We start from the raw sequence: 61,134 nt of genomic DNA, 5'->3' as shown, positions 1-61,134 counted from the left end.
AAGTACCATCAGTATTATGCAATCACAACCCCATCTATGAAGAATAGTAAAGAGATTCATAAATTAAGTGCTTGAAACAATAATTATGTTTCATCATAATCTTTTCATTTCAAAAGTACCATTAGTGATATGCAATCACAACCCCATCTATGAACAATAGTAAAGAGATTCATAAATTAAGTGCTTGAAACAATAATTATGCTTATACATTTTCATCATTATCTTTTCATTTATCTGTCTCAAATTTGATCCTTAGACACAAAAGTCAACCATGTTACTTGGGCAAAGGAGTCAAAAGAGTGGGGTCTAGTGCCACACGGTGTATGAGTTCGACGATAGACACAAAGGATTCAAGGGTAGGATGGGGGATTTTATATAAGAAGTAGGAGCTAATACGTTGAACTACGAAACTTGCACCTAGCAGCATTGTTGTGGAGTGGATACGAAGTTTGATTTCCACAAGAAGAACTTTGGTTTGATCCTTGCTTTTTGCTACACCTGTTGGTGTTGAATTTTAATTTCAGCACAATACTCGGGCAATACTACTAAACTCTAGATTGGCATGAGATTGAAAGTTATTTTGTAGTATCCCCTTAGCTGCCCATCACGAACAACAGCCCGGACATCAAGGTGGACCGATCACGCACTAAGATGGGAAATGACTCCCGCGTCCCGAGAGAGCTTCATAACGAGTGGGTTCATATAAGCTAGAGGAACTCAGCTCAGCTAAGGACAACTTACAAGTATTTTGGTGGACACGATAGGCCTGGCTCCATTCTATGCGTGCGCACGTGTGAGCGCGTGTTTGCCCAGTGCGCGCGTGTGACTACTATACCAGAATTTCATTTTGGTGCAGGTGTCTCTTTCACATTGGCATTTTGATGGAACTGGTTCTCGTCGTCTTTCTGCCATCATCACTGTGCACTCCTAACAAAACACAAAAAACCATGCATGACTAGGCCATGGAAGCCCCCGCCTCTCTTCCATCAGATCGAAAATGGTGCCTGAGCTTCTCACGTGAAGATCGGCAAAGGAGCTCCACCATGTCCTCAAAAAGGCGCTCAATTCTGCTAAGCAGGAGGTTTTCTAGGGTTTTTTTCGTGCAGACAGATTCCATGATGGCTCAGAATCAACTTCATTAACCCTGTAAGGTTTTCCAGTATACCTCAGAAACAACTGTCCTTAAATTTCCTTTGGAGGGAGAGCTTATCATGGTTCCAAATCAACTTCGCTAGGATTTTTCTTTTCCTGGCACAGAGAGCTGCTCATAGCGATGGCGAGCCCCGAATTCGCAAGCAGCGAAAACACCATGGAAGCACTGAGGGATTTTTTGCAGAACATGAAGGGAACAATCGAGCGGCTCTGCGAAGGCCATGCCCTAGCAGCAATGCAGACGTCGAAGCATGAGAATCCAAATACTCAAAGTTGTTATGATTTCGGCATGCTTCCCACCTCGGGCAAGGCTTTTTATCAGCCTTCTCAGAATGTCATGGCTGATGGTGCAGGTAAGCTAGGTCAAAACTGGTGTTTTTCACATACCTCGACCTCTCTAGAAGAAAGATTGCCACCGTCCAAGACTGGAACGACAAACTTGAATGCTTCCAGCCATTCGTCTGAGACAGAAATTGGAAACGCTTTAGGTATTTTTCTTGAAGACATGAAGAAGACAATTGAAGCATGGTCCAGCCGGTACCACTTACTTGTTGAAGGCAAGGCTACCTTGATAAGGGAAGGTTTGGACGCTGAAGCAATACCTCAGCCTTTGGATCCAAATGTTCAGGTCATTGATCAGCTTGATTTTGGGCCTGATGAAGACCGGGATTTTTCTGTTATGGAAGTGTTGGATCTACCCAATGACAGGGAATTGCATCAGTCTGCTCAGAAACAGAGTGGAAAAGCACAGGGAACACCTTTTTCTCAGCAGGTGGTGGCCAACAAAGGGAAAACATGCGGGAAGCTTCATTCTAATACTCATCAGAGTAGAACAGATGCCACTGCTTTTTCTCTGCAGGAATTCAAGGAAGTGATGGCAAGCCAGGTAACTGCGGACAATCTGAAGCCTCGGCCACATGATTTGGTTGATGCACAGGAACCTGTACAGAGCGATTGCCATGCTAATCTTGGGCAAATGGACATGGAAACTGCGTTTGCAAACGGTAGGCAGCCAGGTTACAACAATGCTGATCATGAAGACAGGGATGTGGAAGAGGCATCTACACATGATAGGCAACAAGGTGATGACGATGCTGTTCTTAAAACTGTGGAAGCAGAAGTAAAGGTTGGTCCATTTGATCAAATACAAAAGACGCCTACAACTGAGATGGCAACTCCAGTGGACAGTCAAGAGTTAACAATTAGACATTTCAAATACAAAGTGGAGGTGGTGGAGTCTCCTGAATGGCTTCCGAAAGGTTGGATAACAGAGCTGAAGACAAGAGGTACTGGTGGTAGTGCAGGCTCTAAGGATAAGGTGAGATTTTATGCTCAGCAAACTTTTCTCCCAGCACATGCCGTTGACAGCTCCACTAGCTGCACGTACTGCGAACATACTGTAGGCATATGCTCACTTATGGTAGTGCTATGTGTGAACAGGGCTTAACCAAGGGCACTTTTTCCCATGTGGGCACTTTTTCCTATGTGGTTTTTCCCCTTGGATATCAAGTGTGAAAGGACACTCTACATATAATATTTTGTACTTCTATATTATATGGATGTGGCACACATGCGAGGGTTGACTTGCATTTTGTGGCCACCACACTTTTGGCTCTCTCTCTCATTTTTGTGTGTGTGAGCTTCTCTATCCTGTACCTAACCCTGATGTGCAGGTTTGTGTGTGTGAGTGTGTGAGTCCAACACCAACAATTGGTATCAGAGCTTCAGTCCAGGGCCTGCAGTTGACTGTGGAATTCAGTCGGCAAATTTCCGTCGAAAACCAAGATTCCGTTCGTCGTCTGGTTTTCGCCGCCTAGCCCGGCCGGCTTCGTTAGTGGCCGGCTCTCCACCGCCGCCCAGCCGGCTCCGCCCAGCTCTATCGGTGGCGCGAGTGCGCAGGCCGCCACCTCCGCCCAGCCCGGCCGGCGCTCTTACTGCGCAGACACCCGCCGCTGCTTAGGCCGGCTGTACGCTACTAGCTAGGTCTCCGCCGCCTCTGCCTGCTTTGCAGCTCTGGCGGCTCCCTGTCGCTCAGACCACCGTTGGTAGTGCACGTCGACCTGCAATAGCCTGTCACGACATCTTCACCTGTCCCTGGCTGCTGGTACTCAAACGCCAGCCTCTGCACGCCTATGCCACTCTTCTCCACGTCTGTGTGCTCTCCGATTGACGCCTGCAATACACGTCTGTACCATCCGTACTGTCCTCGCCTACAGGTACTCTTTACACAGATTTTTATTCACATGCAAATACAAATTTTACAAATTTTGTAGCCATTTCAGGACAGGTCAGATTCAAACAAAATTCTAGGGGTTTGCCAAAAGTTACCTTTTACCAGAAAAATTGCAGGTGGTGCCATTCATATTGTTTGGTTTGGAATTTGGGGGTTTTCCAAATTGAGGTCAAAATCAGCAAATTGAGCCTCTTTCAGTTGTAAAAATTTGGGGCTTTTGTGAAAATTGGCCAATTAGCTGTACACTGAAGCAATTGGAGTGCATAAAAATTAGGGCTTTTCAGATTGGAGCATGTATTTGGGCATTACAGCTGTGATTTGTCGCATATGTATACACATTGTGTGTAATTGGACAATTTGGTGCAGGTTTACACTTTCTTCGGTTTGCAGGCAAACATTTGCAGAGGACATTTGGTTGCCTGGCAGTGCACATTGGTGTTTGGTTTGCTTACAGGTATATTTTGGGCTCAAAATGCTACATATGTTTTTGGTGTGCTCACCCAGGAGAACAAGTTGGATGGATCTAACTACTCCCTCTGGAGTTTCATGATCCGTAATTTGCTGGTAGCCAAAGGGCTTTGGGGCATCGTTTGTGGTGATGACACACGCCCACTTACCATACAGCCAGCCACGCCTCAAAGGGGAGGTGCTCAAAGAGCTCCTGATGTAGAACCTGCTCCCACACAAGAGCAGAAGAGATGGGACTTTAGAGATGCACAGGCCATGTCATTGATAGCCCTTTCAGTGAAAAGGACTATTATTCCGCACATTCGTTCTTGCAAGACATTGAAGCTTGCATGGGACATATTGGAAGCAATGTATCAGGTACGCAACGAGGCAAGAGTTGCCTACTTGAAGATGCAATTGGATCTTCCTTCTATGGATAAGGGTGACTCCATGGCAGATCATCTCACCAAAGTGAAAGATTTGCAGGAACAATTGCTCAACATTGATGAGGTTATCCCAGACAGACAGATGGTCACCAGCACTCTTCATTCTTTACCACCTTCCTACTTGGGCTTTCACACCTCTCTCAACCCCTCAATGAGAGGAGGTGGTGCCCTGAAGAGCTGGTGGGTTTACTCTTGCGGGAAGAGCAAACACAAGAGCAAACTTATTGAGCAACCGTGGTGGAGACAAGGCATTTACAGCCAAGGATAAGGGTATAGCAAAGAGCTTTAAGCATGGGGGACAACAGTCTAGCAAGGCTGGTCATGGACAGCCCTCTTCTGGTGGTGAAAAGTCTGACAAAGGGGATGCAAACAAGTCCAAAAAGAAGGGCAAATGTCACTACTGCCATAAGCCTGGACACTACATCAGTGAATGGAGGAAGCGGATTGCAAAAGAGAAAAGGAAAGAAGCAGGCAATGCAGTAGCAGACTCTTCTGATGACAAAGCACAGCAATCAGCTAATGTAATCCAGGAAGAGTACACTTTTTTGGTCACATGCACTAGTGGCACACCAAGTGCTTCAGACAATGATATGTCTTGCATTGCATCTGACACAGGATGTATCATGGTATTTTGATAGTGGTGCTTTGAGCTACATCACTTCATGCAAAGATGTATTTCAGCACTTGGTTTATGCTTCAAATGGCCGCACTGTATCATGTGCAGATCATACCACATATCAGTAAAGGGAATTGGCAATGTCATACTTATTGCAGCCAATGGTGCCAATATATGTATGAAAAATGTATTGTATGTTCCAGGGATAAAGAAAAATATGCTCTCCGTCTCAGCCATAAACGACCAAGGTTTAAAGGTTGAATTTGAAGATGGGAAGTGTTTGGTAAAAGATCCATCAAAGGGTTATGAAATAATTACTTCTGGAACACGATACAAAGGCTTGGCCAAGGGGCGCGCTGCATATGCCCATATGCGCCAATCAGGGAGCACATCTGCAGGGTCTGGGTCAATATGCCACTTCCGAGAAGCGGCGGCCACTACCCGTACCCTCTGAAAGATGCACTCTGCAACCAAAGGCGACTCCACCTCCACTCTCTGAAGTCTGCCCTCATCCTGGATCTCATAGTAGAGGCATTTGCCATCCTCAGTACAAGCTCGGACAGCAATTAGGATCTCCATCTGTGTAAAGGCTCCCATCCACCGTGGGGCCACTAGCTCGAGAGGCGTGAACCACTCCTCTGTGAGTGCCGCCTGAATGTCATCCCTCATAATCAACCCTCCTCTGAAGTGACTCAGCCTCTCCACCTGGATCTCCTCTGGGAGGCTGCAGAAGGCCTGCCAATCTCCAAAACTACGTGCTGGGCCTGCCGCCAATGGTCCCCGGGCTAGACGAGGCCGAGAACCCAGCATATGACCCTGCTCTGTACGAACCGGTGGGCTCCAGATGAGCGACTGTCTGGCCTGCTCCTCAACACAAGCAGGAGGTCTCTGAGAGAGCCCCGGTCTCAGCAACTCCCAAGCTCTCAGAATACTCAAGGCAAATCTGTCCTCCCATCCTCTACTGAGGCCTGTCCTCCTCATCTCTATGAAGATCCATCGTATCTCTGGTGCCCAAGTGCCCCCTGCTGGGGGAGCCCGAGCCTGCAGTTGCTGCAAAAGCAGCTCTTTCCAAGGCTCAGCGCCTGGAAGCAGCCCCCCGACAATAAGCTTCCCCAATAAGGCTCTACTCTGATCAACTTGATCTATAATGCCCAAGCCTCCCTGGGCCAGCGGAAGTGTAATGACTGCCCAAGCAACCTTTGCCCGGGCTGGCTGACCATCGCGCCCAGACCAAAGAAAGTTCCTGATCAGCCTCTGTACCTGGCTGATGCAAGAGCTCGAGAAGATCCAGCAGGACGTAATATACCACATGGTCGCTAAAAGCACCTGATTTGCCACCACTACCCTCCCTGCCAAGGATAGCCGAGCTGTACTCCAATACAAAAGCTTCTTCCGAATGCTCAGAAGAAGCGGGGTGATCTGCTGCTCAGGTGACAAATCTAGTCCAATCTGGCATCCCAAATATCGCACTGCTGTGCCAGGAGGAATCCATCTAAATCCCGGGTCTGGCCTCCATGCCGGAGTGGGAGCGCTACTGATCCAAAAGGCCACTGTCTTGCGCCAATTGATCAATGCTCCCGAAGCAGCACTAAAAACCTGAAGCGACTGCTCTGCCCGATGAAGATTGGCCTCCTCAAACCAACCTCCTCTGCCGTCAGGTACATGCTCATAGCCTCAGCAAAGAAGAGAAAAAGAAACGGGGCGAGAGGACACCCCTGACGGACTGATCTGGTCAGCTCAAAACTCGGCCCACATGGAAACACTATTTGCTTGGGGCTGATTTCATTGTGCAGACAGATCATCAAACCTTGCGTTACTAAACTTTCTGAGAAGCATATGCGATGGGCCAACTTTTTGTCTATGTTCCACTTCCAGATTGTGCATGTGGAAGGCAAAAAGAATGTTGTGGTAGATGCTTTGTCACGCAAGCCAAAGGTCTCAAGAGTTTCACTTGCTTATCATCATGAGCTTGATGAGATGAAAGAGCAGTATGCCCATGATGAGGATTTTGGAAGGCTCTATGATCAGATGTCTGAGGGTCAGCGGCATGATCATTATACCCTCAGGGATGGTTTTTTGTTGATGCATGGTAGACTGTGTGTTACCAGGCAATTACGACTCAAGGTTATGATTGAAAGTCATGCTCCACCGTATGCAGGTCATAGAGGTATTGACGCCACGGTAAAAGCAGTTGAGACTTTCTTTTATTGGTCGACCTTGAGAAGAGATGTTGATGCTTTTGTTAGGCAATGCATCGTATGTCAGAAGGTGAAGTTTGACCGTCAAAAGACACGAGGGTTACTTCTGCCTTTACCTATTCCAGATAGACCATGGGAGAGCATTGCTATGGATTTTATATTTGATCTTCCACGGACACAAACGGGGAATGATGGCATTTGGACTATCATATGCAGGTTCAGTAATAAGCAGGCTCATTTCATTCCCGTGCGTAAGACGATCAAAGTTGATCATATGGTGAAGTTGTTCATGGTGAACATCTTCAAGTATCATGGTTTGCCTTCGTCTATCATCAGTGACCGTGATCCACGGATGATGAGTTTATTCTGGAGAGGGTTGTTTGACAACATGGGTACAACTCTCAAGTTTTCATCTTCGTTTCATCCACAAACATATGGTCAATCGGAAGAGGCTAATTCTACAGTGTTAGATCTTCTTAAGTGTTGTAGAGCACAAGCAACAATGGGAAAAGTATCTTCCTTTGGTGGAGTTTGCTTATAACAACACTGTCCATACCTCGACGGGCAAGGCGCCTTTTGAGATTGTGGAAGGAGGGAAGAAGGTACCACCTATTTTGCACACAAAGGATAAGATCTTTGAGGCTGATCAGTATGTGGAAAACATGGATGAAGCTTATCGGAGAGTTAAATTGGCACTCCAGAAAACTCAGCAAAAGCAAAAGAAAGCAGCAGACCGTCTAAGACGTGCATTAGAGTTTGCATTGGGTGATTGGGTTCTTTTGCGATTTGAAAAAGCTATGCTCAAGAAAATGAAGGGTAAAGAGCGCTTATTCCCTAAGTTGAGCATGTGCTATTATGGACCTTTTCAGGTATTGGAAAAGATTGGTGAGGTGGCCTATCGTTTGAAGCTACCAGATCACTGGAGGATTCACAATGCATTTCATGTGAGTCTACTTAGACCTTTCCATGGGGATGTGCCTGAGGATGTATCAGATGAGGCTCAGCCGGAAGTTGAGGAACTTGATGAGGTTCTTATTCCAAAGCAGATACTGGCACATAAGGAAAGAAAGGTACGAGGTAAAGTTTCCCGTCGCTATCTTGTGAAGTTCAAGAACTATTCACCAATGGATGCGAAGTGGATGGAGGAAGGTGACTTAACAGATTCACCTCAGGTTTTGCAGCTCTATCTTGATGCCTTTGAGTTGGAGCCGACTCTTGTTACGGCTCATTCAGGTTCAGCAGAGCATGAGTCTGGAGCATTGCCTGATGCTCAAGAGGGGGGTAGCACCTCCACTCCCTTGATACAGACAGGCTCAGATGACATCTAGAGGTCGCTTGGTGCAGCTTTTGTCTCACCCGAAGGTACTGATGGCTGACAGTACATCTGTTTATGGGACTTCTATGATATATGTGTACTAGTCACATTGGATGTTGTGGTTGTGTATGGTTCATCTGCTACCTTGCTGCATCCTTACTGCTGGAATTGTGCACCTTCCTTGGGACATAGCTTAGTGGAATGAGCCTGAATGCTCTGATACCAATGTTGCATGCGCGGAAGCCTTGCTGTACTGATCCACAGCCCTAAGCATACTTAAGAACATTGATGCTACTTAACATGAGATAAGACAGAGAGGAGAGAGAAGAAGAGAGAGATTAGTGTTCAGGTTTTCTTGTATTACTATGGTACAAAAAGGTTGCTTATTGCTTGTACATGATGTAGGCCAATGGTCAACCCCGTCGGGGTGACTTGGCCCCTTTCTACATGTATTCTATTAATGCTATCACTAAGCAAAGATTGAAAGACTGAATATCTGAGTTATACTTATATATTATGTTAGGATGCCAATCAGCCAGCTGCCCCTGTGTCGGCCTGTTCATGTGGACAGAAACTCAATACGAAGGGCTTTGTGTGAATATATGCTCTTATGTGTGTGTGTGTGTGTGTGTGTGTGTGGAGTGCGTGTGAGAGCATATCTTGATACAGTGTTCTACACCCACTATTGGGCACTGGGGATGCCGTAGTATCTAGTCCATACTATGCATAATGGAGTTGATAGTTATATAGTCTTGTGGGTTGACTACCATGAGTATATAACATGCACATTTCTAAAAGGTGAATTTGGGCATGTTCCTAGATTCATCTAGGTATATATATTTCTGTGAGAAAGAAGAGATGAGAGAAGAGACAATGTACTCAAGAACTCATCAATGAACCACTAGCCAACTTTATTAGAAATGAACTACAATGCCTCATATATATAGGAAAGTTCCTTCACCCTTTCCTCCACCCAAAAATGTGTGTAAATAGGAAAAAATGGAAATGAATGCTATAAATCCCAAAAATGCCTAGAGGCTAAAGAGTGTGCCACTAGCGTGACACCATCTGGAGATGACACCTATCCAACACCTCCTCTTCAGGTCCAGATGGGAGGACCAACGCCAACGTGCTGAAGAAGATAATCCAAGGTAGGTCGAGGAAGAGGCTTAGTAAACAAATCAGCAACATTATCTTTGGTAGGACAATACTCAAGCTGAATGCGACCTTCAGAAATCCAATCACGAACAAAATGAAAATGAACATCAATGTGTTTGGATCGTCCTCGAATAATTGGATTTTTGGCTAAAGCAATAGCACTCTGTGAATCTGAGTAGATGAGTGTCGGAGCAGATGAACATCCAAGGTGATTCAGAATTTGCTGAAGCCAAAGTGCTTCAGAAGTGGCATCAAGATATGACTTGTACTTTGCTTCTGTGGATGAAGAAGTAATTCGCTGCTTTTGACATTTCCAAGAAACAAGTCATATCTTTTGATATGACTTGTATTTTGCTTCTGTGGATGAAGAAGAAGTAATTCGCTGCTTTTGACATTTCCAAGAAACAAGTCCTTTACCAAGCATAAAACAATAGCCTGACATGGAACGCCTAGTATCAATACACCCTGCCCAATCAGAATCTGAGTAACCAATAAGTGTATCTCCACCTGCATAAGAAATGCCATACTCAAGAGTTCCATGAAGATATCGAAGAACCCTCAAAGCTGCCTGCCAATGAGATCGACGAGGCTGTGAAGAGAATTGGCTGAGAATACTCATAGCATAGGAGAGATCTGGCCGAGTGTTAACCAAATAAAGTAGAGAACCAATAAGTTGGCGATACTCTGTAGAATCAACCTCAGGAGAATCATCATCTTTGGATAATTTGGAATTAGGATCTATGGGACAAGTGAGTGATGCACAATCATGCATGCCATATTTCTCAAGCAACCTTAAAGCATACTTCTTTTGACAAAGAAAGATGCCAGAAGCAAATTGCCACACTTCTAAACCAAGAAAATAGTGGAGTAGTCCAAGATCAGTCATGGCAAATGATGTTGTGAGTTGAGTTTGAACCCATTTGAGTAGATCCAAATTAGAGCCAGTGAGTGTCAAATCATCCACATAAAGCACAAGAATGCATATATCATTATCCACAATAAGCACATAAAGATTAGGATCTGCATGAGTCCTCTCAAAATGTAGAGAAAGGAGAAAACTGTCAATCTTTTGATACCAAGCTCGAGGAGCTTGCTTAAGACCATAAAGAGCTTTCTGTAATAAATACACATCATGTTCATGACCCTGTGCAATAAAACCTTTAGGTTGTTCCACATAAACTTCCTCCTCTAAATCTCCATTCAAGAAGGCAGATTTAACATCCATTAGGCCAGGCATAGTGAGAAGCAAGAGCAAAAACAACACGAATAGTAGAATTTCTGGCAGTAGGAGCAAAAGTTTCATCAAAGTCTTCACCTTCTTTTTGAGCATGACCTTTAGCAACAAGGCGTGCCTTGTACTTATCAAGAGTACCATCAGAATGAAACTTGACTTTGAAAATCCACTTAACACCAATGACCTTTTTATGTGAAGGTCGTGGAACTAACTACCATGTGTTATTAGATTCAATAGAAGAAATCTCTGCTTGCATTGCTTCACACCAAGGTGGTAAGGAAAGAGCTTCTTTAACCGTTTCAGGCTCAAACACATCACCAATATGAGACATCAAGGCAATATTTACTGAAGGGCGTGTACGTAAGACACGTGTAGTAGATTGTTGAGCATCTGAAAGTGAGATACTTGAATCCTGAAGTAGAGAGCGAACCCATTTTGGAGGACCAGAAGTCCATGTAGAATCCAATGAAGTAGTAGGTGTCGCAATCGAAATGGATGAAGGGGATGAAGTAGGAACTGATGGTGTAGATGAGGATGAGACTGTAGGGAATGAGAGAGGTCCAAGCTCAAGAGATGGAAATGGATCTGAGAGAGATGTAGAAGGTGGTAACTCATCAAGACCAAAAACATGCTCATCAAAGATGGCATCACGTGAAAGAACAATATCCTCATGAGAAGGATCCCAAAAACGGAACCCTTTGGAGCGAGAAGCATATCCTGTGAATATCATAGGTTTGGACTTAGCATCAAGAGTCTTCCTCTTAGAAGAAGGCACATGCACATGAGCAACACAACCAAAGACATGAAAATGAGAAACAGTAGGCTTGTGGCCTGTGAAAGCCTCCTCTGGGGTCATGCCGTCCACTGCTTTCGTAAGAGAGCGATTGAGAAGATAAACTGAAGTAGCTATAGCCTCACCCCAAAAGGAGGAAGGTAGCTTCGCATGATGTAAGAGGGAGCGGGCCATTTCCTTCACCGTTCTATTCTTTCTTTCAACCACACCATTCTGCTGAGGAGTGTAGGGTATGGTGGTTTGTCGTTGTATGCCTTTTGAAGCTAGAAAATCCTCAAATGCTATAAACTCACCTCCATTGTCAGTCCTGAGAAAAGATACCTTTTGACTTGCTTGATTCTCCATTTGGGCAAGCCAAACCTTAAAATGAGAAAGAGCATCAGACTTCTTAGGTAAGAAATAAACCCATGATTTGCGAGAGAAGTCATCCACAAGAAGCATATAATACTTGGATCCACCAAGCGATTGTACTTCCATAGGTCCTGCAAGATCAGCATGAATAAGCTCAAGTATGCGTGTGGCCCTATGAGTAGCCTCCTTTGGAAAAGAAGCCCGATGTTGCTTTCCTTGAGCACAAGAAGAACAAATATGATGGCGAGGTTTCTGAAGCTTTGGTAGACCTGTAACCATGTCATGTGAGACAAGATGTTGCAAAGTAGCAAGAGGAACATGGCCAAAGTGGAAATGCCATAGATCACTATCTTCATTAGAAACAAGTGCTTTAGGAGAAGCAAATAATTGATGAAGATGAGACTCATGTGGTGGCAACTGTGCTGTAAAAGAGCTTATATGATAAAGCCCAGCATTTTGATAACCATGTGCCACACAAGAAAGTGACTGTCTATCAATGATTTCAATCACTTCATCATCAAAGTAAACCCCAAGACCTTTAGAAGTAGCCTTAGAGATAGAAAATAAGTTGGCAGACATCTTAGGCACATGCAAAACATCATGTAAGATAGCATCTCCAAAAGAAACATCACCAATACCAATCACAGGGAGAGACGAAGCATCAGCAATGTGTACTGATGAAGAAATAGACTTATAGTTTTCCAATAAGGAAGAACTATTCATCATGTGAGAGGTAGCACCACTATCGGCAATCCACTCATCCGCAGTATGCGTATCAAGATCTTTGATTACCACAAGTGATGTGTCACATGAAGAAGTAGAAGACATAGCAACATATGCAATCTTGGCGTTACCGTCTTCTGTCTTGTCTTTGTTTTTGTCGTGAGAAGATGTTGATGTAGAAGAACCCTTAGTCAAGTTCAGCTTTTACCTTCTTGGATGCTGCCTTCTTAGCAAAACAACGATCATCCGTATGGCCACTACAACCACAGAAAGTGCACTCCTTGGAAGAATCCTTTGATTTGTCCTTGTCGCCTTTGGTTGAAGAATCTTTAGCATTGGAATTAGAGCCTTTGCGTTGATCATTCCCCTTGCCTTTGCCTTTGCCCTTGCCTTGGCTTACAAAAGCCGAGTCCTTTTTGTTTTGCTTGCGAGCCTTGAGTAAGGCACTTATCATGAAGAAGATCCATAGTCTCTTCAAAGGAAGGGAAAGGAACTCGAAGAAAGATGTTATCTTTAAACGATTCAAAAGAAGAAGGCAATTTACCAAGTAGCTTGTGGACCGGATTGCTTACCAATGTACCAAACTCTTCAAGTTGCCGCTTGATTCGATTGAATTCTCCAAGCTTCTCCACTATGTTGTCGGATTCGGAGATAGAAAGTGTGATATGCAGCGGAAGTCTTTGTATTGGAAGATCCTGTCACACAAATGCTCACACCGTCTTCTGTATCCTGAGTTTCGTGAGTTTAGCAATCCACTTTAATACTTCAAACTTTAAAGAGTTGAGAGAGAGAGATATGAGAACTGTACACCAGATGGGGTCCCGAATTACCCACTGAAGGGCCCCCTATCCCAATAACGAGATAGTATTTGCTTTATTTCTTTAGAGAGAATGACTGTGGACTGTAGATAAGCCAAACGCAATATCTCGGAGGATCGGAGAGTGGCTGATCTATACACTGCTGTAGAAACACCTCGATGACCTGATCTCGAGCCTATGCACTCTTCCCAAGGGCACGAGGAAGGGCTGCTGCACAGAAGGCTGGACACTGCTGCAAATTGTTGATTCAGGGCTGGAAACTGCTGTGGACAGAAACGCAGACCTGTAGGAAAACTGCTGAACTGAAAACGCAGGTGTTCTGAGGCTGCTGGACAGAAACGCAGAGGATCTGATGCTGCTGGACAGAAACGCAGGTGATCTGATGCTGGACAGATGCAGAAAAACACTGGCTGAAACCTTGCGTTGAACTGGGGCTGATCTATATGCTGAATCAAGGCCTGAAGTGATGCTGAATGCAGGCTGATTGGATGCTGATAGCAGGCGCCTAGGGCTGACTGAAGCAAGGGGTTCTCAAGGGCTGGAGAAGCAAGCTTATGAGCTCCAAGGGCCAGGCTGGATTAGTCTAGGGCTGAAGGCAAGGATGCTCCTAGGGCTGAGGAGGAGAGCTCTTAGCACAATGAAGACTGAATGAGAAACTAAGCTCTATGCAAGCCTATTTATAGCTCTTCGGAGGCTTGCTCCGCTTGTCTTTTTGGACAATCCTTCTAGTGTGCCACTAGCGTGACACCATCTGGAGATGACACCTATCCAACAATTTCATGTTTTTTAAAGCCTTTTGCTGAATACTTCTGCTGCCCACACCTGCCGCCTTTTGATGCTCTAGCCGCCTGCTGTGGGACCCTTGATGGCTGTCGACAGTAGCTTTACTGGCTGCCTCGACAGGGTCCCAGCCTACATGCTGTTAGCTGATGGTGATGTATGCTACTTATCCTAATGATGCTAACGTTGATGTGACACTGCTGATTATGATCAAGTGGATGACCATGCTGAGGATGATTCTGCTGATGCTTTTGACTAAGATACTACTTAATCAAGGTTACTGATGTTCATGCTAGGGATTAGCCATGGCACGGGCATGCACGTGACAATAAACATTTCTAGGCGTTTCGGCCACCAATAGTTTTACAAGCGTTTCGCCCCAATAGAAATCCTCGATTCATGAGATAACGATGAGTTCCATAAGTCCAATGCATCCCAAATGAAGGGAGCGAAAAACATAATCCATCCCAATAAAGGGAATCATAAAAATGTTTCCCTGAAATCATCTCAAGGCAAACAACGACACCTTTCTCCTTGCATGGCTATATAAGGTTAGTGAACATCGAAAACACTTCACAGTAAATAGCAAAAGCACCAACTTTGCAAACTCAAAGTATACTTAGCTTTTCTTTGCCAGGTTCTTCATGAAGCCAAAATAAATATCTCCTCACCATCTCCTTAAGATATCACGAGATATATCTCCATATAGGTTGTCTGTAAGCTTGATAATATAATCCACAATATCCATATGGAAAGAGTGCTAAACTTGTGCACTTAAAGCCAACTCCGTACTTCCAAGATTAAATTTTGTGAATTCATAAATCCTTAGATCAACAAGTTGGCTACTGCTCATGCTCTTGCTTCATAGGCTAGAAGCGGTTGAATATCCATATGGAAAGAGTGCTAAACTTGTGCACTTAAAGCCAACTCCATACTTCCCCACTTGAGATCTTTTCTCTTCCTTATTGATAGAAGGAAGCCTCCGCTTCCAAGAAAGCCTATGCTCTGATACCAATGTAACTTGCGGTGCCCGAGGGACTAGGGCCTTCGACACACTTGTTGATACCATCAATGCATATTAAAACATTTAAATATGGCCACAGCCTTAACACATATCCATCATCACTTTACATAAAACATAAAAACTGGACAAAACATCCACAAATGCTGAAAATGGAGCTTGCCCATGTGACACCGCATAGAGGCCGGAATGGGCTTGCACATGTGACACCGCATAGAGGTTGGAATGGGCCGATCCCCTCCCCCCCCCCCTGAGTATTTTATTACCCAAGGAGAAAATATCATGTACGAGCTTTGAGGGCCTTACTCTCCCCACGGGAGATGCCGGATTATCCATATACAAATGCCATAACACATGTCACACAGCCCAACATGAGGCAATCATAAAATTCAGCCGACACATAGCTGTAAAAATGCCGAGCCAACAATATAAACCATATACATTCGTGCGGGTACTGATTCTTTCCCAAAAACCACGGGTCTTCATGCAATAGAGCTGGTATAGCAAGTACAACTCTCCATTCAGCCGGTACAACAAGCACAATGGTTGGCATAGCAAGTACAATGGTTGTTACAGTGGGTATAGTGGTTGGTACAACAAGTACAAGGATTGGCACATCAGGTACAATGGCTAGTACACCCGGTACAATGGTTGGTACAATAGGTACAGTAAGTACAAGGGCTAGTATAGTAAGTACAATGGTTGGTACAACTAGTATAGTGGCTGGTACAGTAGGTACAAGTACAAGGGTTGGTACAGCAGGTATAGTGGTTGGTACAACCAGTACAATGGCTGGTATAGCAGGTATAGTAAGTACAAGGACTGGTACAACAAGTACAATGGCCAGAAGTCAGAATAAAATGATTAAATACCCTTGCCTTCAGTATTTCTTCGCAATGGAAGCCTCCAAAAAAGTCCCCAATAGCTGGTATTCTTCATGGACAGCTTTCAAGAGAGAGAGAAAGAGAGTAGCCATCATTAGGGCAGCCTGTAACGGTGGTAGAGGCTAGTGTGCATCAAGAGAGCCTCTGCAAATGAAGAGAGAGAGCTCCAATTTATAGATTTGGGCCTCCCATGAGCTAAAATGGCAAGAGAAGGCTATAATGACAAGTGGAGAGCTACACAAAAGCTGAAGTGATAAGTGTGAGGCCACCTGTCTCACTTTGGTCCACTTTCTTGCCACATGTCCCAATCTAAGAGATGGGTCCTTCCGTAAACTTTATCTCTAAAAATATCCCAAGTGGTAGCCCATTTGTCATAGGTACTTTGGCAACTCTTGGTATTTGCTCAATTCCAGACGTAATAACGCGAATAGAATTTCCATTGGAGTTGGGCCAAAAATAGTAACCCTCCTAGATTTTAGGAGTGTGATCCTTTGTATTCCAGGATAATTTCCCATTCCCAAAGCTTGTACTTTCCAAATGTTTAGACGTCTTGGAGTCCAGCAGACCCCTTTCATAATGGGAAATGTCCAAGCTGGTGACAGTTGGGGGTGGTGGTGTGAAGTCCTTCCCAAAATCTATCCTCAACACAGTTGAAATGCGGTTAGTTTTAAACCAAATTGTGAGGCAGTAGGCTAGCTCACCTCCCAACTGCGATCGGCATCCACCGATCTCTCTCGAGCCAAGGCTAGGGCTCCTCCACAATCCCATAGGCTCACGTCTAACTCTTGTATCCCATACCACTGAAGCCTGCTCGAAAGCCTCTGACACTCCAACCTATGTACTCGCTATGTGCACGGCATGAGCATGTCTGCTCTCCTGGTCCAAGCCAAACCTTTAGTGGTGCATCCGCACAATTGTGTCTCATAATAACCCAAGTTCACTTATATAGTGATAAGAATGCCATAAATAGCTAACTTGCTATAAACAACCATTAAGTCTTACGATCGCGCCGATTTCGTCGTTGTTGGTGTTCCACGGCCGGAAGTAGAGGAAGGGGAGTTACCGTCAACCCGAAAGGACCGGGAGGCCCAGACACAGATGTGGGATCGTGTCAACGCTAGGGTCCGTTCGTTTATTTTCCTCAACTGCACACCACAGGTAATCAATCATGTAAAGCATATGACGCTGGCCCGAGGTATATGGCAGCATTTGGCTTCTCTTTACAACAGGGTATCGCCCATGAAGAGGATTTCCTTTGAAGTACAGATGCGGGTTATGAGCCCTGCAAAGTCGTCAACGATATGGGAGCATATTAACAAGCTGCAGGCTCTTCAGCAAGAAGTTCTTCAGGTTGGGAAGGAGATATCGTCAGAGGACATGGCCATAACGTTGCTGTCACACTTGCTTTCTTCGTACTCAGCATTTTACTCGTCTTTGATTACCAGTTGGCAGGCTCAGCACCATCACGTGGGAGGAGCTTGTGCTCATGGTCCTGGACCGGGAGGAACGATTCACGAACCCTCCTCAGGGTGGAGGTTCGGAGGCCTTAACTGGCCAACGGTCGAAAGGCCGTAACTCGGGCAAAGGGAAGGCTTCGTCGGAGAAGTCTTCTGAGAAGATGTCCGTTACTGACCGCGAGAAACTAAAGGCAGAGAGGACCTGTAATGATTGTGGCGAGAAAGGCCACTAGTGGAGGCAGTGTCCCAAGCGGAAGACCGAGAAGGGTGACGACTCCTCAGCAGCAATCATGAAGACTCCGGCTTTTGTGCACCTGGAGGTGGTGGACACCGATGTTTCATTTTCTTCAGGCAGGGAGGAGATTGGAGGACTCTCCGCAACGGATACTCGGGAGTGGATTCTCGATAGTGGTGCTTCCAGGCACATGACTCCTTCCCGTTCCGGTTTACAGGATCTCTGCAGGCTTTCTGGTCATATTCTTACTGGGGATACGTCCACTATCCCAGTTCACAGTGAGGGCAGGATGGAGATAGTTCCCAATGGCAGAGGGGGGAAGCATTCCTCCCAGGTGTTGTATGTTTCGGCACTTGGTTTTCATCTGTTGTCAGTGCATCAGGTTTGCAAGACTGGCGTACGGGTGGAGTTTGATGAGCATTTTGTTGCTCTCCGGGACAAAGCAACAGGCCAAGTGGTTTGGGAAGGCGGAGTGGAGAATGGAGTTTACAAGCTTTCAGCACTCTCTCTCCTAGGTCCTCAGGATTGTGATAAGTGGCAGTCTGGTAATGGCTACTCAAGTGTGGATACGCTGCAGGTACAGGCTTTCCGGGACCAGATGGTGGATAGCTTACCAGTAGATGGCAGCAGTTGGTAGGAACTTTCCAGTACTGATGTTGGTAGTTCTTGTGTTCGTGAGTCAGAGGAAACTGAACAGGTAACTTATGCTCTGATGTCTCGTCGTGTTCGGGACAAAGAACCTCCAGTAGTTGAGGAAGTTCTTTCCACGGGGACCTTTCGGAAAGCCAGGCAGGTGGCAGTTGCTTACTTGCAGAAGGAGGTGGTTTCTCCGGGCTTTGTGGTTCCGGATTCAGAGGGGGTGGTTGACAGGTTTCAGAAGGCCTTGCGTGGTCTTCAGAAGGTTTCCAGGACTTGTTTGTGCACCGTAACAGGTGTTGATCCTTGTGAGCAGTGTGATGCCTTTTTGACTCAGAAGCTGTATGGTTCATGGATCTGGTTGATGGACACCAGATTGGACGGGAGCTTCCTGATGAGGCAGTTGAGCGGATGACTCTTTCGGAGGCAGGATTGCGTTTCCTGTGGTTTCTGCGGCATGCGAAGGATCATGGACTCTTGTACACAGGAGGGGGATTGTTGGATGGAGTCCGACTCCACGGTTGGAGTGACTCAGTTTGGGGAGGAGAACCGGACACGAGGAGATCTACTTCAAGCCTAGGAGCAGTTTTATGGAGCAGTAAGAAGCAGTCATTTTTTACCTTGTCGACAGAGGCAGAGTACCGGGCTGTTTGTGATGCTGCTTGTGAGGTGGTGAGGTGGTGAGGATGCAGAGGTTGCATTGCAGGTTTTGGCTTCCACTGGAGGAACCCATGGTCATCCAGAGGCACTTTGTTCGTGAACAGATTGTTGCTGATGACATCTTGCTAGAGTTCTGTTCGACGGAGGACAGTACAGTGGACCTCTTCACGAAGTCGCTCTCTCAGGACTTGCTCGGGCGGCACCCCAGCTCCCTGTGGTTGGTTACACAGCCAGGAGCTGAGAGGGGGTGTTAGAAGTCATCTCCTATCCAGTTTTATACACCAGGGCCTTTGTTGTGGGTGTGCCCGCCCTTATGAGGTGTTATATCATTTTTCCCCACTCTCCGTATTTTTCCCTATTTTTTCCCATTTTTATGTGGCTTGGGAGGCAGCCCTGAGGTGGCAGGAGGGCCCAGTTGCTGGCCGACTGAAGGCACTGGTCCACGACTCCCTTACTGAGTTGGCCGACTGCTGACACACTGGCCGACTGGCTGTTTTTTAGCTGGTCGTGGAGATTCAGCAACAGTCGGCTGCCTACAGCAGGCCGACTGCTGATGTGGGGGCATATAAATAGGCCCCCGGCCCCATACCACTCATTGTATCATATCGGGATCTTCTTGTGTATATCAGAGCAAAGTTACACGCCTACATCTCTCTCTCTCTTGTGCTGTTTTTCTGCATGCGTTTTTGCTCGTGTTCCCAGATCTGGTCATCATCTCTGCTGCGTATTCTGACAGAATCTTGGACTCTTCTATGACACTAGAGGAGGAACAACGGAACAAGTTAGACTTCAAGGTTGGAGTGACTCAGATTGGGGAGGAGATCCAGACACGAGGAGATCTGCATCAGACTACGGATTTACCCTTGGCTCAAGAGCTATTTCATGGAGCAACAAGAGGCAACCAACTATTGCCTTGTCGTCTACAAAGGCAGAGTATCGGGCTTCTTGTGGTGCTGCTTGCGACGTGGTGTGGTTGCGGAGGTTGCTTGGTGAGATTGGGTTTCCACAGAAGAAACCCACGGTCATCCAGTGCGATAACTAGAGCTGTAGAGCTATTGCTCGAAACCTAGTCTTCCATGCCCGGACCAAGCACATAGAGATACAATATCACTTTGTTCGTGAGAAGATTGGGTCGGCCAGCACAAGACAATCTCCACGACCAGAAAAATAGGGAGAAAAAGTGGGGAAAAATGGAAAAAGCTCTTGGGCGGGCACACCCAAAACAAAGGCCCTCACTGAGTAGTATGTGCAGATAGGAGATGACTGCTAACCCCCCCTCTCAGCTCTTGGATGTGGAACCAACCCCAGTGAGTTGGAGTGCTACCGAAGCATAGCCTGAGGTAGAGACTTCGTGAAGAGGTTCGCCGCATTGTCCTCCGTCGAACAATAAACAAGCAAGATGTCACCAGTCTTGGCCGACTTGTTGTCTTATCCTCCGTCGAACAATAAACAAGCAAGATGTCATCAATCCTGGCCGACTTGTTGTCTTATGCTGGCCGACTGGTTATTTCCAGTCGTGGACACCATGTACATCCTGTTGGCTGATTTAGGGCTGGCTGACCAGCACTGGAGGGTGGTATAAATACCACCCTTGCCCCCCACACCGTTTTTGTATCGGATTGTTGTGTATATAGTAGAGTTTATACAGCTTCTCTCTCTCTCTCTCTCTCTCTCTCTCTCTCTACACTTTTGCGTTTTGTTCTCCATAGCATTTGTCTCATTTTTCCGCTGTGCATTCCGACAGAGTTGCCAAAGTACCTATGACAAATGGGCTACCAGTTGGGATATTTTTAGAGAGAAAGTTTATGGAAGGACCCATCTCTTAGATTGGGACACGTGGCAAGAAGTTGGACCAAAGTGAGACAAGTGGCCTGACAATTGTTAGAAAGTGTATCAAAGTGAGACAAGTGGTCTCACACTTGTCACTTCAGCTATTGTGCGGCTCTCCACTTGTCATTATAGCCTTCTCTTGCCATTATAGTTCATGGGAGGCCCTAATCTATAAATTGGAGCCCTCTCTCTTCATTTGGAGTAGGTTCTCTTGCTGCAAGCTCTCTTCTACCATGTTGGTTGCTCACATTCTTGTCTACATCGCCTTATGGAGAGTCTCTATAGAAGAACTTCACTCCCCTCTACAGAAGGTTTTTAGCCTCTTTATGGCTGTATGCATGTTGTATGAGGTGAATCAACTAATATACCTACTGTACCAGCCATTGTACTTGTTGTACCGGCTGAGTGGAGGGCTGTACCTGCTGTTTTCAGATTATGTACCTGATGTACCAGCCATTGTACATGCTGTACCGGCTGAGTGGAGGGCTGTACCTCATGTTTCAGATTCTGTAGCTGCTGTACCAGCTCAATTGATGCTGCTTGACTTGTTCATGGTGATGTATATGGTATATTATCTTCAGTTGAGTTTTTCTCACATATGGCATCTTGAAGACCTGTGGTGATGGGGAAGATTAGTACCCTCACGGGAAGAGATGGTTTACACACCTTCATGGTATTTAGGGGAAGATCAGTACCCTCACGGGAAGAGATGGTTTACACACCTTCATGGTATTTAGGGGCTTCTTTTGATGATAGCCCGTGTGTATGGTCCAATGATGGTTGTATATGGATAATCCGGCATCTCCCATGGGGAGAGTAAGGCCCTCAAAGCTTGTATATGATATTATTCTCCTTGGGTAATAAAATACTCCAAAGGGGGGGGGGGGGGGGGGAGAGGGGGGGGTTCATTTTGGTCTCTATGCGGTGTCAGATGTGCACATCTCTCTTTTACAGTTATGTTTAAGGTTGTGGCCGATTTCAGTGTTTAATTGCATTAATGGTCAAGCGTTTTGCGAAACCCCTACGTGTCGCGCTCGTGAAGTTACGTTGGTATCAGAGCATTGGCTTTTTCACACTTTTATGTGAAGATGATGCTGTTGGGATATAAACACGGACTATTAGTGTAGTTAAAGATGGTCAACCTATCCACTTATGGGAGCAACTATGCATCAAGGCATGTGCAAAGGATAATGTGATTTATGGATTCTCAGAATCTATTTTGGAATCGTGGAATTGGCTTTATTGCCTGTATTTTCTTCTATACGGAATTTGCTATGTATGCCTGATTTATGGATCTTATTATCAAGTTTAAAGGCAAGCAATATGGGGAAATACCTTTTGGCTGGCTTGGTGGTTTCATAACCCTCATGTCACAGGATTGAACCATCTTATTATCAAGTTTAAAGGCAAGCAATATGGGGAAATACCTTTTGGCTGGCTTGGTGGTTTCATAACCCTCATGTCACAGGATTGAACCAGGAAAAGCAAAGCTAAGTATACTTTGAATTTGCAAAGTTGGTGCTTTTGTTACTTATTATGACGTGCTTTTGATGTTCACTAACCCTTGTATGCCTGTACAAGGAGAATAGTGTGTTGTTGTTTGCCTTGAGATGGTTTCAAGGAACACTGTTTATGGCTTCCTTTATTGGGATGGATTAGTCTTTTTGGCTCCCTTTATTTGGGATGCATTGGACTTGTGGAACTTATGGTTCACATACCCTGTGTAGTGCTCTCTTGTGCTACGTGCTGTCTTGAAGATTGTTTCTACCATGTATGGGTGGAACGATAGAGAGCAGATGGAAGGAAACATGGGCACTTCAAAGGGTAGTGTCAAGCACAACATACCATGTGTAGCGTTCTCTTGTCTTATGTGCTCTCTTGAAGATTGTTTCTACCATGTGTGGGTGGAACAATAGAGAGCAAATGGAAGGGAACATGGGCACTTGAGAGGGTAGTGTGAGTTAGTGGCCGAAATGCCTACAAATTATTGGTGGTCGAAATGCCTATAAACTATGTGTAGTAGAAATGCTTTTGAAACACCAGGCCATCTATGCTTGCGAGTGATTGTTTTATCTTACTACTTGAGCCCACCTCTCATCCAAGGTGTGTGGTCAGTGTACCAACACGGAGTGTAAGCGGTAGCGCCCAAAGTTTATATATGAGTTTATAATGTGCAAAAAATATCTTACTACTTGAGCCCACCTCTCATCCAAGGTGTGTGGTCAGTGTACCAACACGTAGTGTAAGTGGTAGAGCCCAAAGTTTATATACGAGTTTATAATGTGCAAAAAATATCTTGCCTTGCCTGCAAAACAATATTAAACATGCATCATTTACACTTTAAAACATGTTTACAAGTTAAAACTAAAGATTCAGGGTGACCTAGTCACAGTAGGCAGTTGGAAATAAACTGGCAGCATCATGAATCAAGATAATGGCAATTGTACAAAACTCAAGAAACAATATATAAAGCAAGAAAGAGTGACATAGTCCACTGAGCAAACAAGATAAAGTCGTGTGCGTCTCTCTGAGCTCTCCCCCTCTGTTCGTTTCCCCCCCGCCCCCCCCCCCCCTTCCCACTTTTTTTTTTCCTTTTCTTCCCATCTCCTTGCCTCCCCGCTGCCGTGGGTTTTTTTCTTTTCCTCTCTCCGCTCCCTTTTCCCGCAGGTTGACTTTCAAGATCTTCGAGGCATTCTCATCTCGTCAAGTTTTCGGCACTTTTTGGTCTTCACCCCCAAGAGGCCGCTTTGTCATCCCCGACTGAGGCTGTTGTTTCTTGCTTATTCTTTTCCGAAGCGAACCTTCAGATTCTTACCATGACTGTTGTAGCTTTAGAGGCCCCACCCTGATTTGCAAAATTGTTGGTAGCTGTCCCACGCGCGGACGACTCAGGGATCTTCTACAGGTGAGCCTCATAGGTGAGCGTGCAAAGATCACAGACATTCACCCTCTGGGGCGTGGCTACTACCAGGAGGAGTTCGACTCGCCAGTGGCGTCAGAGCGAGTCATGCAGTTGAGCCCCCTCACATTGCGTACGGTGCAAGCCTCCTTTGTGTGGTGGCAGCACAGCTTTGACCTTGCGTCTGATCCACTTGCTGGCATGTCAAGCTTCCTAGTGACAGTTTGCTTCTCTGGCCTTAGGAAGGAATACCTTCCTCTTCTCCTAGTGATTGGTGGTGCCATCGGGGGAGTGATGGAATCTCCCCCTACTCCTGCCTTGGCCCTTGTGCAGCAGTTGGGATTCCATCTCTTCGCATCTATGTTGCCTCACCAGATTTAGTGCCACATGTTATATCTATCCCATGTCTCCGGGGAGACCCCATTCAGCGTGTGAAGTATTAAGGCCTTCTAGGCCAATGTTTCATCTACAGGCAGATGGGCCATCTAGCCAGAGCTTGCTCTTGACGTCAGTCCAAGAGATCGCCTCTAGTGGTTTCCCCTAGTATCCCATTCAGATCCTCACCAGGGGGTAGAGAGAGAGGCTGGTTCTCAAGCAGTAGAGCACCAGGTCCTGACCGTGGACGACATAGCTATCGGAGAGAGGCGGGACTGCTGGTACGCGCCCGGGCCGTCAGCCGACCACCAGGGCTGAGTGCCGTCGTCGTACGCGCGCCAAGTTGGCCGTGCATAGGAGGATTTAGTTCTGTCAGAGAACCGTTATGAGCATTTATCGTAGCACTCACCCGTTGGCGATGGGCCCCCTCCAGTGCTGAGCGAGCCCCTCCGACCTCTCCTTTTTGTCCGGCTGATTTCCCACCGAGATCCCTCCTCAAATTCTCAGTGCCCAGTGAGGTTGGTAGACCCCACTGTGCTCGCGGCGGTGAGCCTCTTCCAGCAACCTTCCTCCCCGATGGATCTCTCCCAGCAGCACCCCTCTCCGGCCTCTCCGCCTCCGCCTCCGCCTCCTCCCCCGTCCCGTCCCCGTCCCCCTCCCCTTGCCTCCTCCTCCCCCGCCCCCTCCCCCTCCTCCTCCATCCTCGCCCCCGTCTCTATCTGCAGCATCTCCTTCAGCCCCGACCTCATCAGAGCACCCCCCCCCCTCTCTCTTTCCGCCACTCCAGAGCATTCTCGTCAATCCCTTGCAACCCCCGACCCGGAGCCAAGGTAGCTGGCGAGTTTCGTCCGCCGCTTGATTTACCGCTTATCTGAGCTGATGGAGATGACCATTGTCGCCTCTCCGGTTATGGCTCTCCCGCCAGAGTCCCCAAGTGGGCCCCCTAGGATCTTGGGGCAGCCTGTGGATTATAGTTTCTTCCGATGTCAGACAGTAGCACCTATTCGGGTATGTGTGGTTTTTCACCACTCCAGATGGGAGACCCTTTACGCCAGAGAATGGCACGATGATCTTCTCTTTCTCGTTGAGTGCAGCCCCGGGGACGGAGTGGGATTTAGAGTCTGTGATAGCCGCCATCCAGGGGCAGGTGCTTGAGCTCTCCCATCATCTTCACGACCTTCGCATCACCAACGTACTCACCCATCTTTGGCCATTGGCTAGGATGGAGCTTGGAGGCTCGGGCCGCAGAGACCAAGACGGGGAGATGGTGGCCTCCAGCCCGGAGGTGCTTCTTTTTGTGTTCATGCATACTTCTGTTGCAGTACCTCTTGCCCCTTCTTACAAGTACCTCCATTGTGATCGATGGAGTCTGGAGTACGCACTCTCTCCCGCTCGGACAGAGTGGAGCTACATGGAGGACAAGATCCGCGCCCACTTGGCGCGCCTTCGCTCCAGGATAGATTATGATTATTCCCCGTCTAAACCCTCGCCCAAGACTCTCCAAGTGGAGGACATATCGGCGAGTTCCGCCTCACACAGAGATTGATATGTGGATAGTCTTGTGGAACATACAGGGTTTAGGGGGGCCTCAGTGCTTTCAGAGACGAGGTGTCCTCAGAGGAGAGCTTCAAAGACCATAATGGGGGGACCTATCGACATTCTTTTCCTCCAAGAGCATCACCTCTAGAGAGGCACACCCGCCGATGCAGGAAGATTTTACCTGGCAAGAGCCATACGTTCTGGTCTTCATCCTTCGTCCCTTCAGGGATGCAGGGAGTAGTTTGTATTTCTGTCAGCAAGCAGCTTTCGAGAGTGACATGCTCAGGAGTTATAATCCTGAGGCGGTTATTATATTGATTGGAGAGGATAGTGTTGGCTTCCTCAATGTTTATGCCCCGAACGCCACTGTAGGTAGAGCCCTCTTTTGGAGCACAGTCCATTTGGGGCTGACTTTTGGTGCATGGGTGGTGATGTCAACATGATAGTGGCAGCAGAGGACAGACTTGGAGGAGGTACGGCCACCATCTCAGGAGCAGAGTACTCTGCTTGGGAGGAGACGACATTGGTACTTAGGGGACATGACCCTTGGCATCTTCCAGAGTTTGGGCGCAGTCCCGGGAGCCTCAGCTTCTCGCGATCGGATAGGAGCTGCACCGGTCCTAACCTCTCTAGACATGACAGGTTTTACGTTGACGAGGGCTTGCAGCCATGGGGGGATGATTGGTATCTTGGCAGGCACTACCTTTTTCAGACCACGCCCCGGTTATTCTTTCCTTAGAGGACCCCTGGAGGCATGATAGGTAGGCGAGCTCTAGGATTTCGGACAGCCTCATTCAGGACCCCGAGATCTGCAATAGGATAGAGCAGATTTGGGCGGGATTGGATTTTTCCGCAGGCTCTGCTGCGTGCACATTGGATGCTGGCCTAGGGTATTTCAACGGTTTCTTGCAGGAGGCAGCCCAAAGCAGATTGGAGGGCTTTAGGGAGCAGGAGTGGAGTCTGAGGAGGAGTCTGGCCTCTTTACAGTGGCTTCAGGAGCGCTCCCTAGATAGCCCATGGATAGAGAGCCAGCTTGCTGCCGCCCGCATGGAGATTAGATCTATTGAGGAGAGGAGGGTGGAGTACAGATACCACGCCAGAGCTTCTTCTTGGACCCAGGGCGGTGACAAAGTCATAGGGATTTCTTTGAGATAGCCGGCTTCCACAGGAGGAGAGATGGTATTCGCAGGATTTGTGGAGGCGATCGAGGTTTTTGCCATGCATCAGGTTTTTGCCATGCATCAGGAGCATAGATCAACTAGCACAAGTCGTGTGGTTTTTGGGTAGGCTCTGCACCCACCCCGACTTGCGCTTAGTTGAGCCTTTCCAGTGGATTCCGAGGGGCACTCTAGTTTGCTATCTTTGTTGCCAGGTTAGCATCGGCATTTCTCTAGAGCAGTAGCTCGCCCCTCTTCGTCTGAGCATTCGGAAGAAACTTTTATACTAGAGTTCTGTGAGGCTCTCCCTGGCAGGTAGAGTGGTGGTGGTGAACCAGGTTCTTCTTGCCACCATGTGGTACATTACTTCGTGCTGGGCCTTCTCTCGAGCATGTATTGGCCAGGTACAGTGTTTGATTAGGAACTTCCTATGAGCCGGCAGTGAGACGAGAGGCCATGTAGCAGAGGGAGGCTAGGCCTCATTGACCCCGCTATTCAGAGCCGTGTCCTGTTGGGCAAGCTGATCGTTAGAGGACTCCTTCCCGGTGGTGAGCCTTGGAAGGATTTCCTCTTGGCCTAGATTTCAGCCCGCATTCCGAGTCTAGGGGGCCCTTGGCTGCAAAGTACCATATGGATTTTCATAGAGATGCGGGCCCACGGTTTTAGTCCAGCTTTTGAGGACAGATTTGCAGCCAGCTTTAGGCCGCCCTAAGGCAGCTAGCTCCAACAAGCTCTGAGGAGCGGCTTCGGCAGCCTTTGGTGTGGAACCCCTTGATCCGTTTACCCGGTGGCCACATGTTAGGGGCCCGACCTCATCTATCATGGGGCGCCTTGAGCACAGGACCAGCCACGTCCCTTGGAGATTGGATCGCACACATGCAATTACCCCGGGAGGTGTAAGAGAGAGGCCTGGTGTCATGTGCATAGTGTGTATCTACCGTGTGCTACACGCACACAAGACTAGCTTAGGTTTCGGGAAGCTTGGAGCTCGGCAGGCTGATTGGCGAGCTGGGCTAGGGATAGACTAATGGGCGGGCACCCAAGTATGGACAGGCGGGAGCCCAAGTGTGGACGTCCGATGACCGGCCAAGAGCCTATAAAAGGGTGGCCAAGATTAGTCATTAGTCATATAGAGTCTCGCGTGTCTTTGTGAGAGCTCTATGGTCAGGAGCTTGGATCTAGTGCAGACGTGCACCTGCTTCATGTAGCCGAGGCCGGCAGCAGTCTCGAGGTCCGCGAGGGTAGCTTCGTGGCGGTCTTGTGTCCCAAGTAAATGATGTCTGTCATGAAAAACTCACATTTACTTAATTTAGCATATAGTTGATTCTGTCTTAAAATAGTTAAGACAATCGTGAGGTGTCTAACATGATCCTCAAGAGTACGACTATATATCAAAATATCATCCAGGAACACAACCACAAATTTTCCCGAATGTTCACGAAAAAGATCGTTCATCATTTGCTGGAAAGTGGCTGGAGCATTGGTTAACCCAAAAGGTAATACGAGAAATTCGTAATGGCCATACCTAGTCCGAAAGGAAATGAGGCATCCCACTGCCTAGCTGTAAATGCCGGCCTCAAAAGGGTCTCCAATATCATGCATAGTAAGCCGTACACCTGGTTCTACGGGAGTAGAAATGGGCTTACATTCATCCATGTGAAACCTTTTTAGCAAACTTTTTATGTACTTAGTTTGCTGCATAACAATGCCATCATCTGTATGCATAAACTGTATGCCGAGATAGTAGTGTAAAGGCCCTAAATCTGACATATCAAATTCAGCTTTCAAATCAGCTTTGAAATCTGAAATTTGTGCTTTGCTAGTACCTGTAATGAGCATGTCATCTACATACAAGATGACTATGAGAATATCGGCATCGGTTTTCTTCACATACAATGTGCTTTCAGCTGGACTATTCTCATAACCTTGGCTGGTTAGATGAGCATGTATCTTATCATACCAAGCTCTTGGAGCTTGCTTTAACCCATACAATGCTTTGTGCAACCTGCATACTTTATGTTCCTCACCAGGAACTACAAAACCAATGGGCTGATTTACATATACTTCCTCCTGTAAATCCCCATTTAAGAATGCAGTTTTGATGTCCAATTGATGCACTTTCCATCCTTTATGGGCAGCCAATGCAATCACTGATCTTATTGTTGTCATTCTCGAAGTAGGAGCAAAAGTCTCTTCATAATCTATTCCCTTTTTCTGGGAGTAGCCTTTAGCCACAAGTCTTGCTTTGTACCTGTCAATAGTACCATCAGACTTTCTTTTGACTTTGTACACCCACTTTGTTCCAATTACATGCTTGCCTTTAGGCAATTCCACAAGATCCCATGTATTGTTCTTCATTATAGAAGAAATTTCAGCTTGCATAGCTTGCAACCAATGCTCATTCTCATGTGCTTCTTCATAAGAAGAAGGCTCTTCTGAATCAAAGAGACCACCCATTGCGAATGCAAACTCCCCACGATGTGCATTCAAAGTATGGCTGGAACTAGCCCTTGTTCTACCTGTGAGTGGAGCTGCAAGTTTGCTTTCTTGCAAAGTTTTCAGCAACCATCTTGGTACTGACTTGGCTGTGTCTATGGCTGTTTGCTCTTCCCTGACAAGATCATCTATTCTTCCATAGAAGGGGGCTGAATGGCTGACTGTTCCACATGTTCGACATGAGGATTTTCTTGTGTAGGGGCTGGCTGATTTGAATCCCCCCTAATTGCAATGGGTAAAAGTCCATCAAACATGTCCTGTATGCTTGTATCATTGCTTTTATACAAGCTATACATGGGCTGTTCTGAATTTTCAGCAAATACCACATCTCTACTGACAAAAATCCTTTGTGTAGTTGGATTATAAAGACGGTATCCTTTGCTTTCATTGCTGTAGCCCACAAAAATGCATTTAATTGCTTTGTCATCTAGCTTTGTTTGGAGTTGTTCTGGCACATGTGCATATGCCAAACACCCAAATGTACGCATATAATCCACTGTTGGCTTTCGGCTATACCAAGCCTCAAATGGTGTTATGGTTTTCAAAGCTTTTGTTGGACACCTGTTCAACACATGAGCTGCACACATTATAGCTTCCATCCAAAATTTGTGAGGCAACTTTTGTGCTTTCACCATGCATCTTGCCATCTCCATGAGAGATCTATTTTTCCTTTCAGCTACACCATTCTGCTGCGGTGTATAAGGCACAGTACATTGGTGTTTGATGTCCTTTTGAAGCATATAATCCTTGAATGCATTTGACATGTATTCTCCACCTCTATCTGAGCGGAGTGTTTGGACTTTACATCCACACATATTTTCAGCCATTGCTACAAAGTGTCGAAAGCATGTAAACACATTTGCTTTCGCTTTCAAGGGGTAAGCCCAAGCAAACCTGGAGTAGTCATCAATGAATGTGACGAAGTAAAGATGCCCCCCTATGGATGGTGTCCGCATTGGACTATATACATCACTATGTATAAGCTGTAATTTACTTTCAGCTCTAACAGCTCTATCTTTGGGGAATGGTTTTCGTTGCATCTTTCCCAAAATACACCCCTCACATACATGTCTTGGTGGAGACTCAAGAGGCGGCATATTATCAACCATATGATGCTTCTGCAAAAGCATCAAACTCTGAAAATTTACATGCCCAAAACGAGCATGCCATAGCTCTGCATCATGCATAGCAGGAGTGTGGGCAGCCACTGTATTTGCATCATAAGTGCGCTTGTCATAGCTGTCCAGCTTATACAAGTCTTTGTATCGTGTTCCAAAGTGACTATTTCATAACCCTTTGATGGGTCTCTTACCAAACACTTCCCATCTTCAAATTCAACCTTTAAACCTTGGTCGTTTATGGCTGAGACGGAGAGCAGATTTTTCTTTATCCCTGGAACATACAATACATTTTTCATACATATATTGGCACCATTGGCTGCAATAAGTATGACATTACCAATTCCCTTTACTGGATATGTGGTATGATCTGCACATGATACAGTGCGGCCATTTGAAGCGTAAACCAAGTGCTGAAATACATCTTTGCATGAAGTGATGTGGCTCGAAGCACCACTATCAAAATACCATGATGCATTCTGTTTGTTAGATGCAATGCAAGACATATCAGTGTTTGAAGCACTTGGTGTGTCACTAGTGCATGTGACCAAAAAAGTGTGCTCTTCCTGGATTACATTAGCTGTTTTCTGTGCTTTGTCATCAGAAGAGTCTGCTATTGCATTGCCTGCTTCTTTCCTTTTCTCTTTTGCAATCCGCTTCCTACATTCACTGATGTAGTGTCCAGGCTTATGGCAGTAGTGACATTTGCCCTTCTTTTTGGGCTTGTTTGCATCCCCTTTGTCGGACTTTTCACCACTAGAAGAGGGCCATGACCAGCCTTGCTAGACTGTTGTCTCCCATGCCTAAAGCTCTTTGCTTTACCTTTATCCTTGGCTGTAAATGCCTTTTCTCCACCACGGTTGCTCGATAAGTTTGCTCTTGTTTGTTCTTCCTGCAAGAGTAAACCCACGAGCTCTTCAAAAGTGACGGGATCAGCACCTCCTCTCATTGAGAGGTTGAGAGAGGTGTGAAAGCCCAAGTAGGAAGGCGGTAAAGAATGAAGAGTGTTGGTGACCATCTGTCTATCTGGGATAACCTCATCAATGTTGAGCAATTGTTCCTGCAAATCTTTCACTTTGGTGAGATGATCTGCCATGGAGTCACCCTCATCCATAGAAAGAAGATCCAATTGCCTCTTCAAGTAGGCAACTCTTGCCTCGTTGCGTACCTGATACATTGCTTCTTCCAATGTGTCCCATGCAAGCTTCGATGTCTTGCAAGAACGAATGTGCGGAATAATAGTCCTTTTCACTGAAAGGGCTATCAATGACATGGCCTGTGCATCTCTAGAGTCCCATTTCTTCTGCTCTTGTGTGGGAGCAGGATCTACATCAGGAGCTCTTTGAGCACCTCCCCTTTGAGGCGTGGCTGGCTGTATGGTAAGTGGGCGTGTGTCATCACCACACACGATGCCCCAAAGCCCTTTGGCTACCAGCAAATTACGGATCATGAAACTCCAGAGGGAGTAGTTAGATCCATCCAGCTTGTCCTCCTGGGTGAGCACACCAAATACATCTGTAGCATTCTGTGCCATGTCAACAAAATATATCTGCAAGCAAACCAAGCACCAATGTGCACTGCCAGGCAACCAAATGTCCTGTGCAAATGTATGCCTGCAAACCAAAGCAAGTGTAAACCTGCACCAAATTGTCCAATTACACCCAATGTGTATACATACGCGACAAATCGCAGCTGTAATGCCCAATTACATGCTCCAATCTGAAAATCCCCAATTTTTATGCACTCCAATCGCTTCAATGTGCATCTAATTGGCCAATTTCCACAAAAGCCCCAAATTTCTGCAAGTGAAAGAGATTCAATTTGCTGATTTTGACCTCAATTTTGAAAACCCCCAAATTTTTGCAAATGAAAGAGGTTCAATTTGCTGATTTTGACCTCAATTTTGAAAACCCCCAAATTGCACCTGCAATTTTCTTTGAATTTGACTTGCACAGAAGTTTCTGCAAAATCTGCATATGACCTGCACTGGAATGGCTGCAAAATCTGTATTTGTATTTGACCAAAAATGTGTACAGAGAAATACCTTCAGGCAAGGGCAGCAGGCTTGGAGCAGACAGTCTAATAGAGCTAACGGGCGTTGGAGGGAGCCAGCAGGGCGGCAGATGGCTGTGGGCAGCCGACGGGGAGCTGGAGCTGGAGCTTACCGAGCTGATGGGATAGGCGGGGGCGGCAGCCGTAGGCAAGCTGCACCAGGGCCCGGCGGCAACGGAACACAGAACGGGCGGCAGCCGTCGAGTCGTCGTCGTCGTTGCAGCTGGGCAGGTGTCGGGTGAGTCGGCAGACGGAGGCGGGCGCTCAGAGCAAGGCGAGCACGGCTTTGGCCGCAGGTAAGTCGGAATGGGCGTCACCTGGGCACGAGTCGCTGGCGAGAGCGAACGGATGGACGAACAGAGCAGTAGCCGGAACGAAACATGTCGACGGAGCAGAATGGGGGGTCGATGCTCGGCGACGAAGGCCGGAAGGGATCAGAACACTGACGTGCCTCTGGGCGACCGGATGGGAGCGCTGACGGCGAGGGTGGCCGGAACCGTGACGGAGCTGGGCGGCGGCGGTACTGGGTGCCGGCTGGAGATGGCAGAGCCGCCCGCGAGCTGGGCGGTGGTAGTGGGCTCCCCACTAGTGCCGCCCGTTTCTGGCGGCCAGACGGTGGAGCAACGGCAGAACGACCGGACGGACGGCGACGAAATATCGCAGGCGATGGAAAAGCACAGCGTCGACGGAATTTCGCAAGTTTCTTCCAGCAGCAGAATTTGGCCAGCTCCCAGCTTTGATACCAAATGTTGGGTGTTGGACTCACACACTCAGACACACAGACCTGCACATTAGGGTTAGGTGCAGGGTAGAATAGCTCACACACAGAAATGAGAGAGAGAGAGGGAGAGCCAAAAGTGTGGTATCCACAAAATGCAAGTCAACCCTTGCATGTGTGCCACATCCATATAATATAGAAGTACAAAATATTATATGTTAGAGTGTCCTTTCACACTTGATGTCCAAGGGGAAAAACCACATGGGAAAAAGTGCCCTTGGTTAAGCCCTGTTCACACATAGCACTACCATAAGTGAGCATATGCCTACAAAGAGGAACAACACATCTCTTCCATGAACATCCTCCCGTGCATCTTAGCTTGATCTTCTGTATCCAAGTCTCGCCACAGCTCTAGACATGCGGTGAGGTGACGGTGCTGGAGATGCCACCGGCCACAGCTCCAGGCATGCCATCAACCAGGCCCTGATCATGGACCGTGGTTCCTTTGTAGAGCACCCCCGGTCCTTCGACTGAGCTCTCTGCAGAAACTCGGTAAGAACCTGCACCATAGCTCTCTGCAGAAGGTCACCCACCTGGCTGCTTCCACACATGCAGCCGCCACCAGCATGTGGACTGCTCCACGCTGCAAAGGGTTCCCGCCTGGCTGCTTCCACACACGCAGCCGCCATGTGCGCTTCTTGAAAATGTCAGCAATCCACCCAATCTTTGCAAGATCTTCAATGAGAAATTCTAGGCTATGGGATGCCATACAATTTGCGGGGACTCATCCTCTAGCATTCGTCCCATAGAGACAGTTGCTCTCAGTATCAGTGACCACGTGCACTATGTTTTGTGGGTATATCTCCATGATAGCCTCTCGCAGGTGTCGCCATATAAACTTGTGTCACCATTGTCCTAGGCACAGATGCATCAATGGCATGCAAAAAAATAGTGCCCTTGTAAGAGGACACCAAAACATTGTACACATTCCTCTTGCATATATCCGACCACCCATCACATAACAATGTGCAACCATACTTGGTCCAAGTGGCTTTTAATGGCTCCATCTCCACCTCCAATGGTTGTTGCTCTCTCCTGAGCTCTTTAGAGCGCAAGGTCTCATAGGAGGGTCCCTCCCACTCACATCCAATGCGGCTGATTGCCCTCATGGCCTTTTTCCATTGTGGGGTGTGCACAATGTGAAAAGTCAAAGCGCATTGGATGAAAAGCCTAGTGAGTTCCCTAGTTGCATCATTAATTGCCTACTTTTGCATGCTTGCTTGAATGCTTGCTCTCTTTAGGGAGACCCTAGGTCCTGCAGGCAAAGGGCTTCGTGTTGCTGTGGGAGTGGAAATAGCGCCCCGAATCCTGCTTGGCTCTGTGCACCCTCCTTTGAGTCCAACTGTGTTCTCTTTGATGCATCACCTGTATCCACCCTAGCATCAATATCCTTAGGCAAACTTCCGCAACCGCGTCTTGCCAATTGCTGGCTTTTCCATTCTTGTAGCTTGGCTTTGATGTTTGTAGGCACCAATTTTGCATGCACCAATGCTTTCCCCAGTTTAAACCTAAGAAATGGGCCTTAGCATGGATTATAGTACCTCCTAAGTAAACCCTGCAAAAATTACATTTGGGTGCCTGAACCACCATATCTTGATACAGGAGTGACATGGGCCCACATGGCATCCCTAGTGCAAGGCATCTTGAAAGGCAAGGCAAGATTGGCACCTTGGCATAAAAATCCCAAAATTTCAAAATCTGTGTGTGTGTGTGTTTTTGCAAAATCGAAGAAAAAAGGCACAAATTAGCACAACTAACCTTAGAGATGGTGGGCATGGAAGCTGAGAAGTGTGGGAGGAGCTGGAAGGGGCTGATTTTTGCAACGTAGTAGCTTCTTTGTTGGTTTTCGTAGGTGAAGGTAGATATTTTTTTGAAAACGAGTTCTCTGGATTAAAAAAATGCCCAAATCGTATGATAACAGGTGGGAGGGAAAGAAACACGTTTCGTTCGAAAGAAACATTTCTGAAACATTTCGTTTCATAAAAAATGAATGAAATGCGTTTCTTTGCTACTATGGTGAGTAGCAACCCATGAGCTGGCACTCTCACGTGAACAACAGATCAAGTAAGCTCAAGGAAGGTGGACAAAAGGTTGCATATTGGACCATTGGTTGAGTAGCCCTAAAAAGGTAGATATTTGTATAATAGTCCCTTTCTTTCCCCATTTAGTCATGTGATCCTCCTCTGAGGTTACCAAGCGCAAGAGCATTTAGGAGCATCAAAGACCAAGTCATCATGACTTTGCTTCAATGCATGACAAAGGTAAGAGAGTAGCTACAAAAAAAAACAATTGCAAGACAAGGTATTCTAGAGGCTGCAGTAGACGAATTGTTTTGACAAGGAACTGATCGAAGCAACAAGATTGGCTATGGTTAGTCTAGATACCACAGGAGAGAGTCATCAAGTAGAGGAAGGAGACATTGGAAGGTCCAGGTCAAGAATCTATATCATTCATTTCTCAATTCCATGATAAAGCAAATACGTCAAAAGGTGGGGGCCCTTTAATGCATAGCAAAGATCACCTTGGGAACATCATGCCTCGAGAATAATGCAACCCACTTTGGGTTTGGGTGGAGAAGCCTGGGGAGTGAGCCAAACTCGGGGAATGGTGAGTTGATGGTGAGGCTAAGGTGTGTCCTCATGCGCTAATTGTTGGGGAGAGGTAATCCTCATCGAAGGTGGAGTGGTTAGGTATGACTTGATAAGCATCACAATGCAGGCAATTAATGGGAAGATTAATGCCAGAATGAACAACTGTGGGCAATTCTACAACTCAAAGCTGGGACAGATTTGGTGGAGGGTGGTTGTGAGTAGGAACGTGCAAGATGGTACTCTCAGGTGAACAACAGATCCCTCTGAAGTTGGGCTAGGCCCAAAGCCACATACTCCTCGAGGGGTTGCCCACGACTTTGAGAGGTGAGAGATCAATGTGCCACTTGTGCTTGTGGAAGCCAACTATCCTCATCCGCTATTGGGGGAGGGGTAATCCTCATTAAAGGTGGAGCGGCTAGGTAGCAAGTGGCCATGGTCTCCCACTATAAAAGCCATCTTTGGCAATTCTACAATTCAAAGGTGGCACAAAGCTTTGGTGGGAGAGGGTGGTTGTGAGTAGGAACCCATGAGCTGGTACTCTCATGAACAACAGATCAAGTAAGCCGGAAAACAGGTCTAGCATGTTGGACTATTGGTTGAGTAGCCCTAAAAAGGTAGATGTTTATATAAATAGGCCCTTTCTTTCCCCATTTCAGTCATTTGATCCACATGTCAGGTCACCAAGTGTCAGCAAGAGCATCAAAGACCAAGACATCATGACTTTGCTTCAATGCATTACAAAGGTAAGAGTCTAGCAACAAAAAATGGAAGGACAAGGATATTATAGAGATTGGAGTAGACAAGTTGTTTTGACAGGAACTGCTCGGATCAGTAAGAGTGGCTATGGTTAGTCTAGATACCACAGGAGAGAGTCATCAAGGAAAGGAAGGAGACATCGGAATCAAGGCCAAGAATCTATCTTATGCATTTCTCAATTCCATTATAAAGCAAATACATTTGAAGGTGAGGCCCAAGGATTACTAGGGGAATACCATGCCTTGAGAAGAATGCAACCCACTCTAGGTCCTGGTGGAGAGTCCGGGAAGTGAACCAGTCCCGGGGAGGCCGAGTTGATGGTGAGGCTACGGTGTCTAAGGTGTGCCAACACCACCCCCCTCCACCCCCCCCCCCCCCCCCCAAACCGCCACCCCTCATCGCCCCACCCCGGTTGGCAACTCCCGACAAGGAAGTTCTCCAATGATGTTGCATGCGCGGAAGCCTTGCCTAAGCTTGATTAAAAGAACAAGACACTGATTTAAACATGATTAAGACAGAGAGAGAAGAAGAGAGAGATAGGTGTCATGGTTTTCTGTATTTAATATGGTACAAAAAGGTTGCTTTAATGCTTGTACATGCTTAGGCCCTTGGTCAGCCCCAAAGGGGTGACCTCTAGCCCCTTCTAGATGATGAATGATGACTTCTACTTCTTGTGATGCTGAAATGACTTGATCATTGCTGAATATGAGGACTTATGCTTATATATTGCCAGCATATACTGCTGTCAGCCAGTATTTGGACATGAACTTAGGCATAAAATGTCATAAAAATCAGCGTTTTCTTCTGATGCTGGATCCACTTGGCTGGCCTTCAACAGGACATTGCCGACTGTTGCTAGGGTCCCAGAGTTGGCTGCCAACTGCTGCCCAAGGGCATGTATGGCTGCCGAGTGGTATGATCTTATACTGATGCTTATGCTAATGCTAATGCTACTGATGCTACTGATGGTAATGTTGCTACTGCTGATTATGGTTCTGATGAAGCTGATGTTGATGACCTACATGCTGTCCTAACTGATGATTAATAAGGGATTAAGATTGTTCATGCTGAGCCATGGCATGGGCGTGCACATGACATCCCCTCCTGCTAAACTTGATGATGGGGTGGACACTATGTCCTCCTTCCTCCCTGGACTGCTACTAACTTTGACCTTCTACTTAACTGACTTTGACTTTAACTAATATTTTTGTTTGAACACCTTCACTCCTCATCTCCACTCCAAGTCTTGCTAAAGAACTGGGCATCTGTTCCACTGTTGTCTCCATGCCTTCTTTTCCCTTACCCTTAACACAACGGTGGGTCACATGCCGGAACTGATTATGCCTGTTGCTAGGCCTTTGGAACTGATCTAAGAGCTTAATGATGTACTAGTTCTGCGTACATACCCTCAGGGAATGCTTCCTCTAGCTTCGCTTGTTGCAGACCACTCCATCTGCTACCTTGCTGCATTCTTCTGTTGGAACTGTGCACCTTCCTTAGGACTTTGCTTAGTGGGCTCAACCTGAATGCTCTGATACCAATGTTGGATGTGCGGAAGCCTTGCTGTAATGATCCACAACCCTAAGCCTGATTCAGAACAAGATGCTGATTTAAACATGATTAAGATAGAGGAGAGAAGAACAGAGAGATTGGTGTCAAGGTTGTCTATTTTATATAGTACAAAAAGGTTGCTTTAATGCTTGTACATGCTTAGGCACTTGGTCAAAGGGGTGACCTATGGCCCCTTCTACATGATGAATGATGACTTTTACTTCTTGTGATGCTGAAATGACTTGATCTTTGCTGAATATGAGGACTTATGCTTATATACTGGTAGAGGATGCTGGTCAGCTCATATACTGCTGTTGGCCAGTATTTAGACATGAACTTTGGCATAAAATGTCATAAAAATTAGCGCTTTCTTGTGATGCTGGATCCACTTGGCTGGCCTTCAACAGGACACTGCTGATTGGTACCCTACACCCTCAATGCTGATGATGGTGATGCTATTGATGATGATATTATACTGATGCTTATGCTGATGCTACTGATGGTAATGTTGCTATTGCTGATGATGGTTGTGATGAAGCTGATGTTGATGACCTATATGCTGTCCTAACTGATGATTAATCAAGGATTAAGACTATTCATGCTGGAGATTAGCTATGGCACGGGCGAGCATGTGTCAAGTGAGACATGCAACACCCAAATGGAGGGGATCCCCACGGCTCTTGCTGTCGTGGTGAGCACAAAAGGGTGGGGGAAATTCAGGACCTTGCCCAAAGAGCACCCTAATGTTGGAAGAGGCGTATGGTACTCTTTGTGAAGACTGGGGAAAGCAAACTGTCACAAGGAAGCCAGTAGCGGCCACCAGTGGGTCAGAATCTGGGGAAAAACTGTGTTTCCGTGGTATGGAGTAAGGGGTAGTTGAGGGTTGTCTTGGTTGGACGGATTGACTGCAATGGAGTTCACCTGAAGGGTGGAGCCAAAGGGGCCCGCAATTATAAAGCAGCTCTACTTGTGGCAAAGCAGTGCCAGGGAAGAAAACAGGGTGTCTGGCAAGAGGCGAAGGTGACCGGGCAAAACTGAAGGTGAAAGCGACCTTTTTTTTGTGGGAGAGAGAGAGAGAGAGAGAGAGAGAGAGAGAGAGAGAGAGGCAAAACAGGACTGAGGAGGGGGTGGAAAGGCAGTGAAGGAGCGGGTGATGAGGGGGGTGGAGCTGGCCCGCAAGGCTACCACGCAACTATAGTGCTGGTTTGGAGCTCCCCTGTGCTTGAGCCACGACCAACTCTGATTGCTTTATCACCCAAGTGTGGTGTCCCATACCAGAGAGCCCACTCTCGGTGTGACTGAGGCGTGGCCAACTCTGATTGTGCTCGTCACCCAAGCTGTGGTGTTCCATACCAGAGAGCCTACTATCAGAGCGTAGGGCTAGAACTTTGTCTTGTTCCCCAGGGACTTGGAAGTTGGGAGTTCTCTTGGTGAGTTATCCCATCCACTCACTTATAGAGGCTTTGAGTCCATAATAAAAGCATCGTTCTTTTGAAGCAGTGTCCTCAAGTGACTCTAACAGTGTTTGCAGTTACTATTAGCCTACTGCCATCAATTAGTCATTGTCCAACAGGTTGTTGAAGGCATCTCTTGTTGAGTTTTTCTTGAGATACAGTGTGTGTTTTGTGCTAAGGGGGCATGCTTTGTGATCACCCTGTCCGAAACCTAAAGTGACCAATGCAGAAGGGTCAGCCATTGTATATATATATATGGGGTATTGAGCTGTGAGGAGATTTCACAGATGTACTCATCACTTAGCCAATTTGTGGAGGAGGCTGGAGCTGAGTGGCACAGCCTTTAAGCACAGGGTGCAGTTCTGTGTATTGTGATGCAATGATTGATGGTTGGGGGCTGGATTTGAAGAGTTGTGAAACCTTAGGAATGTGAAAACTGGTCTGTCCTGCTTGACCACAGTCTTGGGCATATGGTGTGAAAGGTGCTTGCATGCATGAGTTCTGAGTGGCAACATATGATGATTTTGTGCATATTTTTTCGTGACTAAAAGGTGGATTGTTGTTTTGATAATTTCGCGTCGTAAATTAACATGCCATACTGAACGTTCACTAAGTGGGCTTGTCTTGCATGGGTTATGCAGGAGGTGTGCATGTTGGGTGTTAAACTGATGTTTTCTCTGGCTTGTTTTGCATTTTATGTTGGGTGTTAAACTGATGTTTTCTCTGGCTTGTTTTGCATTTTATGTTGCAGTATTATTTTGATCCTGTGTCAAAGCGCCGTTGTCGATCCCAAAAAGAAGTGTTTTCTTTTCTGGAGACTGGCAAACTTGGCAGGTACAAGAGGCGGCCGAAACTTCAACCTGTGAAAAAGCTGTTAGGAACACAGACTCATCTGGGGCAACAGGCCAATGATACGGGTGAAATTACAATTATAAATAAGAGGGAAACTCCTGGCATTAGATCGAGTGCACTATCCCAACAAAATGCTCAAGAGAACACATCTGGCCCCCTTGCCATCTCTCCTGGCGCAGGCCAAATGGGAATTGTTAGTAACATGTTCTTGCCTTATCGACCTGGCCAACCTTCAGAGTGGCTAGTGTATGAGAGCCTGGCAAATTCGCCGCGTCCAGTGCTGGAGCATTACCGTCTTACGGACCCCAATTCAAGCAAACCAAATGGTGAAAGAGGTTCTGCTCAGTGGCCACGGTTCCTTGGTAATTCAGAAAGCTCCATGAAGTCCTTTGTTGACAGGTTCGAAATGGGAAAAGCAGCAGAAAAGGGGAGCAAAGAAGATGGTCCAGGCGGTAGATTGGTTTCTGCAAGGGAGCCTCGTGTTACTGAGGTGGCACCAAAGCGTGCAAGGAAGTCCTCCAAAAGGGCTTCTGGTTCTTCTTGATTTGGTGTGTATGCATGCTTCATATTCTCCAGGTACCGAGCATTTCGCATTCATAATATCAGCAGGTGGATCTGGTCCCTTCGCATGTCTTACATGTGTGTCTCAACCCATCATCTTACAAGTAGTCAATCAGTTGTGTTACCTTCAGTTTTCTTGTAGTAATCTTACTGATGCCGTTGCTGTTTTAGGGTCTTTCCAAGATGACCCTTCCGTTCATAAAGACTCAAGTATTTCTAGAAGAATTTACCCTTTTTACTGTCAGGAATAAGTTCTGTTGCATTTAGTGCTTGGTTACATTCTATTGGCAGATTATGTTCTATAGACTGTTTAGGCTAGTGCATCAATGTACTGTACTGTTGTATTGTTGCTTTGGAGGGCATGGATGTCCATCCTTGAGCTGCACAAAGGAAAGATGGATACCAAGCTCGCTGGACAAAGTAAACACACTGGATGCAATTCCAAACTGATGGTGGCTTGACCAATTAAACACACTTGATGCAATTCCAAACTGATGGTGGCTTCAGACAAACCTCCTGCCCCTTCCCATGAATACTGCTGACAGGTTTTGTGATGGAGTTGTGGGAGGGTGGTGGCTGCAAAGGGCTGCCAAATTTTATTGCAGGATGTAACATGGAGTTGCCATTTGAAGCCACTCTAATTGACACAAGTCAGCTCCAATATGGGCCTTATCTTTTTTGTAGGATGAACTGGGCAGGTTTTCTAATTGACTTAGTAATGTTCCTAGGCTGCAGTATTAAAATATGCATGATGATTATGGTACATGTGTTGCTTATAGTTTTAATGGCGTGGTGTGCTGGTTTCTTGGAAGTCATTGTCCAATACTTCCAATAGCGCATTGTAAGTTTACATCTATTTGATTAAGTGTTGGTGGGGGTGTGTATGCAGTGAGATTCAAAGGTATGTGTTAGTCTAGTGTAATCATTGGGGCATCCAGGAATTTGTATTTCTTTAGCCCAAAGAAAGCACCATCATTTGACTGGGGATTGGAAGGGTTTTGCAATGATATCATATCGCATATCATAGTTGTGGGGTAGTTGATTTGTGCATACATCATGATCAGCTCTACAGAGTATAGGGGAGAAATTACAAGATTTGGAGTAGCTTGGGAGACCAAACCTACTGTTATAGCGTTATTTGTAAGAACTATTATTTTATGTTATATATTTACATGTGCTTTCTAATTGTTCTTACCCTATGTAAGTGTATTTAACAGCTAATGTGGTTCTTTTATTTTGTTTATGAATCCCTCTATCCTCCCTTTTTTTAAAATAAAAATAAAATTCCATGAAACCACGATCTTTCTAGAAATGAGGAAAGCACGTGTTGATAGCTGAAATGTAGGGGAGGGAGGGAAGGTGGGGGAAATGGAAAGAAACACTTGGGCTGGTAGAGCCAAAAGAAATCTTTGTCCTTTGGTGGAAAAGTGCATGGCTTCACTTGCGAACATAATTTTTGCTCATGCGCTCCAAGCGGTTGAGAGAGTCAATAAAGTTTGTCCATATGGCATGGAAGACCTTTGCTAGAGGGCCCTCTGTGCCCTTGAGATATCAAGTTCAACTAGTGCGGATATGGATGACACGCTAGGATGATAGCTTTGTACTTGCATCATTGTTGTGGTAGATTATGGTTGACGTGCGGTCAGTGGTTTGCAGGCTGTGTGACGGTCACCTTGGTTTATTAGAGTTATGGCATAGTTACAGTGTCATCTCATATAGTTGGGTCCACACTATGAATCGGCCTTGTATGTTTTAGGTGGAGAGTACTTTCCTTTATAGTTGTAGAATAGTAAAGAAATAGAAAAAAATTTCAGCCATCCATTTATTGTGTGCTTGTCTACTCTTGTGTTTGTGTGAAGAAGAAAGCTTGCAAGGAGCTTAAGCTCACCCTTTCCATCACATTCTTTTCATTGATGGTCTTGGTGTATCATGTTATCTATAGGTCTTCGATCTTGTGAGATTGGTGGGAACCTAGAGAGTCGTCATATTGTTAAATGGTGTTGAAAAAAGTGAAGCCTCTATCTCATCTCATTCTTGTATTGTATGGTTGGACACCTCGTGGACAATTCTGTTGTCCTTCTCAAAACATAAAATGCTTAAGGTAAGATGGTGGGGAAGAATATTTCGCTAATGAATTCAACGATTATCTAAGAGAGCATGTAATAAGAGGCAATTTACATGTAGGTGCACTCGGCAACAAAATGGGTTTGTATAAAGAAATGTAATTTGCAAAAGTTGCTCATGCGCGTTGAGTGAAAAAGGGATGTCTCACTATTTTGGGTTGAAACAGTAGCGTCTTTAATTTAGTGTTTGGGCACATTGCTTATGTATATGTATCATATGAAGTGAGAAGTAAGTTGGATTCCAAGGTAGAAAACGTATATTCATCGGTTATTCCCTTGAGCAGAAAGGTTACAGGTAAGTAGGGAGGAGGTGTTTGATGAGATGAGTAGGTGGTATACGCTAGTGAAGAATTCTGTGGAGATTGAAGCAAATATTCAGATGGGTGTTGCAAATGCAAAGTAACAATCACAAGTACTAAGTGGGCTAAGAGAGTCCTCTAGAAGTGAGTCTATTGAGAGACCTTGGACAGACACGTTGAGGTAGAATGTTAGGCATTTTGACATATCACATCGTGGTACTTTAAGTGCTAGAAGTTTAGCATGTTCACATGTATTACGCAAAGGAAAAGAGAAGGCACATCAACCTTTTATAATGCTTGTTGTTTCAGCAGGTCACTCCTTTTATTGATGGAGAGTCTAGTGGCTCAAAACAGAGCCTTGAGATGAGAAGTTTAGGATTGCTACAATTGTTACACTAGGTGTACGAAGAGACTAAGTAGGGTTAAGAGCACCTCGCAATGATCTAGATATACATAGGTCTACTAGATATCCAGTTGACATGTTGAGGTATGATGGGTATACAATTTATTACTATGCATATATGGTCAAAGCCATTCAAGAGATATAGTCCACAGTTTTGAGGAGGCACTTGGACATAGGCATTGAAAAGATGCCATGGATGAAGAGATGGCTATATTAGATAACAATATGATATGGGATTTAGTGTCTTTTATCAAAGCAAAAGAAGGTAATTTGATGTAAGTGGGGTTTTCAAAGTGAAGTACAATAGTTGGGTCTGCTAGTAAGTACAAGACAAGATCGGTTGCCAAAAGAGATATGCACAAACATATGGCATTGATGATGAGGAGATATTAATCCTGGTTACTAGGATGAAACCGTGAGAGCAGTCATTGCTATAGCTACAGCGAAGGGACAGTCTTTACATCCGATGGATGTAAAGAATGCATTTCTACAACCACCAGGATATGAGAATCATGCACACCCTGATATTGTTTGTAGGTTGTATAAAGCCTTGTATGGCTTGAAGCAGGCACCTAGAGCAAAGTTAGATAAGATAGGAGAGTATTTCGTCCTTATTGGATTCTAGATATCCAAAGTTGATTTCTCACTTGATGTGAGAAAGATTGATAGGGGATTGTGCTATAGTGGCCATCTATGTTGATGACTTGATTGTCACATATGACATTGATGATAATATTCATGAGGTGAAGATGCTTCATAAGAAGAAGTTTAAAATGAAATATTTAGGTGAGGTGCGATACTTCTTGGACATAGAAATAATTATAACATGAGATGGGATTTGGCTTTTGTAGAGACGATATGCTTTGGACATGTTGTCTATGTATGGGATAATAGGTTGTTAACCAATATTAGTACCATTGGAGCAGAATATAAAGTTGTATGTAGATGTTGGTGATCTTGGTTCTACTATGTACATGCACATAGTGGAAGTTTAATCTACATGACTATCACCAAGTTAGATTTGAATTATGTTGTTGGATTGGTGAGATATACTTTATGTGGATTGCAAAGCCACACTTAGATGTGGGAGGAGGATACTCATGTACATAAAGTCCACAATACATTAAGGACTTTTCTATGAGGTTGGGATGCATGTACATATACATGGGTACATAGATGCAGATTGGGCTGGTAGTGTCAGACATGAGATCTACTAGCGGCTTTATGTTTTCTTTTGGGAGTATTGTTGTTAGCTAGCAAGAAGCAGCCTACAATTGCTTTATTGAGTACATATAGAGATTGAGTATAGGGGAGTTACTATGTGGTGACATATGAGGTAGCTTGGTTGTAGAAGCTACTTGCAGATACGGGTGAGTCCATTGATAGGGCCGTTGTCATTTTGTGCGATAACATGAGTAGCATAGAGTTGGTCAGTAACCCAGTGTATCATGCTAGTGTGAAGCACATTAAGATGCATTATCATTTTGTGAGGGAGAAGGTTCTAGCAGATAACGTGGATTTGGTTTATGTCAGCATAAGAGGATCAGGTAGTTGACATATTCACGAAGGCATTGGGTACAGAGAAGCTCCGGATGTTCGTGAGCTTACTTGGAGTGCAAGGTATGGAGTTGAGCACAACGGAGAGTGTTGAGATACTGAGCTCAACTAGTTCGGATATGGGTGACACGCTAGGTTGATCACTTCATACTTACACCATTGGCATGATCGGTGAGATTATGGTTGATGTACCACCACCAGGCTTACAGGCTGTGTGACAGTCACCTTGGTTTACTAGAGTTATTACATGGTTTAGTGCCAGTTCATATAGTCGAGTTCACACTATAGACCGACCTTGTATGTTTAGTGAGAGAGTACTTTCCCTTATAGTATTTACTCTTATCTTTATGTTATTGTTGTAAAGAAGTGAAGAAGATAGAAGAAGATTTAGCCATCCATCTCTCTCGTGTGTTCTGTACTCCTGTGTGTGTATGTGAAGAAGAAAGCTTGCAAGGAGCTCAAGCTCACCCTCTCCCCTACATTCTTCTCATTTATGGTCTTGGTTCATCATGCTATCTATAGGTATGCAATCTTGTTGGTTTAGCTCCCAGTGGGAAAGAAAGAAGGGACTAGCGCAAACCTAGAGTGTTGTCATATTGCTAAATCTGCTAAATCTGCAAAATCTGCTAAGAAAAGTGAAGCACCTATCTAATCTCATTCTTATACTATATGGTTGGACGTCTTCATGGCCAATGCCATCATCCCCCTCAAAATATTGTTGCCATATATATAGGCAGTGATGTGTGTGAACACACTTAGGACCGTCGGGACACTTTTTTCCTCTTTAGGAGGTTTTCCCCCCCGCGACTTGTATATACGCCCATCATTCTAGGGTTAACTAATCTTTTGTACATTGACACAATCTAATACTTTGTGTTGTGTGCATTCTTGCTTCTTCTTCTCTAAGCTTTGTGTGCTTTCCTGCAACCCTAATTCCAACAATTGGTATCAGAGCAGGCATTGGCTCCCAGGGCTATGCCGCCAGCACCCTCCGACTCACGTTCTCCGATTGAGGTGAGCTTTCACGAGCGCTTGCTGGTCTCTATACTCTAGAAATAAATACGTAGGGCTGAGCATTCTCAGAAATCGCATCTGAGGTCGTTTCGGGCTCCGTTTTTGCATTGCAAGTTCTGCACAGGTGTTTTCGTCATTTTCTGCAGAAATTTCGACAGTGCAATTTTCTGCAAAACAGGCATATGTATTCTAGTGTGGACCGTGCTACATAGCACGACTTGTTCTCTGTTCAGTATTTGCTTCATTACAGGTAGCTTTTGCATCAGTTTCAGTCAGTGGCCATGGCTGATAACAGCAATGATGTATTTCGCATGTTGTTTGTTGCTGATGACAAACTGGATGGAGACAGCAACTACCCCACTTTGGGCATACATGATGCAGCATGTTTTGGTTGCAAAAGGAGCGTGGAACATTGTGCAGGGTATGGATGTACGTCCAGGTTCTGTGGATGTAGGATCTGTTTTGAGGATGTTGCAGGTTCTAGCAGCTCTACTGTTGCTGCTATTTTATCCACTACTGAACAAGCTCGTTGGGATGGTAAAGATGCGCAGACTCATGCCTTGATTGCACTTTCTATCAAACGTAACATCACCCCACATATTCGTTTAGCTAAAACAGTAAAACGGGCTTGGGATATTCTAGCTGGTTTGTATGCAGGTCGTAACAAGGCAAAAATCTCTTACCTGTGTAAAGAGCTAGAATCGAAGATTATGCAGGAAGATGATGACATGAATGTTTTTCTTGCTGAGATTAAAGATCTCAAGGAACAGTTGATTTCTGCAGGTGAGATTATTCCGGATCATTCTCTTGTGCAGACTGTTCTTGATGCTTTACTTGAGTCATATCAGACTTTTGCTTCCACGTGGAGACTTGTTACTGAGGATAGACCTGATGTTGTCAAGTATGATACTTTAGTCAGCAAGCTCTTGCAAGAAGCGTAGTCCAGGCAAAACAGGGCTAGGCAGCGTGCAGTTGATCAGGCATTTATTGCTGCCCAGCAGAGAAGAAGTGGTAAGGCAGCCCCTTCCACTGTTTCTTCTCCTATTAGTAGGTCTGCAACTTCTTCTCCTTCCACATGTAGCAACAATAAGTCTGAGAAGGCTCTTGATAAAGGCAAGAAAAAGACCAAGTGCAACTATTGTAAGGCAAATGATCGTGTCATTAAGAATTGCCCTAAGCTAAAGGCTAAAGAGGCAAAGAAGAAAGAGTCAAATGCAGCCACAATAGCGGATGCTTCTACAAATGCAGATTCTACAAATGTTGTGCAGGATACAGAATGGGCGTTTAGCGTGTATTGCCAGTATGACCCATCTGTACATATGATGCATGTTTGGCAGCTTTTGTTGACTCTCATGTTTGGTATTTTGACAGTGGTGCTTCAAAGCACATTACCTCGCATCGTGATATGTTCACTTCTCTTGAGGCTGTCCCTAATGGGAATACTGTCACATGTGCCAATAATGCTTCTTACCCAGTGAAGGGCATTGGTAAAATTATGCTTACTGTTGCAAATGTCAGTGCTTTCACACTTTCAGATGCTTTGTATGTGCCAGGGATAAAGAAGAATCTATTGTCTGTCTCTACGCTTGCTAGACTTGGATTTGTAGTCAAATTTGTGGATGACAGATGTACTGTTCATGATTTGACTTCTGGTGATACGATTATTGTATCTGGCACCTTGTTTCGTGGGCTGTATAGGCTCAATTCTTATGACAAGTGTGTGGAAGATTCAGCAAATGTAGTTTCTGACGAAAAGGCAGTTTCAGATGCAAAACTATGGCATGCTCGTTTTGGTCATCTGAACTTTGCTAGTTTGCTGCGTTTGCAGAAATTTGATATGGTTGCTGCATTGCCCCCTCTTGAGGCATCATTGAAACATGTTTGTGAAGGCTGTATTTTGGGCAAAATGCAGCGTTTTGCGTTTCCAAAGGATGGTTCTGTGCGGGCCACTCGCAAATTGCAACTTGTACATAGTGATGTATGTGGGCCTATGCAAACTCTGTCATTTGGTAAACACTTGTACTTCGTGACTTTCATTGATGATTTCTCAAGGCATGCATGGGTATATCCACTTAAGGCATAGTCCGAAGTGTTTTTGTGCTTCAAATAGTTTTGCTTATGGTTGAAAATGTATCCAATTGTAATGTGGGCACCCTCTGTTCTGATCGAGGGGGGGAGTACATGTCTAAAGAGTTTGATGCATTTTTGGCGTGGGATAAAACACCAATGTACAGTGCCGTATACCCCTGAGCAAAATGGTGTTGCTGAGAGGAAAAACATGTCACTTATGGAGATGGCACGATGTATGGTTAAGAGCCAAGCTTTGCCACATGCGTTTTGGCTTGAGGCTGTCATGTGTGTTGCATATGTACTCAACAGGTGTCCCACTAAGGCCTTGCAGTCTATTACTCCATACGAAGCTTGGCATGGCAGGAAGCCTTCTATTGGTCACTTGCATGTCTTTGGTTGCTTGGCCTATGATTTAGTGCCATTGCAACAACGCAGAAAATTGGATGATAAGGCTGTCAAATGCATTTTTGTTGGTTACAGTGCTGAGAGCAAGGGTTACAGATTGTATCATCCGCAGTCAAAGCGTATCTTGATTAGTCGAGATGTTGTTTTTGTGTGGAAGATGCTGAGCAGCCTTTGTTATCATGTACCAAAGAGACAGGTGTGAGCTCACGGGATGTATTTGATACGTTGTTGTCTCTCTTTATTACAGGTGGGAATTCAAATGTAAGTCCTAATGAGGCAAATATTGAGCCTATGTAGATTTCAAACGACATCATAGATCAGCCTATTTTTTATGCAGATTTACATGATGTAATTTATGAAGATAGGGCTGAAAATGAGCAGGCTAGAGGTATGCCTAAATGGCTGGTGCAAACCTTGCGTGATAGTAAAATTGATGCACCTAGCACGAGTTGTTCTCTGTTCAGTCTTTGTTATCATGTACCAAAGAGACAGGTGTGAGCTCACGGGATGTATTTGATACGTTGTTGCCTCTCTTTACAGGTGGGAATTCAAATGTAAGTCCTAATGAGGCAAATATTCAGCCTATGCAGATTTCAAATGACATCATAGATCAGCCTATTCCGATGCAGATTTACAGGATATAATTTATGAAGATAGGGCTGAAAATGAGCAGGCTAGAGGTATGCCTAAATGGCTGGTGCAAACCTTGCGTGATAGTAAAATTGATGCACCTATGTCTAGTCGTACTCGTTCAGGTTTTCAGCATGCCTCTTATGCATCAGATTGTTATGCTTTGGCTGTGTCTAGTATGTGTGAAGAGGAAGAACCTCTTTCATTTGATAAGACACAAAAATCAGAAAATTGATTGGCTGCAATGCAAAGTGAATATGATGCTATAATGAAGAATGGTACATGGTCTTTGTGTGATTTGCCTATTGGTAAAAAGGCCATTGGATGTAAGTGGGTTTTTAAGTTGAAACGAAAGCCAAATGGCAGTGTTGATCGCTATAAGGTTAGACTTGTTTTGCAAAGGGTTATGCTCAAGAAAAGGGCATTGATTTTGATGAGACCTTTGCTCCCACTTGTCGTATAACTACCATTCGTAGCATTTGTACATTGGCAGCTCATAATGGTTGGAATGTACATCAGTTGGACATAAAGACTGCCTTCTTGAATGGAGATTTGCATATCGTAGTCTCGTGGTTTTGTTCAAAGAGGGCAGGAAAACAAAGTGTGTAGGTTGAAAAAGGCTTTATATGGTTTAAAGCAAGCTCCACGAGCTTGGTATGAAAAGATACATGCATATTTGACTGCACATGGTTTTCAGAATAGTCCAACAGAAAGCACTTTGTATGTTAAATATTTGTATGTTAAATGTGTGGATGATGTACATCTAATCATTGCTCTCTATGTCGATGACATGCTGCTCACAGGACCAAATGAAAGTCATATTGCTGATTTTAAGGCTGATTTGAATGCCTCTTTTTGAGATGTCAGATTTGGGGCATTTGCATCATTATTTGGGGATACAATTTAAGCTGTGTGATGGAGGTATTGCTTTGTGTCAGACAAAGTATATTGAGACATTGTTGCGGAGATTTGGCCTTGAAGACTGCAAGCCTATTGCTACTCCAATGGAGACAGGTTTGAAGTTGAGTCTTCATGATACTGGAGATCACTTTGATGTCACACTCTATCAGACAGCTGTTGGTTGCCTCATTTATGTATGCATTATGAGGCCAAACATTCAGTTTGCAGTCTCACAGGTGAGCAGGTTTATGCATAGCCCAGGGTCTCAGCATTGGAAGGCAGTAAAACGCATCTTTCGCTACTTGAGTGGCACCATACATCTTGGGTTGTTTTATCCCAACGGGAGATTGTTGCCGCCAGATTTACATGCTTTTTCGGACTCAGATTAGGCTGGTTGCTATGACACAAGAGTGTCCACAAGTGGTTTTTGTTTCATGCTCGGTAGCTCATGCATATCTTGGTTGAGCAAGAAGCAACCTACTGTGGCCACTTCTAGTTGTGAAGCTGAGTATAGGGTAGCTTTCACAGCTACGGTTGAGTGTGTGTGGCTCAGACGGCTTATGGTGGCTGACTTGGGTGTTGGACAGGAGTCTGCCACCTCTATCTTCACTGACAGTCAGAGCGCATTGGCAATTGCGAGAAACCCAGTTTTTCATGCTCGCACAAAGCACATTGAGGTGCATTATCACTATGTCAGGGAAAGACTCTCAGCAGCAGGAGAGATTAGCTTGGCCTATGTGCCAACACAGGACAACCTCGTCGATCTTTTCACAAAGGCACTTCCTCGTGAGAAGTTCGAAGCTTTCCTCAAAGCTTTGGGCTTGCTCCCCTTTATGGATTGATCTACTTCGAGCATGGCACTCCCCTATACATGAGTGCCAGCTCTCGTTCACACCATCACTCCCAGGGGAGATTTGTTGCCATATATATAGGCAGTGATGTGTGTGAACACACTTAGGACCGTCGGGGCACTTTTTTCCTCTTTAGGAGGTTTTTTCCCCCGGCTTGTATATACGCCCATCATTCTAGGGCTAACTAATCTTTTGTACATTGACACAATCTAATACTTTGTGTTGTGTGCATTCTTGCTTCTTCTTCTCCAAGCTTTGTGTGCTTTCCTGCAACCCTAATTCCAACAAATATAGTAGTTGACAAGGATAGGATCTTGTTAATCACATTGTCTAACATTACTCCAAATGCGTAAAAGCCATATTGTTTGTATTGCACAATGCACTTTATGTAAAATGATTATAGAAAATCTCCGAGCTTATGACTTGTGTAATGCTAGAAGATAGTCAAACACTAAGCTTACAACTTGTGTAATGCTAGTAATGTACAAATAGACTAGGAAATTTGCCTAGACTAACCTATTCGGCCCTCGGACATTATTTGTGTGGTCGGGCCTTATACGAATGAGTCTTGTATATGACATTTTGACCAATGAGAAAAGACATAATCCCATTCTCACAATTGAGTTTGAGTCTTCTTGCTCTTGTGATTGGAGATGCTTGGATGTTTTCTCTTCTTCTTTGTTGAATGTATTCTTAGGGATTGTGTGGGTGAGTGATGGTGTTGATGTGTGTTCTCTTCTCTCTCTCTCCTCTTGTCTACTCTCTCATGCTCTCACTCACCATGGCCTCGAAGTAGAGGTTGAGCTTTCTATCGCTCTCTATCTCTTTGCTCCCCATCCATTTGCAAAGCTTCTTTGTTGGTGATAATGAAGGAGGGCATGCTCGTCTCTGACCCCGGCTCGAAAAAGAAAAACAAAATAATGAAGGAGGCAAAGTTGAGGACCCTAGCTCTCCACACAAGAGAGGTCTCTTCTCTCTATCTTACAAGGGTGAAGTGTTCTCAATGGAGAACATCTTTGGCATCACTGTCGAGAAAGCAGTTCCTTGGCTACACTTTGCATTTAGAGTATTGACATAGTCCATTTGGAGTGCAAATCCATCGGTTTAACTTTTGTTTATTGTTGTTTTATGGTTTATTTTTCCCACCCTGGTGCAATGAAGCATGGAGCAATCCTTGGTGCTCAAGTTGCATGATTATAAGTAAGAAATTTCTTTTGATTTTTGTTAGTTCCTTCTTGTATTTGTAAATTTTTGAGTTTTTGTTCATTTTGAGAATTAATTTCACCATTAATATTTGGTAAAAAAAGCATTAGATTACATTGTACACATTAAGGAGAAATCAAAGGAATAAATCTAGTTTTTTAGAATAGAAGATAGAAAATTGCTCTTTGGTTTCCTTGTATACATGCTCGACTGGGCCTGCATACGTACATTTGTAAATAAGAACGTAATGGGCCTCACAAGCAGCCCGGTACTCTGCCTCAGTCGTTTTGACAAGGCAAACGATGACTGCCTAATACTGCTCCAAAAAACTTCTCCTGGGCCTGAAGTAGATCTCCTCGTGTTGTTCAGATCTCCTCCCCAAACTGAGTCACTCCAACCTTGGAGTCGGACTCCATCAATCAATCCCCCTCCTGTGTACAAGAGTCCATGATCCTTCGCATGTCGCGCAGAAACCACAGGAAATGCAATCGTGCCTCCCAAAGAGTCATCTGCAACCATGAGCTCAACTGCCTCATTAGGAAGCTCCCGTCCAATCTGGTGTCCATCAACCAGATCAATGAACCATCGTGCTGCTTCGGAGTCAAAGAGGCATCACACTGCTCACAAGGATCAACACCTGTTATTTACGGTGCAAAACCAAGTCTTGGAAACCTGCTGAAGACCACGCAAGGCCTTCGAAAACCTGTCAACTACCCCCTCTGAATCCAAAAACCACAAAGCCTGGAGAAACCACCTCCTTCTGCAATAATCAATTGCCACCTGCCTGGCTTTCCAAGAGGTCCTCGTGGAAAGAACATCCTCATCTACAGGAGGTTCTTTGTCCCGAATACTATGAGACATCAGAGCATAAGTTACCTGTTCAGTTTCCTCTAACTGACGAATACAAGAACTACCAACATCAGTACTAGAAAGTTCCTGCCAACTACTGCCATCAACTGGCAAGCTATCCACCATCTGGTCCCGAAAAGCCTGCACCTGCAGTGTATCCACACTTAAGTGGCCATTACTAGACTGCCACTCATCACAAACCTGAGGACGTGGGAGAGAGAGTTCTGAAAGCTTGTAAACTCCATTCTCCACTCCGCCTTCCCAAACCACCTGCCCTGTTGCTTTGTTCCCCAGAGAGCAACAAAATGCTCATCAAACTCTGCCCGTATGCCAGTCTTGCAAACCTGATGCACTGACAACAGATGAAAACCAAGTGATGGAACATACAACACCTGGGAGAGGAATGCTTCCCCCCTCTGCCATCGGGAACTATCTCCATCCTGCCCTCACTCTGTGAACTGGGATAGTGGATGTATCCCCAGTAAGAATGTGACCAGAATACTTGCAGAGATCCTGTAAATTTGAATGGGAAGGAGTCATGTGCCTGGAAGCACCACTGTCTAGAATCCACTCCCGAGTATCCATTGCGGAAACCTCCTCCCTGCCTGGAGAAAATGAAACATCGATGTCCATCACCTCTAGGTGCACAAAAGCTGGAGTTTTCATGATTGCTGCTGAGGAATCTTCACCCTTCTTGGTCTTCCGCTTGTTGGGACCCTGCCTCCAATAGTGGCCTTTCTCGCCACAATCATTACAGGTCCTCTCTGCCTTTAGTTTCTCGTGGTCAGTAATGGACTTCTTCTCAGAAGACTTCTCCGACGAAGCCTTCCCTTTGCCCGTGTTACGGCCTTTCGACCATTGGCCAGTTAAGGCCTCCGAACCTCCACCCTGAGGAGGGTTCGTGAATCGTTCCTCCTGGTCCAAGACCAGGGGCACAAGCTCCTCTTCGACGTGATGGTGTTGAGCCTTGCCAAACTGGTAATCAAAGACGACTAAAATGCTAAGTACTGAGAGGGAAAATGTGACAGCAACGTTATGGCCATGTCCTCTGACAATATCTCCTTCCCAGCCTGAAGAACTTCCTGCTGAAGAGCCTGCAGCTTGTTAATATGCTCCCGCATCGTTGACGACTTTGCAGGGCTCATAACCCGCATCTGTAGTTCCAAGGAAATCCTTTTCATGGGCGATACCATGTTGTAAAGAGAAGCCAAATGCTGCCATATACCTCTAGCCAGCGTCATATGCTTTACATGATTGATTACCTACGGTGTGCAGTTGAGAAAGATAAACGGACGGACCCTGACGTTGACACGATCCCAAATCTGTGTCTAAGCCTCCCAGTCCTTTCGGGTCGATGGCGGTAACTCCCCTTCCTCTACTTCCAGTCGTGGAACCCCAACAATGACGAAATCAGTGAGGTCGTAAGACTCTAGAACAGATTCCATCATAACCTTCCATATGTCGTAGTTGTTCCTGTCCAACTGACGGTCCACCTGGGGAGTGTCGTGATCTTCACATGTCTCTCGGCCATCTCAAATAGATATGCCATTGCGGGGATGTACACTGAAAAAGGGTGGCTGGGTGGGAACAAAGAAGAACTAACACCTGCAAGTGGCTATACAAAAAATCAGCCCGCCGTCCTCTTGCTTCTCCTCTTCTCGAACAGTCCCGTACGGTCCACCAATCAGCAACACAATAGTCCCCCTCTTGCTCACACAAATCCCAAGAACTATCTAGAGCCTAGGCTCTGATACCATGTCAGAATGCGCAGCGAAGATGATGACCAAATCTGGGAACACAAGAGCAAAACGAAATGCAGAAAATCATAGCACAAGAGAGAGAGAGAGAGATAGAGTCATATAACTCTGCTCTATATACACAAAAGAATCCCGAAATTGGTACAATACTGACAAGGGGGCTGGGGGCCATTTTATATGGCCCCCCAACAGCAGTCGGCCTGCTGTAGGGCAGCCGACTATGAGAACCTTGTAGCATGGAGTAGGGAGCTCCGAACTAGACATGAATTTAGGAGGAGCATACACGCCACAATATGAATCAACCTTTTATGGCTACCCTCCTAGGGGCAAGCACTAACACCTATCAATCCACCAACCTACCCATAACCGTACTCGCACTCGTGCCACTACCTCAACCTCCACCTACACCACTATATGCAGCGCTGCTCTAACCACTAAAGATATCTTGAGGATAGCAACCCAAATAGGGAGGGGGGATAGCATTGGGGGGCTGGAGACCCCATTGTGCACTTGGAAGTGTGATTAGATGTGCGGCATATGCAGTCGGTCTAATGACCTTATATGAGTGAGTGTCTTTGGCCTTACCATGGAAGGAAAGGCAAGCCAGTGGTTTTGATTATTGAAACCAGAAGACAAGGTTGACTTTGACACCCTGAAGACTGCTTTTACAATTGGTTATACTCCTGAGACAGATACCCGTTGGAACCCAGTCGATTAAACTTAATCATGCCAAATAATAAGAGGAAGAATCAAGCAGAGGGCCCACATCAACAGAGTTTGATACCTTCACTGTCAATGCTCTGACAATGACAAATTCTTTAAAGAATACTTAACTGTTGAGAAGGAATCCTCGATTCAACCTTGCATAATGCCTTGTACTAAAAAAAAAGCATAAAAAATTTAAGCCATGCTGTAGAAGTGCCATAGACTTTGATGATAACTTCATGGAAACGTCTTTAAGGAATCTCTCTGAAGGAACCCCATTTGAAGCATCCTTTGGCATAGTGCCTTCAAAGGTCTCAGCGGGCGATGATAAAGGGAAAGAGCCATAGGCTGCACACCAGCCATAGAAGACCTACTAGCCATGCTCATGCATCAACAAATGATTGAGTAGTGGAAGGTTGGGGTAAGAAAAGATAACTGTTAACCCATGACGGACATTGAGACGTACTATGTTTTACGTCATTTATTTAAATATTCTGAGTCATGGGCCGGGCTTGTCGGCACCATATGTTAAGGATGAAGGGATTGGGTGATCGCCGATGAGAGGCGCACCTTGAATATTAGTAGGATAAGGGTTAGGATCGGCCGGCCATGTATGGGCGCCCAAGTGTGAACGGCCAAGTCACCTATAAGAGTCAAATGTAACCCTAAAATCCTCATTCTCATGTGTTGTGAATAGAAGAGTGCTCTTGCCTTATCTCTTTGGTTTCCTTCTCCTGCGTGTGTGTGTGAGAGAGAGAGTGAGAGAGCGATCGAGCGCACTGTGTAGCGGCACGGCGGCGGCGGCGAGGCGGTAGAGCGGCGCGACGGCGACTCCTCCTTCACGGCTGCGACGCGGGAATCCTTCAAGGCGGCGGTTGAGCGGTGAGTGACACACCCTTTGGCATTCTGTTTGAGCTTCCTTCCCTGGTTGTATGCTTGTAGCCATTCGTGGCTCGCATACGGTGTCTGGCAAGTCCCCAGCTACGACCTGTGCGGCAAAAGCGCACATTTTTGGCGCCGCTGCCGGGGAGTTGCCCTGCACCAAGCTCCAGTTTGCAGCTCGGCTGCTGCGTGAAGTTTAATCTACACTGTAGGAAAGCGACTGTGTGTTTGTTGTTAAGGTGTTTCTGTGATTTGCAATCTGTTTCTGTAATTTGTCTGCTGCATTTCTGTTTCTTTTGTTATATTTTCGCTCCGCGTGTGGGCGTGCGTTCTGTTATCTGGTTTTTGCGTGTGAGAGGGATTTTTGAATCCCCAGATCTGTGCTGTGTGTGCGAACTGCGCGGCGACCAAGGCTGAACCCTAAGGAAACCCTAGAAAACTTATCTAAAAAAAAAAGACAGAAAAAAAAATTTTAAAAAATAAAAAAATAAAAAAATAAAAAATAAAATTTTATTTTTTAAGAAAGAACCAAACGTGTGGAGAGGAAAGATTTTCTAATTGGAGAAAAAAAATTTTGAAAAGAAAGAACCCCAATTGACCCATGACCCACGACCCCGGCCCCGGCCCACGACCCCGACCCACGACCCCGGTCTCGGTCTCGGTCTTTTGATATATATATATAGGAGAGTGAGCCTCCATAGCTTTCTTTCAAGTGAGAGCTTATGGGAAGTTGTGCCCTATATGTAGCCCACTCCCCAAGGAGTAAAGTGAGCATGTGGGATAAAGCCCTCACCCTTTCCTCCACAAGCAAATAGGCTTTTGCCCCTTCCCCCCAAGGGAAACGGACTGTTTTGAGGACTACAGGAGCTCTAGATAGGCGAACACGGTGCTGTAAAGCACACTAGGACCCTTTGAACGATACGCTCGTTTCGAGCTATCACACGCCCGTAAGTAGGGGGGTCAAAAACGAGTTAAAAACAATCTAAAAACAAGTAAAAACGGGGTGCGAAACACCTAAGAAACCACTTGTGTGAGTTTCAAGGGTAGTTACCAACGCACGTAGGGTACCCACGTCACATGCATCTACGCTCTGGTCGGGTGCTAGAGCCTGAACCACTAGAAAGCGTTTCAGTCTACGCAGGCTCACACCATCCCTCCACGTTGGCATCTTGGCCTTCGGCTGGAACCCACCAAGGGAGTGCAACCCAAGATCCACGAATAGTGGATAGTGACTCATCCTCTGACTCAGAAGCCATGGAAGGGCACCCTACCAAGAACCCTGAGGAGACAAGCCAAAACATGCCAGTGTGGGTCCCACAACCCGGATCTAGCATGTTTAGTCGTCTAATAGAGACCTTTAGTAGAGCTACACGCTCTGAACATGCGACAAGCGAAGTAAATGAGGAAAGAGGGGTAGTAGATGCGCCATTCACATCTTATGTAGACCCTACCCTCCCAAAGAGTGTCCATGTGGATATTCTACCCGCTTCGTTTAATGAGGGCCCTACTAAGCTACCACATTCCGATGCTCTTCCTAAAGTAGAGGTCCCTAGAAGTCAATCCATAAGAAGTGACATTGCGTCCACTTCAAGAGAACCATTTGGCACACCAAGTCTAGATGGGATATTTCTCAATGAAAATTGGGAATATGATCTACACACAGAGACTCTAACGGACCTATACACGGGTTACACATACCATGTAGGTTGGTTAGAAGTCCTACGATCCACATCTAGCGCCACTAATCTAGAGGAGCAACAGCAAATGATATGTGATGTTATTCATAGAATTATCCAAATTGAGAGGCAAAATAGGGGAGTGGACCTAGTTTTCACTGGCCCTATGAGGTTTTTGGATACGGGCAAGGCCATACAACCAACCCTATCACAATTGGAGACTCCCTCGGTGAGTCCCATAGACCCTTCATATGTTGTTTCGCCTGGAGTCTCAATGCAGGTTGAGCCCACGAGTAGTAACTTTAGCTTTCCAACCTTGGCTCAACTTTCCATTAGGGAATCCGCAATGCCTACCCCAATGATGAGCATAGCTGAAAGTGCACCTGTTACTGCTGTAGTTAGTACGACACCGCTACCTAGTGGAACAGTACCTACAACAGTGCGTGCCAGTGCCTATCGACCCTATGTACCTATTGCTACTCATGCTCAGGTAGCTCCTACGCCTCTTAATATGCCAATGGCGTATGCTCCACGACCGCCTTATCACCACCATTATCCAAGAGGAGCTAGGCCTAGCCACATATCATATCCTACGTCATTTGCCAACCTACTCAGACCAACGCCAACTCCTATCAGCCAGGCTATCCCAGAAGTGCCTCCACCAACTATGCCTGCTCACTTAGGTGATCTCGCAGCATTTGCTCAGACGATCGGACGATCCATTGCAGAAAACATGCGGGGTATGCCTGAGAGAGAACCTAGAAGCAAGGCAGTACAAGTGGCTAAGCTCACTCAAAACTTCAGTGGTAACGAGGATGTTAGGAAGCACATTGAAGTCTTTGAACACGTGTGTGATTCCTTGGAAGAGCACAATGAGCTGCATAAGTGTAAAGCTTTAGGCTTAACCTTGAGTGGGAAGGCCGGAGATTGGTATCGAACCTTAAGGGTTGAAGAGCGCACTCACTACCCCACTCTCAAGAGATTGTTCTTGAAGGAATACATACGTGAGGGTGTGCTTTGGGGAGTAGCATCTCAACTCCAAAAAGCTGAACGCGAGGAAGGGGAGTCAGTGAGAGACTTTATAAGTCGATTGAAGCATCTAAATTCTCGCTGCACTCCCGATGAACGCTTCAATAACAACCAACTCCTCGATAGATTCATCCGAGGATTGCGCCACGAGGACATTTACAATGGCCTAGTCATTAGAGGTCTTACAACGTGGGAAGCAGTCACGGCCAATGCAATCCAGTTAGAAGACAACTTGATGATTGCAGGTAAAAAGGTGTCTTCAGAAACAAAATCTGTTAGTTCGCAAGTATCTGGGCACGAGCCAATGACGGTAAAACCTATTGCCAAGGAGCCCAAGATATCTGAAATGTCTGTTGACCGACCTTACTAAGGCTCTCCAAGAATACTTTAGGGGTAATCGAGCTCCTCAGAATAGCCATATGTACCCAAGGAGAGAGCAACAATGGTGTTCGGTGTGCTTAGGACCACATAGCACAAGTGAATGTCCCACATTCAGAGTCAAATTCAATGGGAATTGCAATGCATGTGGTAAGTATGGCCATCAATCTAAAGATTGCCTAACTCTTAAGCGAATGTTGGCAAACCAGGCACCACTAGCTTGGTCAAACACACCTCAAGTACCCGCGCTAATGCCTGCACAACCTATCGAGCAACCGTCACAGCACATAGTTCCAAGGAATCCGAATGTAGTCCAGTCTGTGCCGTTACCACTGCCAGTGCTAGGACCACAACCAAGGAGCTCAAGCTCACCCTCTCCCTTGCATTCCTTTCATTGATGGTTTTGGGAAGCCCTTGCACCATAGAAAGAGTCCAAGAACAAACCAACGTCGTGGGGCTTTGCCCACCTACACTCGAGAGCATCAACTGAGAAGCCAATATGCCATGACCTAGCTCACAATTACATGGGCAAGGTGTGTACGATTCCTCCCCCAACCCCCTTTTGATGTCTAGTATCTTCCCCTGTAATCAATCCCTCTTCAGAAATATAAAGACCTTGTTTCTAAATGTTTTAACCTAGAGAGAGAAAATATTCTAGAGAGAGAATATTCAGATTTTTAATATTTTTGGATAGAAAATTATCTCATCTTATTAAAATAAGTTCCCCTGAAACAGAAATTCAAAAAGAACTTTCCAATGTGCAATTAGAATTTATTGGAAATGGGTATAAAGGACCTTAGCCTAAGGGTCTAGATTTTCAAAAATTTTTGGATTATGGTCCAATTAAGGTTCATATGGGCCAATAGGATCAATCCATGTGTAGGGAGGAGATAAATACAATTTGTAAAAGAAGATACCAAAAATGAGTAAATGCTCACATAAGATGAAGAGTTGAAAATGTACAAGGTTTATTAGTAAAAAACTATGAGCAATATTAAAAATATGAGATATTTTGGGTATCCAAAAATGAGTAAATGCTCACATAAGATGAAGAGTTGAAAATGTACAAGGTTTATTAGTAAAAAACTATGAGCAATATTAAAAATATGAGATATTTTGGGTATAATGATTCCATTTTGACACATATGTAAGGAAAGGGAGTTCTTTAAAGGAGGTGCATATTTCACATAAGATGAAGAGTTGAAAATGTACAAGGTTTATTAGTAAAAAACTATGA

General features: G+C 45.5%; 2 protein-coding genes across 2 annotated transcripts; one reads left to right on the top strand and one right to left on the bottom strand.

Annotated features, from left to right (window-relative positions):
• Positions 1-962: 962 nt before the first annotated feature.
• On the top strand, positions 963-41,951 carry LOC147629790 (uncharacterized). Its single transcript, XM_086811315.1, has 3 exons — positions 963-1,146; positions 1,258-2,470; positions 40,505-41,951. The coding sequence occupies exons 2-3, from the start codon at positions 1,274-1,276 to the stop codon at positions 41,147-41,149; spliced, it is 1,842 nt and encodes a 613-aa protein (XP_086667441.1). The 5' UTR covers positions 963-1,146; positions 1,258-1,273; the 3' UTR covers positions 41,150-41,951.
• LOC147629791 (uncharacterized) lies at positions 3,928-6,243 on the bottom strand. The gene has a single exon (XM_086811316.1). It carries the CDS (start codon positions 6,203-6,205, stop codon positions 5,198-5,200), a length of 1,008 nt encoding a protein of 335 aa, XP_086667442.1. The 5' UTR covers positions 6,206-6,243; the 3' UTR covers positions 3,928-5,197.
• Positions 41,952-61,134: the final 19,183 nt, after the last annotated feature.

Source organism: Cibotium barometz, chromosome 17 (genome assembly GCF_041138505.1).
Source record: "Cibotium barometz isolate CiBa-2024 chromosome 17, ASM4113850v1, whole genome shotgun sequence".
NCBI classification, from domain to species: domain Eukaryota; kingdom Viridiplantae; phylum Streptophyta; class Polypodiopsida; order Cyatheales; family Cibotiaceae; genus Cibotium; species Cibotium barometz.
Note: the sequence above shows the minus strand (reverse complement) of the source record. Positions and strands in the feature narration are given on the sequence as shown.

Bases quoted from the DNA above. Each gene is read 5' to 3' on its own strand.
- LOC147629791 (XM_086811316.1), bottom strand. From the start codon at position 6,205: ATGTGGTATATTACGTCCTGCTGGATCTTCTCGAGCTCTTGCATCAGC.
- LOC147629790 (XM_086811315.1), top strand. From the start codon at position 1,274: ATGGCGAGCCCCGAATTCGCAAGCAGCGAAAACACCATGGAAGCACTG. The intron at 2,471-40,504 runs GTGAGATTTTAT...TTTATGTTGCAG, and splicing joins GTGCAGGCTCTAAGGATAAG to TATTATTTTGATCCTGTGTC.